Genomic DNA, 70,590 nt, shown 5'->3' on the forward strand with positions numbered 1-70,590 from the left:
TCAATAATGGTGATGTGTTCATAATTTTTTACTATGGAGTCAAAACAGGGCTGCCTATACTTGCAAAATAATTGAAGTATTGCAAAAGAAAATAAAGATTTGCAAAGGAAAATTAAATATTGTAAGAAAAAAGAAGACGTTTTGCAAATAAAAATAAAGAAATGCAAAGGAAAATAAAGTATTGCGAGGAAAAATAAAAGCAAAAAAGAATGACAAAATATAAATGAAACAGAGCAAAAGCAATGATTTTGCAACACATATTTTCCATGGCAGTAACAGATTTTAAACAAACACTCCCTTGACTCCACCCCCATGTCAAAACAATTCCAAAAAGTGAAACTCACAGAAACGTAAAGCATAAAGGGAAAAACTAAAAAGCAAAATAAAAGCAGCATTGCAAATAAATTAGGAGCTATTGCCATGGAAAATATGTGTTGCAAAATCATTGCTTTTGCTCTGTTTCATTTATATTTTGCAATTCTTTATTTTGTTATTTTGGTTTGCAAAACTTTTTTTTTCTCGCAATACTTTTATATTCTTTTGCAAGCATATGCGGCCATGTTTTGACTCCTTAAGGGGTTCGGCCTGTGACACCAAAGTATATTCCACCTTCCCAAAAGCATTACAAAGATCAAAAAAAGCCCATCCACTGTCATTAAATCACTAACAGACTGCAGCAGTTTGAGTTAAAAATCGTGGTTTGTGTTCTACTGAGGAAACAAAGTCACCTACATCTTGGATGCCCTGGGGGCAAGCCAGGGGTTCTCAATTCCAGTCCTCGTGCCCCACCGCTCTGCATATTCTGCATGTCTCTCTTATGCTGAGTTCAGACTGCATGATTTTAGCCCCGATTTTGACTCGCCGACAGGTTTTGAGAAATCGCCGACAAATGCCCGAAATCACAGGCAAACCCGTGCTCGTTCACGTGAGTGACAATCACACAGTGTGAACTATCAAAGACGCGATCTGAGAGAATTGCTGACGTGTCGCCGACACCCGTGAGATATTTGGCATGCTAAATATCTGGACCTATCGGCGATTCAAAATCATGCCGTGTGAAAGATGATCTGACTGAAAATCACATCGGCGATTACCTACAGCCAATGAGACGGCAACATCCAGGCCAGCGGGAAGTTGGGGGAGGAGTTACGAGGTATAGACCACAACATCAACAAGCATAGTTTCGGCTTCTTTTCTTTTCACTGCAAATGAGTGCACATCCAATTTGTATGACAAGCTTCTTGCGGGCTGCCACTTTTTAAATAATAATCCCAGTCTCACGTGAGAACTTCGCTGCAAAAAATGCTTTTCTTACTTAGATTTTTTGTCTTGTTTCCAGACAAAATATCTAAAAATTCTTAAATCAGGAAGGATTTTCTAGACAAGTAAAAATTATTGTCTTGTTTTTAGTAAAAACAAGTCAAAATTAGGTGAGTTTTTGCTTAAAACAAGCAAAATAATCTGCTAATGGGGTAAGAAAAATAATCTAGTTGTCTGCTTGAAATAAGATTTTTTTCTTAGCCCATTGGCAGATTATTTTGCTTGTTTTAAGCAAAAACTCACTTAATTTTGGCTTATTTTTTCTAAAAACAAGACAAGAAAACCCTTCCTGGTTCAAGAATTTGTAGATATTTTGGCTGGAAACAAGACAGAAAATCTAAGAAAGAAAAGCATTTTTTGCAGTGTTGCATGCCTGACCTCGCGTTGTTTCCATGTCACTTCTTGCGTGTGTTTGGTTGTGAGACGTAGTTTGCGGACTGGGACAAAGTTGTCGGCGATTCTTCCTATTGAAAAGTCATGCAGTGTGAAACCCCCTGTCACCGATCCATCGTGCAGTGTGAACACAGCAGTGATGGAATGCTACCCCAGATAGTCATGCAGTGTGAAAACATCTGTGACGCGATTGCTTTGAAAATCGTGCAGTCTGAACTCGGCATTAGTTAACACACCTGATTCAGATAACCAGCTCGTTAGAAGTGAGCTCTGTGCGGGAACTGTGTTCCGATTGACATAGTCCCTGAACAGTGTTCATTGTTCCCTACTCCCTGAGCGGGGAAATCTGTTTACTACACTTCGAAACATTCATTCACATATTTGCGCTACGCCACCGCATGCAGCGTCTTCACACACAGATATAACTTACTAGAAGAGTGTGAAGTGTGACATAAATGCATTTGTAAATAAATAAATTTAAATTCACGTCTCACACGCTTTAATGACCTTCAGATGGATCATATATTCTCGCTTTGAACTAATGAATAAAGGCGGAATGTCCTGTGATGTCCACTTCGAAGTGCAGTAACGTTGGAATAGAACAAACGTCTGAAGCGATAAGTAGGGTTACCACTTTTAATACCCAAAAATAAGGGACGCATTCGGGGGGTGGGGGGTCATCTAAAAAATGCTGCAGTAAAAAGGTTTCATATGAGTTGTGCATATAATATGGGACGTCCGGAATAAGAACTGATCATTGTTTTTTTCTACTTTTTAGAAATGGGGTCTATATACCCCGTTAAGATGTAATAATGTCCCATATCTCGAAAATGCTGCAGTAAAAAGGTTTCATATGAGTTTTGCATATAATATGGGCCGTCCTGAATAAGAACTGATCATTGTTTTGTTTTTTCTACTTATTAGACTCTAAAGTCTAATAATGTCCCATTTCTCAGAAAAGAACCGTCAAGTACAGCAACAAATAAAACGGATATTAAAGCAGAAATGCAAATAAATAAGTAAGTAAAAATTCACGAGCACTTTGTAGTATCTCTCAGTCCTGGGCGTCTAAATGAAAAGCGCTCTGCAAGCGCGTTCTCTCTGTGTTGTTTCTGAAACTACCGTAATCACTGTAATATGCGCGCACACTTAAATCAATCGCGACTTGCTTGACCGTGTTTTTCTGAACCGCGGCTGGCTTTACCATCCATCCATCCATTTTCCTCCGCTTATCCGGAACCGGGTCGCGGGGGCAGCAGTCTAAGCAGAGACACCCAGACTTCCCTCTCCCCAGACACTTCCTCCAGCTCTTCCGGTGGAACGCCGAGGCGTTCCCAGGCCAGCCGAGAGACATAGTCCCTCCAGCGTGTCCTGGGTCTTCCCCGGGGCCTCCTCCCGGTGGGACATGCCCGGAACACCTCCCCAGGGAGGCGTCCAGGAGGCATCCGGAACAGATGCCCGAGCCACCTCAGCTGGCCTCTCTCGATGTGAAGGAGCAGCGGGTCTACTCCGAGCTCCCCCCGAGTGACTGAGCTCCTCACCCTATCTCTAAGGGAGCGCCCAGCCACCCTACGGAGGAAACTCATTTCGACCGCCTGTATCCGGGATCTTATCCTTTCGGTCATGATCCAAAGCTCATGACCATAGGTGAGAGTAGGAACGTAGATCGACCGGTAAATCGAGAGCTTCGCCTTACAGCTCAGCTCTTTCTTCACCACGACAGACCGGTACATCGACCGCATTACTGCAGAAGCTGCACCGATCCGTCTGTCAATCTCCCGCTCCATCCTTCCCTCACTCGTGAACAAGACCCCCAGATACTTAAACTCCTCCACCTGAGGCAGAGACTCCCCACCAACCTGAAGAGGACAAGCCACCCTTTTCCGACTGAGAACCATGGCCTCGGACTTAGAGGTGCTGATTCTCATCCCAGCCGCTTCACACTGGGCTGCAAACCGCCCCAGTGCCTGCTGTAGGTCCTGGCTTGAGGAAGCCAACAGGACAACATCATCCGCAAAAAGCAAAGATGAGATCCTGTGGTCCCCAAACCAGACCCCCTCCAGCCCCTGGCTGCGCCTAGAAATCCTGTCCATAAAAATAATGAACAGGACCGGTGACAAAGGGCAGCCCTGCCGGAGTCCAACACGCACCGGGAACAGGTCCGACTTACTGCCAGCAATACGAACCAAACTCCTGCTCCGGTCATACAGGGACCGGACAGCCCTTAGCAAAGGACCCCGGACCCCATACTCCCAGAGCACCCCCCACAGGACACCGCGAGGGACACGGTCGAATGCCTTCTCCAGATCCACAAAACACATGTGGACTGGTTGAGCAAACTCCCATGAACCCTCCAGCACCCTGAACAGGGTATAGAGCTGGTCCATTGTTCCACGACCAGGACGAAAACCGCATTGTTCCTCTTGGATCCGAGGTTCGACAATCGGACGAATTCTCCTCTCCAGTACCCTGGCGTAGACCTTCCCGGGGAGGCTGAGAAGTGTGATCCCCCTATAGTTGGAACACACTCTCCGGTCCCCCTTCTTAAAAAGAGGGACCACCACCCCGGTCTGCCAGTCCAGAGGCACTGTCCCCAGCCTCCACGCGATGTTGCAAAGGCGTGTCAACCAAGACAGCCCTACAACATCCAGAGACTTTAGGTATTCAGGGCGGATCTCATCCACCCCCGGGGCCTTGCCACCGGGCAGCTTCTCAACTACCTCGGCGACTTCAGCCTGGGAAATGGTCGAGTCCGCCTCTGAACCCCCGGCCTCTGCTTCCTCAATGGAAGACGTGTTGGTGGGATTGAGGAGATCCTCGAAGTATTCCTTCCACCGCCCGACAATATCCCCAGTTGAAGTCAGCAGATTCCCACCCCCACTGTACACAGTGTTGGCAGGGCACTGCTTCCCCCTCCTGAGGCGCCGGATGGTTTGCCAGAATCTCTTCGAGGCCGACCGATAGTCCTTCTCCATGGCCTCACCGAACTCCTCCCAGACCCGAGTTTTTGCCTCCACAACCATCCGGGCTGCCGTCCGCTTGGCCCACCGGTACCCCTCAGCTGCTTCAGGAGTCCCACGAGCCAACCAGGCTCGATAGGACTCCTTCTTCAGCCTGACGGCATCCCTTACTTCCGATGTCCACCACCGGGTTCGGGGGTTGCCACCACGAGAGGCACCAGAGACCCTACGGCCACAGCTCCGAACAGCCGCATTGACAATGGAGGCGGAGAACATAGTCCACTCAGACTCAATGTCTCCAGCCTCCCTCGGAATCTGGTTAAAGCTCTGCCGGAGATGGGAGTTGAAGACCTCTCTGACAGGGGGCTCTGCCAAGCTTTCCCAACAGACCCTCACAGTACGTTTGGGCCTGCCGAGTCTGTCCAGCTTCCTCCCCTGCCAACGGATCCAACTCACCACCAGGTGGTGATCAGTTGACAGCTCCGCCCCTCTCTTCACTCGAGTGTCCAAGACATATGGCCGGAGGTCAGATGAGACAACCACAAAGTCAATCATCGACCTCCGCCCCAGGGTGTCCTGGTACCACGTGTACTGATGGACACCCTTATGCTCAAACATGGTGTTCGTTATGGACAAACTGTGACTAGCACAGAAGTCCAACAACTGAACACCACTCGGGTTCAGGTCAGGGGGACCGTTCCTCCCAATCACGCCCCTCCAGGTATCACTAGAATTGCCCACGTGGGCGTTGAAGTCCCCCAGCAGAACAACGGAGTCCCCGGTCGGAGAGCTTTCCAGCACCCCTCCCAGTGACTCCAGAAAGGCCGGGTACTCTACACTGCCATTCGGCCCATAGGCACAAACGACAGTGAGAGACCTGTGCCCCACCCGAAGGCGCAGGGAAACGACCCTCTCGTCTACTGGGGTAAACTCCAACACCTGGCGGCTAAGCTGGGGGGCTATAAGCAAGCCCACACCAGCCCGCCTCCTCTCACCGCAAGCGACTCCAGAGTAGTGAAGAGTCCATCCCCTTTCGAGGAGTTGGGTTCCAGAGCCTGAGATGTGCGTGGAGGCGAGCCCGACTATCTCTAATCGGTATTTCTCAACCTCCCGCACCAGCTCAGGCTCCTTCCCCCCCAGTGAGGTAACATTCCATGTTCCTATAGCCAGATTCTGCGTCCGAGGATTGGGTCGCCGAGGCCCCCGCCTTCGACTGCCACCCATCCCACAATGCACCGGTCCCCTATGGCCCCTCCCGCAGGTGGTGGGCCCACGGGAGGGTATGTATGGCTGGCTTTACCGCAGTGATTATTTGCATGAGACGCTGCTTAAAAAAAAATTATAAAAAATACGGGACAAAACCCGTCCCGTATTGATTCAAAATGGGACGCGCAATTTCATTCTCAAATACGGGACGATTCCGTATTTTAAGGGACGGGTGGCAACCCTAGCGATAAGTGAAACACACAAAATGTGCAAAGCGGTGGGGCGCGAGGACTGGAATTGAGAACCGCTGGGGTAAAAGCGGATGAACATCAAATTTTCATTTTTGGGTGAATTATCCCTTAAAAGTGTTTTTGAAACAGGACTTTAAAAGAACAGAAGCAAAAATAAGCAGTCACTTTTTAGGACGTGTGTTTTGCTGACTATTTTTCAGAAGAAACCCCTTATCTCAGTCGTTTCCACTTTAAACATGTTCCTCTTTTTAATAAATGTAACAGGGTGTCACCGCTCTATTCCATTCTCTATTTTTATGCCAATATCACAGTCCTGCAGAGCATATCAGCTCAAGAAGACTTAAGATTTGCTAAAGATTTGATAAGTGAATGCTTTAAAGGGGTCGTCGGATGCAAAACTAACTTTTACGTGTTGTTTTAACATTAATGTGTGTTGGCAGTTTGTGTACACAACCACCCTACAATGAGAAAAACTCCACCCAGTGGTATTTTTTTAATCTTTAAAAGTAATATCCAATTTTTAAAATCAGATCATTCTCAGCTTCTTGTCTTTGGGACGAAACACAGTTGATTGACATGAGCGCCTTACCTTAGACCCGCCCTCACTGAGCTGAAACAGTCCCAATACGATCACCATTGTGTGAGTCAGGTACAGAGGAAGACTCTAATAATTGAGCGATTGAGGTGTTCTGTTGTTGGATGTAATAATGAACGTAGCAGTCGTCATTTATTCCCTACATCTGAGCCGCTGAAGACGCAGAGGTTTAATGTACTTTAGTTTTTAAAAGGAAAGCGCCAATCCCGATCTACATATGCAGCTAGATCGTGCGAATTGTTCCTGATGCACCCAGAGCAGAAGTGAGTATAAGGATTTTTTATGCATCTTTGCAAATAGCCTTTCTTAATAATGTGCTTATTGGCAAGTTTTGCCGATAAACGCGTCTAAATGCAGCTAAACGCGTCTAAATGCAGCTAAAGTAAACATTACAGCTCATAATCCGTCAGCAGAGAGGGGCGGGGCAAGCAGAGCTCATTTGCATTTAAAGGGCCCATGTGTAAAATGAGCTGATATTTTGCAGAGCTGATTTTGACAAGGTAAAAGGTTTTTTTTTTTTTTTTACAATACTATTAAGAATTTTTTACCAAAGTATATTAGTAACTTTTCATTAAGACCCTTCATATGAATTTAGAATTACTGTTTTATGGTTATTTACCATTCAAATTGCCTTTTAATTTGGACAAAAACATTATTTTAACTTTAGTTAATGTGTAATGTTGCTGTTTGAGCATAAACAACATCTGCAAAGTTACGACGCTCAAAGTTCAATGCCAAGGGAGATTCTTTCTTTAACAGAATTCGCTTTTTAAGGCCTACAGCAAACGGACTACTGTTGTTTCCGGGTTCAAAACTCAAACCATCTATGCATATATTTTGCATAAGGAATCTAAAATTCCAAATGAAACTTTGGAGATTTAGTAACATGTAAAAACTTAAAATGATGACTGTTATACATACATATTAAGGAATACTATATATGAAATCTCAACTGATTGACCATTTATATCATTACCAAATGTAAACTATCCTTGTCCAGCTCTCTATACTATAAATACATTATCAAAATAAATACATAATTAAATTACATTACAGACTAACAATAATACAGTGCCTTGCGAAATTATTCATACCCCTTCATTTTTTCACATTTTGTTATGTTGCTGCCTTATGTTAAACTACTTTAAATTACTTATTTTTTCCCCCACATCAATCTAGGTTTTTAACATTTGTGCAAATGTATTAAAAATAAAAATCTGAAAAGATCCCGTTGCATAAGTATTCATACCCTTTTCTGGGACACTCGAAATTTAGCTCAGGAGCGTTAATATTGCTTCCAGATGTTACTACACTTCGAGTGAAGTTAAACTGTGGCAAATTAATTTGAATGAGTCTGATTTAGAAAGGCACACACCTCTCAGAAAAGGTCTAACAGCTGAAAATGCATATCAGAGCAAAAACCAAGTCCTGAGGTCAAGATAACTGCCTGTAGAGCTCAGTGACAGACTTGTGATCTAGGGAAGAGTTCAGAAAAAAATCTGCTTCATTGAAGGTTGACAGAAGCATTATCCATAATGGAAGATGATTGGAACAACTAGGACTCTAGAAAATGTCTGCCAGCCCCCATCCAAGCTGACAGAGCTTGAGAGGTGAAAAGGTGAGGCAAAGAATGGCAGATAATTGCCAAATGCAGATGTGCAAAGCTTGTCACATCAGACCCAAAAAGACTTGAGACTGTAAAGGTGCTTCAACTATGTACTGAGTTAAGGGTATGAATACTTATGCGATGTACTTATTGCAGTGTTTTATTTTTAATAAATCTGTAAAATTAACAAATCTGGTTTTTGCTTTGTCATTATTATGGTGTATGGAGTGTAAATTGATGCGGGTATGAATACTTTTGCAGGGCACTGTATATTGTAAATTAACATTATGAATAAACAATTGTATCTAAGTGCAATGTTTATTTACATCTTAATTAGCTATTTTTAGTCTGACATCAGTACTTTTTTTTTCAATTTATGAATTCCCTTGTGCGATGGAAAGTCTTAGCCAGTTATACATAGAGTTGGTTATGATGTTTCACAACTCAACCATGCTTGAAATGTTGGTGATCCTGAGTGATAAAGTTGAAGAAGTAGTATAAAGTCTTGAACATTAGAGAAGAAAACATTTACTGGGATAATTGTGAATTGAAACATCACAACGTGCGTCATGATTGCTTATATAGAGTTATTTACAAGTAATGCTAAGAAATGCTAAAATAGTATTTTAGTTGCATATGTGTAATCATAATAGAAATGCATTGATCATATATTCATGAATTCATGAAGTTTCTTATCTGATACAACACTTAAAATATGCTTTTTAATTTTACACTGACAATATGTGGAATTAGCAGGATAAACCAGGCACTTCAGCACAATCACAGCAATGGAGGATTATTTTGATATTTTGGACTATCCGATGAGAGTGACTTCTCTGGTCTTCTACTACCTGACCTTGATTCTCGGCGTTCCTGGAAATGCATTTGTCATGTATGTTGCTGGATTGAAGATGAAGAGGACTGTTAATACAGTTGGGTTTCTCAATCTAGCGATTGCTGATCTCTTGTGTTGCCTTTCCACTCTTTTCTACGTGAGCGAGGTCATGTTTGATGATCACTGGCCGTATGGATCAATCATGTGCAAGATTCTCCCCTTCATTATGCTCATCACCATGTTTGCCAGTGTTTTCACCTTGAGCTTGATTAGTCTGGATCGCTTTACTCAGGTGATCACACCGGTTTGGGCTCAAAATCATCGCAGTCTGTTAATTGCACGACTGTCCTGTGTTTCGGCCTGGGTTCTGGCTTCAGTTCTTAGTCTGCCTTTCATGATGTTAGGACAGACTTACACAGAAAATAACCAAACATACTGCCTGCATTATCAACCTGATGAAGACGGTTTTAAAATGTATGGAAGGTTAAGCATAATCAGATTTGTGTTTGGCTTTTTGGCTCCTCTCATATGCATCACCACATGCTATGGATTGATCGCACGCAAGTTAGGCAGGAGTCATTTTCACTCTGGACGAGCGTTTCGCATCATGTTGGCTGTAGTCGTGGCCTTTTTTCTGTGCTGGTTGCCGTATCACATAGTGGTATTGATAATAATGTACGGAGAGAAATCAAGTTCATCGGCAGCTTTGGCATTGGATCCGTTGGCCATCTCTTTGGCGTATTTCAACAGCTGTCTGAACCCCATTCTGTATGTTTTCATGGGGCAGGATTTTAAGAGCAATGTTAAATTTTCTCTAAGACGTGTTTTTGAAAGAGTTTTCTCTGAGGAGGGAACACAAATGTCACAAACCACCCAGTCACTGAAAATGCAGTCAGTGTAGTGAAGATATCATCTGAACTATTTATTCTCAAGAGCAAGCAAGTGGTCTTACTGTTATCCATGGGTCTTTTTTAACGTTTTTTTTCTTCCTCTATTTTTATATATTTTCAGTGATTTCAGATGAACTGTTGCAAATGTTTTAGCTTAGAAAAACTTTGTAATATTTCAGTAATAATGGCATGTGTGATATGTTTGGTATGTTTCTATGCTGAAGTCATAAAGTAAAACAAAAATAATAATGTTCATCATTTCAAGGTTGCATTTGAGAATTGACTTATTTATGCATTATTCATATCCATATCCAGTGTTATGGGCGTAGTTTAAGAGCAAAGTGTAATATGTTTAAACAGTGTTTTCCTTTTTAAATGCAAAAATAATAAAAATTTATATATATATAATTGATGTAATGCAGTGTTGGGGAAAGTTACTTTTAAAAGTAATGCATTACAATATTGAGTTACTCAATAAAAGAATTAGTAATTATGTTACTTAGTTGCTTTTTATGGAAACTAATTCTACTTTTTAAATCTGGGCAGGGCTTGCTTGTTTGTTTTTAATATAAAAAGTTCTGTTTTTGGCAAATGTAAAAGCCTTTTTACACCAAAAGCCTCAGGCTTAAAGAAAAGTAAATTCACGTCTGCACAGTAGACCGCAGAAGAAAAATGTCAACTAAAAAGAAAAGGAAAACAAATGTTAGATTATCTTCATCATCTTAATTTTTGAGGAATACAGTATTTGTTTTTTAGTGAGTGAGATTAATTAATGCATGTTCACATTTATTCTACAACTAAAGTAACATCTTACTCACAATTTCTCTCAACATGGGGACAGGAGAGCTTTTAATCAATAAATGGGGGGGAAAAGTAACTGGCATTAGTTATTTGTAAAAGTAACTCCGATATTTTCAAGTAATGCGTTGTTTTACTAGTTACTTGGAAAAAGTAATATTACGTAACTTGCGTTACTTGTAATGCGTTACCCCTAACACTGTAATGTTCATTAAACATTCAATTCACTTAATTTTGAGTAGAGATCGTTCATAATTAGTTTGAATAGTTTTCTCACAGTAGTTTTATTGTGCTAACAGAAGTTTTCTCTAGGACTTATTATTTGAATGCTAAACGTCTTTAAGAACATATACAACTCAAATATAATGCTTTAAAGCAAAACAAAAAGTACAAAAAAAAATATCAGTACATCTTTAGACAGAGACATGTTTGCTGACAGCTACTAAGAAAACTGACCGCTGAAACTTTCTAACAAAACAACTTTATATTTTTTCTCATGGCATACTGTTCTCAAGTGATATACGAAACGAAGCATTACATAAACACAACTCATTTGCAACTGGTTATCTAAACTCCTGCATTTATTTACATATTGAATTGCTATTTCTCTGTTTACATATAAATAAATGTTTTTGCATGTATGTAAATAATGTGGGAGTCGAATCCATGGCTGGGGAATCCATTTTCATTTCAAAGTTAATGGGTGAAAAAATGTCCAAATGTTTTTATTTTACTGTTTACTGCTTTTATAGTTTTGCTATAATAATGTTTTTACTTCACCGTTGTTTCATTTTGTTGTATTTGACACAAGACTTTAAAAGAACAGAAGCAAAAATAAGCAGTCACTGTTTAGGTTGTGTGTTTTGCTGACTATTTTTCAGAAGAAAACCCTTATCTCAGTCATTCCCACTTTAACCATGTTCCTCTTTTTTTATGTAACATTCTCTATTTTTATGCCACAGTCCTGCAAAGTGTGAAGTTATGTTTTAAGTTAGAATTACTGATCATTAAACAGTCAAACTACCTTTTAGTTTGAAATAAAAAACATTATTTAGTAAGACTTTTGGATATTTGGGAATACTTGATTTTGATTGGCCAGTGGTGTCATCAGGTCACATCAACATTTCATGCACTTTCTATTTGTTTCATTTTAAGTTTCATTATATTGCTGCTCTGATTACCCTTTGCAGTTAAAAAATTATAGATTGGTTGTACAATGTCAACTTAACGTTTTGACTCTAATTCAAAAGTTTGACACGTTGCCATAGCAACAGCATTTGATTTATCAGCGATCCCATTACATATTCTCATCGGTCGTGTTTTGACATTATTTTAATGAAGTTTAAAGAAGATCGAGTAAAAATAAGAGGCTGATTTCAAAGCATTTTGAAAATGACACACTTCCTGCTGCCAGTTGGTGGCACTATAACTTTGGCTCATAATAGTCAGGTTTATGTAATCGGCATCATACAATTCCAATAGGGTCCTCACACCCATCGGTGCTCGGGCCCTAATAATAATAAATATAGCTGCAAGCAGCGATGGCGGGCCCTCGCCACAAACACAATCACCATCACCATTTAATTTTCTTCATGTTTGTCAGTTCATTAACCAATGTTATCAAAAGAGACCCTATTTTAAATAGTTACCATGTTTTATGATCTACAACCATTTTTAAATATTATTTTAATGATCTATAAGCATCTGTGAAATAATTATAAACAAATATATTAAAAATAAATACATATTAACTTACTTGATGTATTTGTTTCTCATTCTAATTAAGTGAACTGAGCAGTATAGTGTCATACGCATAAGTCCGCTATCGATTCACAAGCTATGCGCGTTCTCGGGGCTCCGATCCCTATCGTATTTTTTGCGTGAAATTTCAAAACATTTGCAAAACGTTAGTTGTCCAAATTACTGTCCTGTGAGTGTGTTATAATGAATGCTCACCCATAGAAGAGGAGTGAGGCTCAGTGTTTATGAGCATCAGGCGCGCACTGACAGTTTACTGATCCTGTCTTTGTCGAACCTTCACATCGATGTGTTTCAACAGATTTAGAATGTATTTGCTGTAGTTTGAATTCCTAAGTTAATTTATTAATGGATACAAACAGTAGATATTCAGTCAGTCAAGTTCAAATGGATAGGTTTAGTGGTCTTTTGGTATCTCCCTGTCCTGTTTGGTAAGGCAGGATCACTTATTTAAGAAAAAGTACTCTGAACTGAAGTTGTAAAGAATGTCTGAGTAAGGAATTCAGGAGCTTAAAATCTGTATAATTTTAAAAAGTTAGAATTTAGCGGAGGTTTTCTTTAAAGGTTATAAGGTATATTTAAATTTTAATTTAAAGTTAGTTTGAATTGAGTTTTTTTTTTTATAAAATGCAGTAGAAGAATAATAAGGCAAAACAGATGATTTGGTTAATAAAAAAAAGACTTAAAAATAAATAATTTTCTCTTTACCGCGGAAGTAAATAAATAAATAAGATAGTAATAATTAAGAGGACATGTCAGGCATAGGGGGGCCTTGCAAAATTGGAGAAGGAGGGGGGCCCCGCCGGAAAAAAAAGTTGGGAACCCCTGCTCTACTGAATCCACAGTTTATGCAACATTTAGTGGTTGTGATGTTTAAAGTCTTATGGGATTATTTGCACTAAAATTTCCCTAAATTGCACTTTAGTTTGTAAAGTTGTTTCCTCAAATAAAAACAACCAGGTTGAAAATTATATCCCCTTGTCTTTTTTGAATAACACTAGAATCCCCCACCCAGCACTGCTGTTCAAAAAAAATAATTTACTCACTAAATTTTTGTAATAACGTGAGAGAGACAAAGATCTGTTTAAGACGGCATTTACTTCACTGAGGTTGTTTCCAAGCAGTACACTTAATCACCTCACAGGTGGATGCCCCATACACACCCTGTGCGTTCTTCTTTGCTGCTTTTAACACACAACCAAACAGCATTAGCTTGCCCTCTACAGGTCATCACAAATACTACAACTACAACATTCTTTTTCCCCCAAGCTGACATAATAATCACAATGCCATTACTCTGTACAATCCAATAACTACCATAACATCACAGTGAAGTTTTTTTTTCTTTTCTTTTCATTTCAGTTCATAATCTTTCAAATGAGTAGGCAATTTCCTGGTTCTTTGCGACCGTCTCATAATGACAACAGGGCTTGTGGGATTGTTGATTTCTGTGGTTGTCTCAGAATGTTGAGAAGAATCCCCAGACGCTTCAGAGGGATACATTTTACTAGGAATGTCCTCAGTCCCTGGTTCCTCCGTTCCTTTAGCTTCTACCGGTGCTGAATTTCCAGGAATGTCAAAATCAGGGAATTTACAGTCCAGTCCCTCTTCTGAATTGTTCGTGAACAATTTCTGTTGGCCAAGAATTTGATACACATGCCTTCGGACCACTCGGCCATCACCCAGCATTACTTTATAAGAAATGGGTCCAGTCACGATTGCAATCTGCCCCGGAATCCATTTTGGTCCATAAGTAAAGTTCCGAGTAAGGACTGGATCTCCTACACAAAAACTCCGTACCCTAGCCTTTTTGTCATGATAAACTTTTTGCTTTTCTTGTTGTTCCTGAATCTTCCTTGTCAAATCGGGATGTATAAAATCCAAAGAACACCGCATTTTGCGTCAGCTGGAGAGAGTCCTGTGGTGGTCTGCGGAGTGATTCCGTAACTGAATAAAACTCGAGACAGTTTCGTTGCAATTGTTCCATCAGCACTTTTTCTCAGCATTTTTTTTTTATAATTTGGACAGCCTGTTCCACAAAGCCATTACTAGAAGCATGGTAAGGTGCAGAAGTAACATGTCGCACTCCATTTTTTTTCCGGAACTCTTGGAATTCTGCGCTAACGAAGCAAGCACCATTATCTGATACAATCAGTTCAGGTAATCCATGGTTACTAAAGCTATTCCGCAAACATTCAATGGTAGAAGTAGATGTAGCTGAATTCACTGGATACACGTCCATCCATTTTGAATGTGCATCAATCAGGACCAAAAACATCTTCCCCATGAATGGTCCAGCATAATCTACATGCAACTGTTGCCATGGTTTTTCTGGCCAATTCCAAGGATGCAGTGGGGCAACAGCTGGAACATTTCTATGCTCTTGGCACATACGACAGGTTTTAACCAGCCTTTCCACATCCTGATCTAACTTGGGCCACCACACATAGCTTCTGACCAAAGCTTTCATCCTAGAGACTCCTGGGTGGCACTGATGCAATTGTTTTAGAACTCCTGATCTACCCACGCTGGGAATGATTACTCGGGCCCCCCAAAGCACACAACCGTCCTGAACACTTAATTCATCTTTCCTTAATGTAAATGGGTCAAACTCGGTTCCAAGTAATCCATGTAAACATCCATGTTGCACAGTTTCTTTCACCCAAGATAATACTGGATCTTTACTTGTCCACTCTCTCACCTGTTCTGCTGTGATCAAGGTGATATCGGCATTCTCCAGCATAAGAACTCTTTCTTCCTGCTCTATGGAAGACTCCATTGGCAAAGGTAACCGACTTAAAGCATCTGCATTCCCGTGGTCTTTGCCAGCCTTGTAAATGATGTTGTACTCATAGGCTCTTAGGGTCACAGCCCATCGTTGGATTCTAGGAGAGGACATTTGGGGAACAGCCTTTAATTCGTTAAATAAAGACAATAAGGGTTTATGGTCTGTAACGATGGTAAATTTCCGACCATACAAATACTTGTGGAAACGCTGTAGGCCGAACATGATAGCCAACCCTTCTTTGTCCAACTGCGAATAATTCCGCTCAGCTCCATTCAATGTTCTGGACATAAATCCTATGGGTCTTTCACTCCCATCAGTCATAGTGGACCAAAACCTGTACTGAATCGATCATTTTTTTTGGCTGAACAAAAGCAGCCTCTTGTTCCCCGCCCCAGTTCCATTTTGCATCTTTCCGTAACAGCTTGTGCACAGGGGCTAACACAGTAGAAAGGTTGGGCAGGAACTTATTATAGTAATTGAAAAGTCCTAAATAAGCCTTCAATTCTGTCACATTCTTTGGGGAGGGAGCCTTTTGAATAGCAGTCACCTTTTCTGGTGCGGGATGAAGGCCAGTCTCATCCACTTTATGACCCAGGAACATTACCTCTTTTTCCATTAAAGTACATTTACATCGTTTCAACCGTAGTCCTGCTTCCTGCAATCTATCCAGTACTCTATCAAGGGTTTGAAGATGCTCTTCATCATTACGACCAGTAACCAGGATATCATCTAGAAAAACTGCCACATGTGGAAGGCCTTGCAGTATTCCCTCAATGGTCCGTTGAAAGATTGCAGGACTGGAAGAGACTCCAAAAGGTAAAACACGGTAAGTAAACAGCCCTTTATGGGTATTCACTGTCACATATTTCCTGGACTCTGTATCTAATGCAATCTGGTGATAAGCATGGCTCATATCCAAATTTGTAAACTTTTGTCCACCTGACAAAGTTGCAAACAAATCCTCAATCCGAGGAATCGGATACTGTTCCAACTTGGAGACTCTATTCACTGTTAGTTTATAGTCCCCACACAGACGTACGGTATTATCAGATTTAAGTACAGGTACAACAGGGGCAGCCCATTCAGAATGTTTAACCGGGTCTATAATGTGTTCTCTTAATAGACGTTCAATTTCAGCTTCCACCTTTGCTTTCATTGCATAAGGAACCGGTCAGGCTTTGCAAAACCTTGGGACTGCCTCCTTATCCACATAAATCTTTGCTGGTGGACCCTTCAATTCCCCCAACTCCTCCTTAAACAATTCTGCACGTTGAATGAGGACTTCAAGCAAAGTTAATTTGTCCACCCTTTGAATCCTGTGTAGGGCCTCCCATTCCATGCCCAATTCCTTGATCCATCCTCTGCCCAATAAATTGGGTCCCGTTCCAGGTACTACCACAACTGGTAACTCTTTCGCTGTTCCCTTGTACGTGACCTGTACCTGTGCAGAACCCAACACTGTTAGAACTTGGCCTGTATAGGTTTTTAAATTCAAAGAACAGGTCTTTAATTCTGGAATTCGATCTTTGTCCCACAATTTGGAAAAGTTGGACCTGTTCATTACAGTCACACCACAGCCAGTATCTACTTCCAAATGTGCATTTGATTCATTAACAGCCAATGTGATGGTCAGTGGAGCTACTTTTGGAATTTCGGTTTCTTGAAAACTGTACACAGTATAAATACTTTCTTCGTCAAATGCAGATGCATTTTTTTCATCTCTACTCACGTAATGCACTCTCTGTCCTTCTCTTTTATGTCTTCCTCCCCCTTGGAAGTTTGATTCCCCAAGGGATGTTTTTGACCTACATACTTTCATCATATGTCCTTGTTTCCCACATTTATGACATTTCTGAGAAGCAAATCTACATTCATTAGCCAAATGTTGCCAACTTCCGCATCTGTAACATGCTTTACTTTGACCTTCATCTTGCTGTACTGAGGTTTTGTGCACTCACATTGAAAAGGATGTTTCCGGGCGTTGAGCTTGCAAATCTTTTACATCTTTAATGGCTGTTTCCATGGCTTGGGCTATTTTCAATGCCTTCTCAAATGTTAAATCCGTCTCTGCCAATAGTCTACGTTGAATACGGTCATCATTTATGCCACATACTAGTCTATCTCGAAGCATTTCCGTCAGTTATCCATAATTACAATCATGAGCCAATTTCCTCAATACTGCCACATATTCAAGCACCGTTTCCACCTCTTCTCTTGATCTTGAATTGAATTTAAATCGTTGTACAATTTCACTGGGCTTTGGGTTGAAATGCTCTTTAAGTAATTCTACTAATTCCTCAAATGTCTTCGCTCCTGGTTTCACTGGACTTAAAAAATTCCTCAGTAGACTGTATGTTTGACTTCCAACAGAGCTCAACAAAATAGCTTTCTGCTTAGTTGCGTCTATAATCTCATTTGCCTCAAAGAAATGTTGCAAAATTTCACAATATTCTTCCCAAGACTGAGATTGCCTGTCAAATGGTGAGATTGTTCCTACCATATTAGCCATCTTCTTTTCCAAAGTTCCTACTCATAGGGATCCAGTTTCTTGATGTTCAAGATGTTTCTTCAGCCTCCAGAAAACTCCTTCATCCTCCAAGCATTTTTATCCTCGTCGCCAAAAGATGTAATAACGTGAGAGAGACAAAGATCTGTTTAAGATGGCATTTGCTTCACTGAGGTTGTTTCCAAGCATTACACTTAATCACCTCACAGGTGGATGCCCCATACACACCCTTTGCGTTCTTCTTTGCTGCTTTTAACACAAAACCAAACAGCATTAGAGCTTGCCCTCTACAGGTCATCACAAACACTACAACTACAACAATTTTACTCAGCGTAAAATTTTAAATGAGTTACTTTTTACTTTTACTTGAGTAGATTTTTTGACCAGTACTTTTACTTGTACTTAAGTAAAATTTCATTGGAGTAACAGTACTTTTACTTGAGTAGCATATTTTATTACTTTTTTCACCTCTGAACATTGCTAGTTGGATGCGGCGCGCCTCACGCAGGCAGAGCTTGTGCTTCATGAACGGACACCGCGCTAGTGATACAAAACACACAGGTCTGTTAAGTACAATACTTTTAATAAGGTAGCCTAACATGTTTTAACAAACAAATCACTCCCAAATCAGAAATTAGCACAGTAATTGCTGCCACCGTAAAGGGTAGGCTATTTAAATAAAAGAACGAAAAAAATGGCGCGGTGTTTAACCTTAATATATAAATAAATTATTCATATCTAAGTATATATATAACGTTTGTGTATATAAGCCTATATAAAATACATAGCCTATGTGTATTATTTTGAAACCCAAAATAAACGAGGCCCAAACATTATTAACAAACGTGCGTGTTTATTTGAGCACTTCCGTCAGTGAACAAGCAGCCTACAAAACGTTAAAATAAATCAAACAAATAATACATTTAAATATGAATCTAGCCTAAATAAGAATGTTAAATCGGCTTTTAAACAAACATTCGTTGCAAACATTACTAAAACCTCGCCCGGACCTTCTCCGACAGCTCATCAGAATTACTGACCCGAGTCCGACTGGAACCGCTCTGTTTTCTCTTTCTCTTCCCCATTGCACAGCTGCTGTTTTTAATAGCAAAGTGATTACATTTATTTTCGTTTATTTAGGTTATAAAGTTAATTTAGAAATATATTTGGAACACTTTTTATTTGTTAAATTTAAGTTTTTGTTTTTTAAAGTAACGACCAAGTCATCACGATTTCATTAATAATTCAAATCGAAAACAAAACTCTTCCATTAGATATAGGCCTAATGCATATGCATTTAGGTACTACACTGTAAAAAGTGAACAGTTGGATCAACTTAAAAAAATTTACTTCAATTGGTAACACCTAAAAACATTAAGTTGATTGAACTAAGATTATTTAAGTGTGATTGACCACACTTTTTTTAGGTGTTACCAATTGAAGTAATTTTTTTAAGTTGATCCAACTGTTCACTTTTTACAGTGTATTAAAGGCGCGTCCAGTGAGCAAATGGCATCAGGATCGTAAACTTCATCTTTGTGTCAAATACTAGTTTATTAATAAATAATTCAAATATCTCCTTACTTTTTCCCCGACACATTCATGGTAATTATTTTTGCTGGGGCTTTGCGGTCAACTTTAGCCTACTGCGTGCAACGCAGAGGCGCGGTTGTCATAATGACAGTTAAACTTTCTCTAAGACGTGTTTTTGAAAGAGTTTTCTCTGAGGAGGGAACACAAATGTCACAAACCACCCAGTCACGGCAAATGCAGTCAGTGTAGTGAAGATATCAACTCATTTGTTCACAGCTCTCTGATTGATGTATGTTACTGTCCTAAAACTATTCTAAATATTAATTTTCAAAAGTTATTATTCATGAGTCTTTTTTTCTCTTTTCCTCTATTTTTATATATTTTCACTGTTTTTTGATTTAACTGTTTTTTGTGCAAATGTTTCTGCTTAGAAAAAGTTTGTAATATTTCAGTAGTAATGGTAATATGTTTGGTATGTTTCTATGCTTGAGTCATTAAGAAAAAAAAATATGTACATATTTCAAGGTTGCATTTGAGAATTGACTTTTACTTTATGTCCATATCCAGTGTTATGGACGTAACTTAACAGCAAAGTGTATTATGTTTAAACAGTGTTTTCCATATTAAATGCAAAAATAATAAAGTTTGTATCTATAATTTATTTTAATGTACATTAAACATTAAATTTACTTATAATTTGGATTTTTAATTTTGAGTACAGGTTGTTCATAATTAGTTTGAATAGTTTTCTTACAGTAGTTTCATTGTGCTATCAAAAGTTTTCTTTAGGACTTATTAATTTAACGCTTAACATTTAAAAACGTATACAATTTAAATTGAACGCTTTAGAGCAAAACAAAAAGTAAAAAAAAAAATCAGTACATCTTTAGACACAGACACATTTGCTGACAGCTACTGAGAAAACTGACCGCTTAAACTTTCTAACAAAACAACTTTTTTTTTTCTCACGACATACTGTTGATATACAATATATATTGTCACCCAGCTCTAAACTGCTAAATTTTGACCACAAGGTACTATTAAGCTATTATAAAAAATAACATTATATGTTTGTGTAAAACTTCATTGAAAGGAAGTCTTGTGAAAAGCATTATATTCTGCAGCCATGTATACAACTCAGTTGCAACTAAACTCCTTTATTTATTTATGTATTGAATTGCTATTTCTCTAATTTCATATAAATTAATCTATTTACATGTATGCATTTGGCATTGAATTCAAGCTATTGACCCCCCAATTCATGCATTCCCTGGGAATTGAATCCATGGGGAAAAATAGGGGAAAAATGTCCAGTTTTACTGTTTATTGCTTTCATAGTTTGCTGTAATAATGTTTTCACTTCACTGTTGTTTCACGTAATTATATATGTGACACAGGACTTCAAAAGAACAGAAGCAAAAATAAGCAGTGACTGTTTAGGTTGTGTGTTTTGCTGACTATTTTTCAGAAGAAAACCTTTATCTCAGTCAATCCCACTTTAACCATGTTCCTCTTTTTAATACGTGTAACATTTTCTATTTTTATGCCACAGTCCTGCAGAGCATATCTCAAAAGGATATTATTGCTAAAGATTAGTAAAGTTATGTTTAAAGTAAGAAATTACTGTTGTTTTATTATCATTAAACAAACTACCTTTTAATTAAAAATTATATAGTAGACTTTTGGATATTTGGAATTCCAAGTTGGAATACTTGATTTTGATTGGCCAGTGGTGTCATCATTTCATGACATTTCATGCACTTTCTTTTTGTTTCATTTTAAGTTTCTTTATATTGCTGCTCTGATTACCCTTGGTTGTTTAACAGTTAAATTATAGATTGACTGTACAATGTCAACCTTAACATTTTCACTCTGGATGAGCATTTTTCATCATGTTGGCTTTTTTTTCTGGGCTGGCATCTGTATCACATAATGCATTTGATAATAATATATGGAGGGGGATCAATTTTCTTGGTGGCAGTGAATTCATTGGTGTGTTTTGACGGGTTCTCTGAGGAGTTAACACAAATGATATGATCACAACATTTGTCAAAACAAATGCGCACAAGTGTAGTGAAGACAGGAGCTCATTTTGTAATTTTGGTGTGTTTTTTCACTTTAGTGTTACGGAGTTATTGTGTGGTATAAACATTAACGTATAGTTACATTTTATCATTATTGTAATGTAAATAAAAAGCTTCACTTGTAATTTGAAATTTGAAATAAAGATTGTGGCTTGATAAAGAAAAGAAATTGAGTATTGCTGTAACAAAACAAAGTGACCAGTTAAATAAACTGTTTTGGACCGCCGCAGATTTCAGACATGTGGGGGATGGGGGAGTGCATCATCAAAAGTTTTCTCAGATGTAGTTTTGTTTGTGCTACAAGAAAAGAATGACCAGTTCTTTGCACTTCCTTCCATTTCCTCTGATTCATTCTTACAGTAGCAAGCTCTGGTAATTATCGCTAGTAAATATAGAGCAGTTGGTGAGGTGAGTACAAGTTTGTAAGCCATCAATCTGATCTGTAAAACTCAAGTGTGATTCAGACCATGTAGACATATCATCATAGTTGCCTCTGCCAGCTTATTTTACTTATTTGTAAATCGCTTTGGATAAAATAATCTGCTATATGAATGAATAAATCAAGTAAATGTTTAACATGTTATTTTACAGTGCTTTGGACAGCAGCAACTCCAGCAAAATGAACCAGATGTTTCCAGATGATGACTTTCCTGATTTTAATTGGGATTTCTCTGGTGATTTAGAAGATTATCCAGAGAGCTCTGATGATGTACAGCTGAGGAAATCTGTAACGGTAATTTCTCTGGTCTTCTACTACCTGACCTTGATCCTCGGCGTTCCTGGAAATGCATTTGTGTTGTATGTTGCTGGATTGAAGATGCAGAGGACCGTTAATACGGTTGGGTTTCTCAATCTAGCGATTGCCGATCTCTTGTGCTGCCTTTCCACTCTTTACTATGTTGCAGAAAACTCTCTTGAAGAAAACTGGCCATATGGATCTGTCTTTATATGCAAGATTCTCCCCTTCATTATGTTCATCACCATGTTTGCCAGTGTTTTCACCTTGACCTTGATTAGTCTGGATCGCTTTACTCAGGTGATCACACCAGTTTGGGCTCAGAATCATCGCAGTCTGTTAATTGCACGACTGTCCTGTGTAGCGGCCTGGGTTCTGGCTTCAGTTCTTAGTCTGCCTTTCATGATGTTAAGAGAGACTTTAACAGAAAATAACCAAACATACTGCCTGACATTTCACCCTAATGAAGATTGGTTTAAAATGTATGGAAAGTTAAGCATCATCAGATTTGTGTTTGGCTTTTTGGTTCCTCTCATATGCATCATAACATGCTATGGATTTATTGTACGCAAGTTAGGCAGGAGTCATTTTCACTCTGGACGAGCGTTTCGCATCATGTTGGCTGTAATCGTGGCCTTTTTTCTGTGCTGGTTGCCGTATCACATAGTGCACTTCTCAATCATATACGGTGAGATATCAACTGCCTTGACAGCTTTGGCAGTGGATCCATTGGCCATCTCTTTGGCGTATTTCAACAGCTGTCTGAACCCCATTCTGTATGTTTTCATGGGGCAGGATTTTAGAAGCAATGTTAAACTTTCTCTAAGACGTGTTTTTGAAAGAGTTTTCTCTGAGGAGGGAACACAAGCGCCACGATCCACTCAGTCACAACAAATGCACGCAGAGTTGTAAAGATATGATCTGCTTCAGTCTTTTCTGTTTGATTCTTATTATTACTCAAGTAATATTATTGTAATTATTTTGTTTCAAATGTCATCATCTCAGCAAGTCATCTAACACTTGTGTTTTTTTAAATATATAGTTTTATAAATATATTTTCAGTGATGTATGATGAACTGTTGACAAAGTTTAAATTCAGTATAATAGAATACTATGCTTTATCTTTTTTTATCTATATCATCTTAGAAAAAGATTTTAATATTTCACTCATAATAGAAAAATAAAATTAATATGCATAATTTAAAGTGCATTTTACTCTCCCTTATGACAGTAATTTTGAAATGTTGATGTTTTTTCACTGTAGTGTTACGGAGTTATTGTGTGATAACTCAAAAGCAAAGTGCACGATGTATAAACAGAGTTTTACATATAAAATGCAAAAGTTTAATTTTACCATTATTGTAGTATTCAGTAAATTTTTTTTTGTAAATAAAAATTGTGACTAGACAAAACAACTTTAGATACATTTTTAGACGCACACGTTTAAAAGTGAAAAAAAAAGGCAATTAGAGGCAATTACTAAGAAAACTCACTACTGTAACAAAACAATTTCCTCTTTTTCACCATGACAGGGAAGTGACCATGCTACACTGAGAGATTTTATGTTTCTAAATGCTTTGCTGTAAATGAATGTTACAGTCTTATCTTTATACAGACATTTACTAAGAAAACTGACAATTACTAAGAATTTTTGTAAGTTCCTCTTTTGCTTTTTTTTTGGCACAAGACATATGGTTTGCATGCCAAATGCATCATAAATCCAAATATAGAAATAAAATGAATGTGCAAATGTTCTCTTATAACTCTATACTATGAAACACTAAAACACTGCTTGTCTTTTTGAACAAATCATATTTAACTTTTATTAAAAACAAAACTCAATTCTACGCAACCCATTGAGCCTTACATGAAAGACGGACACTGGAAGCAGGATCACATCAAGTTTAATGGAAAGGAAAGGCAAGGCAAGTTTATTTATAAAGCACATTTCATACACAATGGTGACCCTGGACCACAAAACCAGTCATAAGGTTAAATTTTACAAAACTGAGATATATACATCATATGAAAGCTCAATAAATAAGCTTTCTATTGATGTATGGTTTGTTAGGATAGGACAATATTTGGCCGAGATACATCTATTTGAAAATCTGGAATCTAAGGGTGCAAAAAAATCAAAATACTGAGAAAATCACCTTTAAAGTTGTCCAAATTAAGTTCTTAACAATGCATATTACTAATCAAAAATTACATTTTGATAGGTTTACAGTAGGAATTTTACAAAAAATCTTCATGGAACATGATCTTTACTTAATTTCCTAATGATTTTTGACATAAAAGAAAAATCAATAATTTTGACCCATACAATGTATTTTTGGCTATTGCTACAAATATACCCCAGCGACTTAAGACTGGTTTTGTGGTCCAGGGTCACAATGGTGATTCAAAGTGCTGTACATAAGAGGAATTAAAATCATAATATAAAAATCATAATCACAACAATAAAAACAGAAGATTTAAGAGCATTTAAAATGATTTAAAAATTGACTTAAAATTAATTAAAACAGTAGAAATGATTATAGATAAAATAATGTAATCTGTTCGGACGTAGCACAGTGCTCATTCAATAAATGCACAACTAAACATTTAAATGTGGCTAATGTATTTGCACATCTGATCTCCTCTGGAAGCTGATTCCAACTGCGGGCGGCATAATAGCTAAAAGCGGATTCCCCTTGTTTTGTGTGAACCCTTGATATTACTAACTGACTCGATCCTAGTGATCTGAGTTGTCTGTTAGGTTTATATTCAGTGAGCATATCTGCAATGTATGTAGGTCCTAGGCCATTGAGTGCTTTATAAACAAGTAAAAGTACTTTAAAATCTATCCTAAACATAGCTGGAAGCCAGTGTAAGGACCTGAGGACTGGTGTGATATGCTCTGATTTTCTGGTTCTAGTCAGAATCCTGGCAGCAGCGTTCTGTATGAGCTGCAGCTGTCTAATGGTCTTCTTGGGAAGGCCGGTGAGGAGACCACTGCAATAGTCCACCCTGCTGGTGATAAAGGCATGAACAAGTTTCTCCAAGTGTTGACGGGAAACAAAACATCTAATTCTTGCAATGTTTTTGAGATGATAGTTTGCTGATTTAGTTACTGCTTTGACATGGCTACTGAAACTGAGGTCTGACTCCAGAATCACACCCAGATTCTTGACTTGATTTTTTGTTTTTTGACCCCTAGTGTCAAGGTACGCATTTACCTTATGAACATCATCTTTGTTTCCAAATGCAATGACTTCTGTTTTCTCCTTGTTTAACTGAAGAAAGTTTTGGCACATCCAACTGTTAATTTCATCAATGCATTGGCAGAGGGAGTCAATGGGGCTGTAGTCATTTGGCGATAAGGCTAGGTAAATCTGGGTATCATCTGCATAGCTGTGATATGCTATTTGGTTCTTTCTCATTATTTGACTTAGTGGGAGCATATACAGGCTGAACAACAGCGGCGCCAGAATTGAGCCTTGTGGGACTCCGCATGTCATGGACGTCCACTTAGACTTATGTTCTCCTATGGTCACATAATAGCCTCTCCCTTCTAAGTATGACCTGAAACATTTGAGAACCATCCCAGAAAGCCCGACCCAGTTTTCCAGTCTATCTAGAATGTTGTCGACTGTGTCGAACGCAGCACTGAGATCTAGTTGTACCAGCACTGATATTTTGCCAGAATCAGAATTTAGGCGAATATCATTTATTATCTTTATGAGTGCTGTCTCTGTGCTGTGATGTGGTCTGAAACCAGATTGGAAATGGTCCAGGTATCCATTTGAGTTTATGTAGTGGTTCAGCTGATTAAAAACAACCTTTTCAATAAATGAAATGAAAGGAAGATTTGATATTGGTCTATAGTTGCTCAATATGGTGTTATCAAGATTTCTCTTTTTCAGAAGGGGCTTAACAACTGCAGTTTTCAGGGAGTTTGGAAAAGTCCCAGAAAGAAGTGAGGTGTTCACCACTTCTAAGAGATCTGCTTCTAAACGGTTAAGCACACTTTTGAAAAAAGATGGTGTATATCTGCAACAGCATCTTTCTGTCCCAAAGGCTGCATCAAAAAAACTATTTAAGTCATTTGAGTTAAAGAAATCAACTGATGTGTAATGTCAGGCATTCTTAAGAAGTGCATTAGCGAAGTGTGGTTTTCATGCCCACCCAAAATCATTCAAGCCATCTAAACGCTTAAAATCCTTTGAACTCTCTGAGCTCTTCTTATTTGTTCCTCTCTCATGCTCTCGAGCACATGCTGGTTCCGAAATTGAAGCCTCTGGACCCACTCCTCACGTAACCTGAAAGAAAACATTGAGTCTTTCTGATAAACGTGTTTTACTCACATTGCCTTTATTCTAGCACAGGAAATTTCTGTGGCAATGCCAGACTTTTTACACATACAAAATCCTTCTCAAAGTGGCTTTGGAGAGTCTCAGCTTAGCAAATATGTTTAATTTTTATGAACAGTTAAAGATTTGCTGATTAACTTACTAGGGAATAATTAAGACATGTTTAAAGTTTTTTAAAGATGTCTCTTCTGCTCACCAAGGCTTTGTTTATTTGATTAAAAATACAGAAATAGTATGAAATATTATTGCAAATTAAAATGGTTGTTTTCTATGTGAATATATTTTAAAATATAATTGATTCCTGTGATGCAAAGCTGAATTTTTAGTCTGGATCATCATCATCATTACTACAGTCTTCATTGCCACATGATCTTTCAGAAATCATTCTAAAATGCTTCTCATTTATTATAACAATATTATAATTAGTGCACAATTAATAATACACAGTTCTTGCTGTGTTTTGTGGACACTGTAATGCATTTTATCAGGATTATTTGATGAATGTAACATTTAAAATCATGTTTATTTCAAATAGAAATCGTTTGTAAGATTATAAATGTATTTCCTGTAACTTTTAACCCTTGTGCGTTCAAAAAAAAAAGTTACACATAGGTGCAAAATGGACAAAAATGTCAATGTCCAATTTTTTTTTTCCACTTTCACTGATGTAAATTTTTTAACCAGCATCCGTTATATCCATAGATACCAAACATTCATTCATTTTCAGAATTTTAGCCCTTAAAATGCTGGTTTGTTTACATAATGCTTTTTTTATGAAAAAAAAAAAGAAAAATAGTAGTTAATTTTGATATACTAAATGATAAGCAGAATTTTTTTCTTTGCTTATTAGCTTCTTGGGTGTGTCAGTGAAGAATAACATCATTAATTTTGAGGCATTTATATTTTTATGTAGTGTCAGATTTAAAAAAAAAAAAAAAACTAACTAGAGCTAATTTTAGAACTTTTTTTCCACTTTGACTGTTGTTTTTTATCAGCATCTCTTCTATTCATAATTACCAAACATTCATTCATTTTCAGAATTTTAATGCTTTAAAAGCTGGTTTCTTTACATAATGCTGACTCCAGAGCTTCCTCTGCTGAGTAACGTCTCTTCATCTTGCAAGCAATGAAATGACCAAGCCCTCAAGCACCAAATATGTATAGTTTTGGCTCAAACTCAAACTTTGTATAAAATCTACCCGACTACACAATCTGCATTTTATTGTAGTGAAAACAAAAACGATGTGTTTAGGGGCTTCTGAACTTCTGCATCAAATCCAAGCTCACCTTTTATCTCTGTACAAAAACAATAACAAATGAAAAAGTGCAATCAAGGATTACGATGTGTGTTTGGGTGAAAAAGAAAAATCCTCAAAGCTCATTAACCTTCTTTGACCTCATTCCTAGTTTTCACATGGCCCTATGACCCTGCCAATGGTGAGACTCATATACCTGGAGTGGGATTTTTGATTGCCAGTACAATATCATTTCTTTCAAACTAATTACATTAAATTTTCAGTAAACACATGCAAGACGTCCTATCCAACATACCTACACAATTATAGCTGCATTATTTTTCCAATTGACTCTATAATAAACTATAATACGCATGAAAACACAATAAAGTGAGTATTTCTTTTATATGCCAAATTTGAAAAAATGGCACAATCTAGTAAAAAAAAAATAGTAAAAATTTAAAAAGTCTTGCTGATAGAATAAATGCCTATATAGCAAATATTGCATCATTTTATAGTCAAATGGCCCTGGGTTAAAAATAGATAAATAGTAAAATAGATTTTTTTGAATGAAATGAGGGTGAAATATTACAATTTCAGTAAAAATACACACTCGAGCCAAGATTTATGCAGTTGGCATTAACACAGACACACTTGTAACAAAAAAAATAAAAAATAAAAAAAAAACTGAAATGGACAAAAATGTCTATAAGGTCGCACAAGGGTTAAACAATTCAATGCATCCATGCTGAAAAAAAACTAATAATAATAATAAAAAAAAAATCTTATTTACACTATTAAAAATAAAGCTGCTTAACGGTGCTACAGAAGAATCTTTTTTGTTGAAATGGTTCCATAAAGAACTTTAAACATCTGAAGAACCTTTCTGTTTTTTTGTGGTGAAAGAAGGTTCTTCAGATTATAAAAAGGTAAGAAAGAGATGGTTCATTGAAGAACCTTTGACTGAATGGCTCTTTGTGCAAACAAAAATGGTTCGCTTGAAGAACCTTTTAAAGCACCTTATTTTTAAGAGTGTACCCCAAACTCTTGATTTGTAGTAGCACGGTTTCCACAAAAATATGGAGCAGCTTAACTGTTTTCAAAGCTCATGATAAAAATAAATGTTTTTGAGCAGAAAATCAGCATATTAGAAGGATTATGTGACGTGTTTTGTCTTGTTCTGTTCAGTTTTCCTAGTGTTTTTCCCCTGTGTTTATTTGGTTTAGTCCTTGTTTCCCCCCTTTGGTTCATGTTCATTTGGTTCAGTCTTGCCCATATTTCTACTTCCTCTTGTTTTCTTGTTTGTAGCCACTCCCCTGTCTCAGTGTTTAAATTGTCCTCAGTCTCTTACTCCCATTGTCCGGTGATGAAGTCTCTAAGTGTTTGTTTTGCTCCTCAGTTTTGTTTTGTGAAGTTCCTTGTCTGTTTGTTTTCTTACTTTAAAAAAATCTGTGTTTTTTGTTAGCAACCCCGGTTTCCTTGTGCTTTCCCTGGCTCCTCATCTCTGCACATGTAACAAAGTGTGTATTTCAATATTAATATATTGATTTATATTAATATAGACCACAAGTCAAAAGCTTTTGAAGTAAGATTAGTAATGTTTTTAAAGAAGTCTCTGCTCCTCTGCATTTATTTAATCCAAAGTACAGCAAAAACAGTAAAATTCTGAAATGTTTGTACTATTTAAAATGATTGATTTCTGTTTTTAGCATCATTACTCTAGTCACACGATCCTTCAGAAATAATTGTAATTTTTTGATTTGCTTTTTAAAAAAGATGAATATTATGATAATGTTGAAAAGAGCTGAGAAGAAATTTTCAGGTCTCTTTGATGAATAAAACACTTTTTATAATTTTTAATTTTTATAAAATTTTAATTTTTATAAAGTTATAATCTGAAATGGAAATCTTTTGTTACATTATACATGTCTATATCATCACTTTTCAGCATTTAAATAAGATAAAAAATAAAAGTATTAATTTCTCAAATTTCTCAAATTATTAAAAAAAAATATACTGATGCCAAGCAAAAGCTTTTTAAATCACATAAATGCTGATCTTTGGATCTTTCTGGTCATTGAAAAAGCCTGAAAAAGATTTACTCAACTGGTTTAAATATTGATGATAATAATATTTCTTGAACAGCAAATCAGCATATTAGAATGATTTCTGAAGGATCGTGTGACACTGAAGACTGGAGTAATAATGCTGAAAATTCAGCTTTGCATCACAGAAATAAATTACATTTTAAAATGTATTTAAATAGAAAGCAGTTATTTTAAATAGAAAATATTTTACTGCTTTTGCTGTACTTTGAATCTAAATAATGCAGGCTTTAAAAAAAACAATACAGATCTAACTGTTCAAAAACTTTTGACTGGTAGTGTATGTGCATTTAACCCTTGTGCAACCTTATGGACATTTTTGTCCATTTCAGTTTAGTTTTTTGTTATAAGTGCGCCTGTGTAAATGCCAACTGCATACATTTTGGCTCAGGTGTTTATTTTTATTGAAATTTTAATATTTCACCCTCATTTCCTCATTTTACATTCCATACAAAAAATATTCAAAAATGTCCACATTGAAACCAATTAAAAATGCAAATTTTTAACGCAGGGCCATTTGACTATAAACTGATGCAATATTTACAAAAAGGCATTCATTCTATTGACAATTTTACATACCAATTTTTACTAGATTGTGCCATTTTTTCAAATTTGGCATACATTTAAAAAAAATCTAACACTATGTAAAAATATAAATGGCTCAAAATGAATGTTGTTGTTCTTCACTGACACACCCAAGAATCTAATAAGCAAAGAAAAAAATTCTGCTCAGCATTTAGTATATGGAAATTACTACAATTTTTCATTTTTTCATAAAAAAACACACATGGCATTATGCAAACAAACCAGCATTTAAAGGGTTACAGTGCTGAAAATGAATGATTGTTTGGTATGGATAGAACAGATGCTGGTTAAAAAAATCGACATCAGTCAAAGTGGAAAAAAATAATAATAAATCATATTTTTATGACAGTTTTTGTCCATTTTGCACCTATGTGTAACTTTTTTGAATGCTTAAGTGTTAAGGGTATTTTTTTAGCAACTACTATAATAATCAACTTTAACACTACTGTAAATTGTGACTAACATTTAACATGGTTAAAAGTAGCTTCTCCAACTTTGCTCAGATTTGCATCCGAGTATTAATAAACCGTCGGATTTGCTTTGAAGCCTGTTTCAGTTCTTTAGAGTCAACAATGCATTCAGCTGTTTCACACTCGCTTTGATTTGAACAAGGTCCAAAGCCTGGAGATTTGTACCAATGCATGTGCTAATCCACATGACCTTCCTGAAGGAAACTCTAGAGGGCAGCAAAGGCAAGCTATGGAAGCCTGTCTGAATTTATCCATGAACCCTTAGACTCTCAATGGGATGCTTTTCATTTCCAAAAACGAGAAACTGTTTATGGATCCTAAACTAGGTCAGAAAAACAATTAAGAGTTTTTTCTGTTTTCTCCTTTAAGGTCCATTCCAACAAGGTCGTTTATCAAACTTATCTTTTCATTTTGGTTTACTTGACCTAATCTTCTTTGCTATTTCCATTGACAAATGAAAAGAAAAGCTACACATTGGATTATGAGTTATTCTGCAGCAGCAATGATCAAAGAATACACATTTGGATAAAGCGCTGCTCTTCATTCTCGAGTCTTCATTTCCCGTCCTCTCAGCGTGGCTTTCGATCTTCTCTTCCCAAAACTTCTTCACCCCGTATTTATCATGAGTCATCTGAAACAATGAAACCAGAACATCTCAGGGTGATGGATAGCTGTGCATCAGTGCTTCTGGTATTCCTACCTTGATTAAACTCACCTGCCTGTAACTTTCTAGTAATGATGAAGAGCTTGATTAGCTTGTTCAGGTGTGTTTGTTTAGGGTTGGAGCTAAACTCTGCAGGAAAATGGACCTCGAGGGCCAGAGTTGAGAATTCCTGCTCTAAACTATAACCAATCGTCATTTTTCATTGGAGCGTGCAATATCGGTAGATCCTTATTATACATGGACAAACCATTTTTACAGGGAATGATTGTATTCCAAGCAAACTAAGACAAACTGCACTTGACACAATTTGTAATCAAGATCAATGAGAACGTTTCCAAGACACTTTGCATTCAATTTGAGATGTGCGATGCGCAGGCAGCACAATTTAACTTTCGCTTCCTACTTACAAGTTCAGAAACCGTGTGTTTGACTTTTTAACAATAAAATGAAGAGCAAATGATACAATAGTATTTTGTGACGAGCATGATTGCTACTCTTCTTTATCAAAATGCATGCATTGATATTATCCTGTCTACAATCACAATTGCCAGTTAAAACTTCCAGTGTGATTCTTTAATGGTTCAAATCTGTTTTCAAGCTGTATGTTGGTGGTAAAACACCAGTTTTGGCAAGCCTTGTCATAGCTGTATCTGGGGTAGAGGATGCTACCGCAGCAATATGAGATATTCTTGACAGTCTGATGTCTCGAGTGCCTTTGGGTCTCGCTCCCTGTTTGTGCCATCGATTTATGTGTCGATCAGTTTTGGTTTGTTCCTCTACACTTATAAACTGTCGATATTGACTAGATTCACAGGACTCACCGGCTGTATGCTGAGGGGGTCCATGATGATGATCTTCTGTGTGTTCCGCCTGTTTTGACAGTCCAGCAAGTAACTTTGTTTTGAGAACCACAATCCTTTGTAGAAGTCTGTGGCAGTTCATGCAGCAAGTAGATTCCAGAAGAGGCATTTTCTTTCTTGTCTGTTGAAAGTAGGCAGCTGTGTTTTCCCGTCTCCGGAATGTAAGCTGATGGCAGTGGGAGGCAAAGAGTCTCCTTTTTCGTAGTATTATTCCAGTTCCGAAGTTTTTAGTTTTGCATTTGTGTCAAAAATGTGTTGTCTGAGCACTGTGCTGGATCTGCTGAAGTTAAAATCTTCTGTCCGAACAGTAGCAAAGCCGGAAGAAAGACAAATAAATACATTTTCTGTTGATACAAAGCAGGTTCATATACCTGTTTGCGATTGCAGGAGTTTAGTGTCAAATTTTTGTATTGTAAGGCCAATGAAGTGCATTTCGAATCAAAGCCCTTTTTAATTGATAGACAGTAACCTCAGATACCTGTCAGCAATTGCAGGAAGTCTGCTTCAAATAAATTCATGTTATTTTTTTTAATTCTTTAGCCTCAAACACTTGTCGGCCACCCAATACACTTTATGACAAATGTAGGTTATATTCATATACGCAATCTTTATGTCCCTATCAGCAACCGCGGGCAGTTTGTGACAAATAAATACATTTTCTGTTAATATAAAGTAGGTTCAGATACCCATTTCCAATCGCAGGGGTTAGGTGTCAAATAAATACATTTTGTAGTGGTTTTGCATCCGACGACCCCTTTAAAGTTCACTTACAGCATTGGCAAATCAACTGAATGTAATTGTTTTTTATGTATTAATTTAATGTATACATTTATTTTCAGCCTGACTGTCTACAAAGTGCTCCCACTAAAGTCAACCCATAAACCAGGTCAGGACAATTTCCATTATGTAATACTAAAAGCAAACTATTTTATTTGATAAAATTATTATTTATTTGTTTTATTCTATAATTTATATTTGGCAGATGATTTTATCATAAGGGACCTACAGTACACTTATTTCATTAACACAATAGCTGGGTTTGATATATGTACATAAAATCATATAGAGGTTTTTTGACTGATTATGCATAACACGAAAGACAATAACACAATGATATTGAGAGCTTTTATTAGAAAACACATGTGCACATTATAATATTCGTGTACTGTGCACAAGCATGTAATTTGAGGACAGCTTAGAAACAGCACATTTTTTGCCATCATTTAATAGTAATACCTCATTCTCCTGACTATTCACATAAGACCCCCTGAATTAAATAAGAATGATATTTCTGTCTTTCATACTCTGTTCCACAGAGAGCGTGATCTGTAATGTAAGAGCCTGAATGCTTGAAAAGCTTAAAGAGGGCAATATTCCACACATTTTCATTCAATCCTTCTCTAATCTTCGCCTATGCTGTACTCCAAGTTATAATCCTCAGTGGTTGCACTGTCCATATCAAACCACGACTCAAACCAGGGGTCTGTAGTTGACGTTGGTGCTGTGGTTGGTGGAAGTGTGGTCGTCGTAGTTGTTGTCGTTGTGGTCGCCTCTGTGGTTGTGCTGCTTTTCATCCTCTCAATTCGCAGCTTCCGCAAGCGCATCAGTCGCAGACGCCGCAGACGTTCGCTCTGGGGGCCCGTGGCGACCCCTGTGCTCTCCACGTTGACACGGTTGCTGGTGTTTACAGGGGTGTTGGTAACCAGTCTTGGCCTTTTTCTGCTCTGGGACATGATTTGCTGAATACGAGCCCAGTTGGATTTGGTCAGAGTGAAGCTGCAGGGTGTCGCATTGGCATCATATCCCACAATGCAAAGACGAGTCTGAGAAGAATAACCATCGGCTCTTGCTGTAACGCGATACTCGCCCGGGTTGAGGAGACGCCAGTAATCACCAGTGGCAGCTAGAAAAAAAAAAGAACTTGCAATTTAAAGACATAAAGTCTGAATTTTGAGTTGTGAGGTATAAATTTGAAATTGCAAGAAAAAACAAGCTTCAATAAAAATAATTCCGCTAAGACCTAATAAAACGACAGAATGTCTGTTACCTGTTTTGACGTCATGTTTGATTCCCTCCACTGACACCGTGGCATTTGCAAGAAGGTTCCCATCAACGTCTCTCACAATTCCTTTAATTCCTCGATGCACCTGTGGGTCACATGATCAGTGTTTTTGTGGCTTTGTCACTGTTTTACAATGTGGGGCATTCTGTGTCAACTCAAATTTTTTGATTTTGCTAATATTTTTTCTGAAGAAAGATAAACATGTACACAGTGATGAAAACCACAATTTAAAATTTCATAGATGAATATTTACTGAGTAATGCACTATTTTGTAGAGGGGGTCAAAATGGCAACTTTCACCTGAGATTTAGAGCCAAATTACAAGGGTTTAAAATGACTTCAGAAAATGGCAGCATCAAAATGTTACTTTTATACAGAGATTGGCAATTCTTTTAGTAAAATCTGTTGACTTTAGCAGTCTTTGTTGCATTATGTACAAATGGTGACCATTCAAAAATGGGGAAATGGCACTTTTTACGTTTTTACTCCAAAGTTTGCATGTCTGTAACTTAAGAAGTATTAAAGATATGTCAGTGCACTTTTGGACATTGGGTCTTAACAAACTTTGCTTTTGGCATCTTAATTTTTAAGGCCCTACATGGTTCGGTTCCAGAGATATTGGATTTTTAATATGGCTCCAGGGGGGTTAAATTGTACACATTTTCAAAACCAAATGTGACCCTGGACCACAAAACCAGTCATAAGGTTAAATTTTTCAAAACTGAGCTCATCTATTGAATAAATATTGTTAGAAAATAAGCTTTCTATTGATATATGGTTTGTTAGGATAGGACAATATTTGATAGATACATCTATTTGAAAATCTGGAATCTAAGGGTGCAAAAAAATCAAAATACTGAGAAAATCACCTTTAAAGTTGTCCAAATTAAGTTCTTAACAATGCATATTACTAATCAAAAATTACATTTTGATAGGTTTACAGTAGGAATTTTACAAAAAATCTTAATGTAACATGATCTTTACTTAGTTTCCTAATGATTTTTGGCATAAAAGAAAAATCAATAATTTTGACCCATACAATGTATTTTTGGCTATTGCTACAAATATACCCCAGCGACTTAAGACTGGTTTTGTGGTCCAGGGTCACAAATGTGGGTCAATTTGTTAAAATATGAGATTAAAACTAGAGATGTATCTCGTTTCTTCTGTCGACAACTGCATGGTTATAAAAATATGCTTATTCCAAAGTTTGCATGCCTATAACTCAAGAAGTATCAAAGATATTGCAATATGATTTTAGATTCTAGTTCTTAATTAACTTTTCTTTTGGAATCTCAACATTTCAAGGTCTTCATCATTCTGTCCCAGCTTTATGGGGATCTCAATGAGGCTCTATGTCCAGATTGTTGGTTTTACCCATCTCTGGTGGTTGAAAACCAAATTCTATATTTAAGTCAGTTTCAGGTGTATTTGGAAGAAGGAATTTTGTTCATTTTAACAGCTTCTGAGCTACCAAGAGTTTAAGCATGCAGTACTGAAACATGTTTAAAACAAATCCCACGCCAAGTGTGGTTGGAAGTGATGACAAGATAAACAAAACTACATTTGGTTTTTGACAATTGAAAATGGGTAGGATACAGTGCTTTAATAAATAAAGATGCCAAAAGAAAAGTTTTAGGTACCAAAATCTAAAATCGTATTAAGATAACTTTATTAATTCTTGGGTTAAAGACATCCAAACTTTGGAGTAAAAACTTTAGTGTTGCTTCCCAATTTTTGAATGGTCACCATTGGCACATAATGTAACAAAGATTGCTAAAGTCAACAGATTTTACTAAAAGAACTAACAATATCTATGTAAAAATAACATTTGTGACCCTGGACCACAAAATCAGTCTTAAGTCGCTGGAATATATTTGTAGCAATAGCCAAAAATACATTGTATGGGTCAAAATTATTGATTTTTCTTTTATGCCAAAAATCATCAGGATATTAAGTAAAGATCATGTTCCATGAAGATTTTTTGTAAAATTCCTACTATAAATATATCTAAATGTAATTTTTGATTAGTAATATGCATTGTTAAGAACTTAATTTGGACAACTTTAAAGGTGATTTTCTCAGTATTTAGATTTTTTTGCATCCTCAGATTCCAGATATTCAAACAGATGTATCTCGGCCAAATATTGTCCTATCCTAACAAACTATACATCAATAGAAAGCTTATTTATTGAGCTTTCATGTGATGTATACATCCCAGTTTTGTAAAATTTAACCTTATGACTGGTTTTGTGGTCCAGGGTCACATTTATGATGCTTCTTTCTGAAGTCATTTTTACCCCGCTGTAATTTGGCTCTGAATCTCAGGTGAAAATTGCCATTTTGACTCACTCAACAAAATAGTGGATTACTCAGTAAATCTTTATCCATGACATTTAATATTTTGGCTTTCATCACTATACATGTCTATCTTTCTTCAGAAAAAAAATAAATAAATGAAAAATTTGAGCTGGGGACCTTTGGTTGAGTTGACACGGACTGACCCATGTGCATTTTATCTGGAAATAGAAATACGCTTTGAATTTCAGCCACTATGTCACACTAAGATCTGATTTGTATGTGTTTATAACCTGCTCAATGAAAGCCAGCAGAGACTCTCGGTTGTTTTCCCACTCCGACGCCAGTTCGCTCTCATGCGGAAACTTATCGCACCCAAGAAAGATGGAAATCTCAAAGCAGTTGGTGTGCAGGTAGCTGAAGTCATTCATGCCTAAAGCAACATAGACAAGTGAAATTGTGAAAGCTGAGAGAAAATGTGCAGTAAAACTGTTTCCATTACAAACAAGTGTGTTAATAATTAAGAAAAAGAAATATAAAAAGAAAATGGTAAGACATTCAATATGGACGGAACACTTCCTTGTTTTAGACAAGCCAGCTCAGTCAATTCTGTACTGTGCCGTATAGGAGTGTACTTTACTTGTTCTCTCTACATAATCCATTCACAATCGAAGAAAAGTTTTGTTTGTCTAAAAGGACCAAACTTTCATATATATATCGTTTCAAGAATGACATTAAATGATGCATTAAATGATTCAGACTAAATTCAGAGCAACAAAACTACAGCAGTAACAAGTTTGTGTTGGTTAAATATTGGCTATTTAATTAAGCTTTTACAGATCTAGTTATTAAATAAAATAAAATATTTCAGATTCATATTGAGTGCATTATTTAATTCTTATACCAATAATATTTAACTCATTTAATTTGTAGTGAACTATATATAAGTATTTAAATAATTCACCCTTATAGGCTGTTTGTGTCTGAGCTTATTTATTTATTTTAATGACTTTCTGCACTTGCTATACAATATACTTCAGTGCGTAAAAGTATTACAATTTATTATACTAGTAATTTTATAATAAATCGAAAAGCAAGACTTCTTGAATAAACTAGGGAGTTGGAATGGCAGCTGCAGCCAATGATTGATCCTCTGCTGCCATCTTCTGGTTATATAAGTAATTTCATTTCATTTTCATAGTAAAAAGACGTTGTTTTCTATGAAAATACTTTTTTTCCCATGTAGTCTTTATTAATGAAAAGTAAATCTTTGAAGTGAGTTTTATTGCACAGCTGTAAAAGGCTTTAAAATATTACAAGTTTTAAAAATGTGTTCATGACTATGAAGGCAAGTTATTGATGATCAAAAATATGATTAAAGGTTGTATCAGCGATTTCAAGCCTGAAACATAAAGTGTCACTTTCAGCTGACCTTCACGATCCGCTCGCTGCCTGCCGCATAAATTGTCTGTAAAAAAAACGCGTCTCTGTGGTCAGCCTTGTTTTTTTTGGCATATCTCGGACCCTAGGCTGACCACAGAGACGCGCTTTTTTACAGACAATTTATGGGGCAGGCAGCGAGCGGATTGTGAAGAAAGGTTAGCTGAAAGTGACACTTTATGTTTCAGGCTTGAAATCGCTGATACAACCTTTAAGATGTCCTTTAAGAGAAGCATCGCTAGTTAGCTAACGTTAGCTTAAACATGTCTTGATAGTGTTTCGCTGTCAGCATTTAAATGTTCAACTATGCAGGTACTCTCCTGGAATTACCAGGCTCGGCATTTAAATGATATGTTTTTAAATAATATGAAACTATCATTATTTACGATGTTGCAATTATTATTTTTCTCAGTTTCTGATAAGAACGAGGCAGTAGAGGAGTCTCAAGAGTGTCCACCTAATATATAGCACATATAAAATGAGCTTCATTATGCATAAGTTCTGAAGAACGCTCAGTGTGTATGGTCAATTTGCAATATCAAGCAGCAAAACAAGCTTTTTTGTACAGCTAAAAATAGCTGGATGTGGATGAGACCTGAAGCCAAGCCCACTCCAGATTTACTTTGGGTTTCATATTTCATGTTAGCTAAGTAAATGGTTAATTCTGGTTTTACCTTTACTTTAAACAAAAACTAGACTGTCAAAGTTTTAAACATCACATACTGCCCACAACCGGCTTCCAGCTGGCCCGGTTGACGATGCCCTGGCCGCCCGTGACGTCATCGGTGTGACAGGAACCGCGGTGGTTTTCCGTCATGGTGAGGTGACTGTGCGCGTATGTCATGGCGAGCCAGCGGAAGAGGTTTTCGTCTGCCGTTTCGCGGAGAGCGCCCTCGTTTTGGCGTTGAATTCTGGCCCAGGTTTCTTCATTCATGTGCTGGTACTCTTGTGCCGGTTGACCTCCCCTGGCGTCCGCACCCGTGGCCCGCGGTGGCCGCTGCATGTCGAAGGGGTACGTGACGATCTTCTCTCCGCCCTGGAGATTAGCGCCCAAAACAAACGGCGTCCTCTCCATCCAACTGATGATTGCTTTAGTTTCAACGGCGACCTAGAGTGCAGATTTGTTAAGTAAATAAACTCTGACAGTCAAAAGTGATGACAATATGCCGTGTTTACAAGTACTGATTTCCGGTGTGTGAACGCAAGGTTTCTCTGAGAATCAGTGTTGTTTTTGACAACCATCTTAGATTTAGTCTTAGTCTTAGTCTTTTGGACTAAAATGCTTATTAGTTTTAGTCAAATTTTTGTCACTTCTATATGTGATAGTTTTAGTCCAATTTTAGTCGACGAAAAGTCAAAAAGGTTTTAGTCTAGTTTTAGTCGGCGAAAAGTCAAAAAGGTTTTAGTCTAGTTTTAGTCAAAAAAGGGGAAAAAGTAGTCTTTTAACAAATTAATGTAGGTCAGTAATTATTTTGCTGTTGGGTAGTGTCACTTGTAAATTCTGAAAATAGCAGATCTATAGTTCAACACAATGTGAGCTTCCGGATCGACTATTTTCACCAATAATTACAATAATGAAGGAATGTTTTAAAACATAAAAGACAAACAAGGATGGAATGCTAAAACGGCTTGCCATACAATAATGGCAAAGAGTATTTAATGCTAAAACGGCTTGCCATACTAGTATGACAAAGAGTATTTAATGCTAAAACGGCTTACCATACTAGTATGACAAAGAGTATTTAATGCTAAAACGGCTTGCCATACTAGTATGGCAAAGAGTATTTAATGCTAAAACGGCTTGCCATACTAGTATGGCAGAGTATTTAATGCTAAAACGGCTTGCCATAGAGGCAGATACGTTTTAGGTTTTGATTGGCATGCACAATAAGCAGAAATGTCATGCATTTTAAACGTCTGACGGACCACCCACTAACATTTTCGTCTATTCTCGTCTCGTCAACGAAAACTCACACACGTCTCGTCATGTTTTAGTCATCAACGAGCCATTTTTATCTCGTTATCGTCATGAAAAAAAGTGTCGTCAACGAAATGATTTCGTCATCGTCATCGTTGACGAAAACAACACTGCTGAGAATACAATAGTTTTATGAGAAAACAAACGTTTTGGAGGAGAAAGCTGATGTTTTATGAGTGAATGCAAAGTTTTTGTGAGAAACCAATAGATTTGCTAGAGAAATGTTTTTGAGTTTTGTTTTTGAGTTTTGAGTTCTGTCGAAACGCAACACTTTTACGAGAGAAGGCAAATGTTTTGGGGGCAAGTGAAGATGTTTTGCGAGCCAGTGTTGTTTTCGTCAACGACGAATGACGATGACAAAATCATTTCGTTGACGCCACTTTTTTTTCATGACGATAACGAGACGATGACGAGATAAAAATGGCTCGTTGATGACTAAAACTTATAAGTGACACTACCCAACAGCAAAATACTTACTGACCTACATTAATTTGTTAAAAGACTACTTTTCCCCCTTTTTTGACTAAAACTAGACTAAAACTGTAACGTATCTGGTCTTCCCTGTCATCATGAACTCTTGCATCACACCTCATGGACTACAATCCCCATAAGCCACTGCACCAATCACTGCACACATCTGTTCCTCATTTCCCTCTGAACTGATTGCTGCATACACCTGTTTATCATTTACCCACATGTATTTAAGCCACTCTCACACACAGCCACCTTGCGAAGTCTAATTGTTCCTATGGTCATTATTCTAAGCGTGTTTCTCTGGATTGGATTGCCTGTGTATGACTCTGGACTGTGTACCCCGTTATTGATTCCTGCTGCCTGCCATTTGCGACCACTGCTTGATTATTGAACTGTTTCCCGGATTACCTACGTTGTTCCTGTTTCCTGTCGTTTACTCCTGCTTGTTGACTATTCTAATAAAGCCTTGCAAATGGATCCGCACGTCTCTGACTCCTCCTTGTGACAGAAGACTTCGCCACAACCCGGATCCAGCGGCTTTATTTCACCACCAGCAGTTCACCATGAACCCAGCCACTCAAATCATGCGTCTCCGTCAGGGTGAGCGTCCCATAGAGGACTACATCATAGACTTTATTGAACTAACTAATCAGACTTCAATGAGCAGTCTATGCCTGATGATATTTTTTCATGGAGGCCTTTCTGAGCCACTCCACTCTTTAATGCCACTTCATGAACCCGATTGGACTTTGGGACATTATATAGACATTGCACTGCGATTGAGTGGCTCTCCCTTTACTGTGGATGTTTTAAAAGAGCCACAGCACAAGATGTCTGCCAGCCCCGAGCCTCAGCACAAGAAGTCTACCACGCCAGAGCCTGCTACAAAAAGGGCCTATCCTAGGTTAATTTCTAGCGTGGAGGACCCACCGCTGCTGTCGGCTCGAGCAGCTGGTCTCCCAACCAGCCCTCCAGTGACTGCGCCGCCAGAGCGCCCTCCAGTGACTGCGCCGCCAGAGCGCCCTCCAGTGACCGCTCGCTCAGAGCCTGCTCTTCCAGAGTCTCCGCTGGAGACGCCCAGCCCTCCTGAATCTCCGCTGGGGTCGTCCAGTTCTTCAGAGCTCGCTCCTCAAGAGCGTCGTCCAGAGCCCGCTACTCAAGAGCGTCGTCCAGAGCCCGCTCCTCAAGACAGTCTTCCAGAGACTCCGCTGGTTCAGCCCTGCCTTACAGACACTCCGCTGGTTCAGCCCTGCCTTCCAGAGACTCCGCTGGTTCCGCCCAGCCTTCCAGACACTCCGCTGGTTCAGCCCTGCTTTCCAGAGGCTCCGCTGGTTCCGCCCAGCCTTCCAGAGACTCCGCTGGTTCAGCCCTGCCTTCCAGAGACTCCGCTGGTTCCGCCCAGTCTTCCAGAGACTCCGCTGGTTCCGCCCAGCCTTCCAGAGACTCCGCTGATTCAGCCCAGCCTTCCAGACACTCCGCTGGTTCCGCCCAGCCTTCCAGACACTCCGCTGATTCAGCCCTGCCTTCCAGAGACTCCGCTGGTTCCGCCCAGCCTACCAGAGTCTCCGCTGGTTCCGCCCAGCCTTCCAGACACTCCGCTGATTCAGCCCTGCCTTCCAGAGACCCCGCTGGTTCCGCCCAGCCTTCCAGAGACTCCGCTGGTTCCGCCCAGTCTCCCAGACAATCCGCTGGTTCAGCCCTGCCTTCCAGAGCCTCCGCTGGTTCAGCCCAGCCTTCCAGAGCCTCCGCTGGTTCCGCCCAGCCTTTCAGAGACTCCGCTGGTTACATCCAGTCGTCCTGAGATTCCTGTCTGCCCGGTTCTGGTCACGGAGCTCAAGCATGGACTGTTCCCACCCACCCTCCCTGCTGCTCCAGTCCTGCCACCTCTGTCTCCTGACAGTCCCTCTACTCACCCCCATCCCACCTTCGTGGCAGAGGACTTGCCGTGGGACTGCCAGTCGCCATCGGTGTCCAGACTGAAGGACCCCTCACCATCACCTCCAGTCTCAGAGTCCTGGACTCCACCTCGGTCCTCCGACCCTGCGGCTCCACCCTGGCTCTGTGCTCCCTCGTTGTCGGCCGTCGGCCCAACAGCTCCTCCGGGCTCCATCGTCTCTCCGGCTCCGCCCCGGTCAGTCGTCACCCCACCTTCGCCTCTGGACTCTACTCCTCCGGCTGCGCCTCGTCACTCCGTCCTGCCGGCTCTGTGGACCTCCTCCCTCCCGTGGGCACAGCCTCGATCCTCTGTCACTCCGGCTCCGCTGCGTACCTCCGGACCTCCATCTCCGCCGGGGTCGCCAGAGCCTTGGGTTCCGCCTTGGCCCTCCGGATCCTCTGTGTCGCCCAGGACCATCGACTCTCCGGTTCCGCCTCGGGCTCCACCGGCTCCACCTCCGTCGGTCGGCCCCATGCAGGAGCCAACCCTTCCTCCTCCATGGCTTCTCCCTCCGTCGGCTCCGCCTCATTTCGTGGTTCCAGTACCACTACATGGACCTGGCCCTCCATCCCTCCCCCTGTTCCGCCTCCGCTCCACCACCCTCAAGGTTGTATAGGTGGTTAGAGCGTCTGGAAGCCGCTCCTTGTGGAGGGGCTATGTAACGTATCTGGTCTTCCCTGTCATCATGAACTCTTGCATCACACCTCATGGACTACAATCCCCATAAGCCACTGCACCAATCACTGCACACATCTGTTCCTCATTTCCCTCTGAACTGATTGCTGCATACACCTGTTTATCATTTACCCACATGTATTTAAGCCACTCTCACACACAGCCACCTTGCGAAGTCTAATTGTTCCCATGGTCATTATTCTAAGCGTGTTTCTCTGGATTGGATTGCCTGTGTATGACTCTGGACTGTGTACCCCGTTATTGATTCCTGCTGCCTGCCATTTGCGACCACTGCTTGATTATTGAACTGTTTCCCGGATTACCTACGTTGTTCCTGTTTCCTGTCGTTTACTCCTGCTTGTTGACTATTCTAATAAAGCCTTGCAAATGGATCCGCACGTCTCTGACTCCTCCTTGTGACAAAAACCTTTTTGACTTTTCATTGACTAAAACTAGACTAAAACCTTTTTGACTTTTCATTGACTAAAACTAGACTAAAACCTTTTTGACTTTTCATTGACTAAAACTAGACTAAAACCTTTTTGACTTTTCGTCGACTAAAATTGGACTAAAACTATCACATATAGAAGTGACTAAAATTTGACTAAAACTAATAAGCATTTTAGTCCAAAAGACTAAGACTAAGACTAAATCTAAGATGGTTGTCAAAAACAACACTGTTGCGAGCGAACGCAAATTTTTTGGAGTAACGCAATACTTTTATGAGAGAATGCAACATTTTTTCATTGGACCATAATACTTCTACAAGTCAACGCAAAAGCATTAAAAAATTTTTTTGTCCCAATCTCATATTTGCCTTCTCTCAAAAAACAATTGCGTTCATTCTCAAAACATTTGCTTTTACCTCCAATGATTTCCGGTCAGTATTACTTTTCGTTATGAATCTTGACTGTACTTGGCTGTGTATTTAGTTGCAAAAATCAGTATTTAGTTTTAGTTTCTATTTGTCTTACACCATTGGAAAAGAATTGTTCTTGTTTTTAAGCATAAACATCACACTTAAATGTAAATGCATCTTGTTGTAAGTATGTTTAGATATATTAAATGTTTAGATATTGTGACATGGTGATGAAAAATATGAGATTGGGACAAAAAACTTTTTTCATGCTGTTGCGTTGACTTGTAGAAGTATTATGGTCCCCTGAAAAATGTTGCATTCTCTCATAAAAGTATTGCGTTACTCCAAAAAATTTGCGTTCGCTCGCAAAACACTTGCCTCCAAAACATTTGCCTTCTCTCGTAAAAGCATTGCGTTTCGACAGAAAACTGCAAAAACACAAACCTTGCGCTCACTCGCAAAACTCCAAAACATTTGCATTCTCTAGCAAATTTATTGGTTTCTCACAAAAACTTTGCATTCACTCATAAAACATCAGCTTTCTCCTCCAAAACATTTGTTTTCTCATAAAACTATTGTATTGTCAGAGAAACCTTGCATTCACATACAAATCTGCTTCTGCCTCCGAAACATTTGCATTCTCTCGCTAGACCATTGCATTTCCAGAGAAACCTTGCATTAGTTTGCAAAACATTTGTCATTGCCCTCAAAACATTTTTGTCTCTCACAAAACTTTGCATTCTGCGCTGCAACAGAAACTTTACATTCACTCACAAAACCTCTGCTTTTGTCTCCAAAACATTTATGTCCTCCTCATGCAACACTATCGTGTTCACCGAAAACTTTGCGTTCACTTACAAAACTACTGCATTTGCCTCCAAAACATATGCATTCTCTGACAACTTTGTTCACTCACAAAACCTCTGCTTTCACCTGCATAACATTTGCGTTCTCTTGTAAAACATCTTCATTTGCCTCCAAAACATTCGCATCTCTCACAAAACTATTGCTTTCTTAGAGAAATCTTGCAATCTTGCATCTCGCAAAACATCTTCTATTGCCTCCAAAATATTTGTGTTCTCTCACAAAACTATTGCGTTCATCATAAAACTTTGCATTCGCTCGCAAAACATCTGCTTTCACCTCCAAAATATTTGTGTTCTCTCGCAAAACTAATATTCCCAGAAAAACCTTGAATTTGCCTCTGCTTTTGCCTAGAAAACATTTCCGTTCTCTCAAAAAATACTGCATACCCACAAACTTTGCGTTCGCTCACAAAACATCTCTTACCTCCAAAACATTTGTTTTCTCACAAAACTATTGCATTCCCCTGAAAACTGTATTCCCTCGCAAGATATCTTAATTTGCCTCCAAAACATTTGCGCTCTCTCACAAAACTTGCTTTTACCCAAAAACTTGGCGTCAACTTACAAAATATCTGCTTTTGCCTTCAAAAAAATTGTTCTGTCACAAAACTATTGCGTTCCCACAGAAACTTTGCGTTCGCTCGCAAGACATCTGCTTTAACCTCCAAAATTTTTGTGTTCTCTCGCGAAACTAATATTCCCAGAGAAACCTTGAATTTGGAGGCAAAAACATCTGCTCCAAAACATTCGAGTTCTCTCAATACACTGTCCAAGTCTCAGAGAAACCTTGCATTCATTTGCAAAACATCTGCATTCACCTCCAAAATATTTGCCTTCTGTCAAAAAACAATTGCGTTCACCCGAAAACTTTGCGTTCATTCTCAAAACATTTGCATTTACCTCCAATTACTTGCGTTCTCTCGCAAAACTAATATTCCTAGAGAAACCTTGAATTTGCTCGCAAAGCATATGCTTTCCCCTAGAAAACATTTGCGTTCTCTCGAAAAAAACTATTGCATACCCACAGAAACTTTGCGTTTGCTCACAAAACATCTTTTGCCTCCAAAACATTTGAGTTCTCTCGCAACACTATCACAGTCTCAGAGAAACCTTTCATTTATTCGCAAAACATCGGCTTTCACCTCCAAAATATTTGCGCTCTCTCACAAAAACTTGCTTTTACCCAAAAACTTAGCTCAACTCACAAAATATCTGATTTTGTCTTCAAAACATTTGTTCTGTCACAAAACTATTGCATTCCCACAGAAACTTTGCGTTCGCTTGCAAAACACTTGCTTTCACCTCCGAAATATTTGCGTTCTCTAGAAAAACTAATTGAAAAAAACCTTGAATTTGCTCGCAAAGCATCTGCTTTTGACTCCAAAACATTTGAGTCCTCTCAAAACACTATCCAAGTCTCAGAGAAACCTTGCATTCATTTGCAAAATTTGCATTCACCTCCAAACTATTTGCATTCTCTCAAAAACTAATATTCCTAGAGAAACCTTGAATTTGCTCGCAAAGCACATGCTTTTCCCTAGAAAACATTTGCGTTCTCTCAAAAAACTATTGCATACCCACAGAAACTTTGCGTTTTCTCACAAAACATATTTTGCCTCCAATTCATTTGAGTTCTCTCCCAACACTATCACAGTCTCAGAGAAACCTTCCATTCATTCGCAAAACATCTGCTTTCATCTCCAAAATATTTGCGCTCTCTCAATTTAGCATCAACTCACAAAATTTCTGATTTTGCCTTCAAAAAATTTGTTCTGTCACAAAACTATTGCATTCCTACAGAAACTTTGCGTTCGCTTGCAAAACACTTGCTTTCACCTCCAAAATATTTGAGTTCTCTAGCAAAACTAATTGAAAAAAAAACTTGAATTTGCTCGCAAAGCATCTGCTTTTGACTCCAAAACATTTGAGTTCTCTCAAAACACTATCCAAGTCTCAGAGAAACCTTGCATTCATTTGCAAAATCTGCATTCACCTCCAAACTATTTGCGTTCTCTCAAAAACTAATATTCATAGAGAAACCTTGAATTTGCTCACAAAACATCTTTTGCCTCCAATACATTTGAGTTCTCTCCCAACACTATCACAGTCTCAGAGAAACCTTGCATTCATTCACAAAACATCTGCCTTCAAAACATTTTCCTCTCAAAACGTTTGTATTCCTTTTAGAAACTTTGCATTCGATTGGCTGAAAAAGCAATAAAAATAAAGTTTTCCATCCACCTCATTTTAATTACTTCCATCACAAAAGTTTTGTGAGCCAACGCAAAGTATCTCAAGGGAAGGCAATACCTTTGCGAGAGAACGCAGAAGCATTAAAATTTAATTTTTCCTCCCATCTTATTATTACTTTTTTTCACCATCACCATGTTCCTTTAGTGCCTCCGTAAAACATTTTACTCACAGAGCCATTGAGAAAATTCTCAGGTATGGGAATGTGGTGATTGGGAACGACCCGTGGCACCCATCCTCTGTCCTCCGCACCCCACAGAATACTGTTCAGGTCTGGGAAGTTCTGGAAAATGTCGTATCCCTCCTCTGTCCAGTGGCCCAAAGCCCAGTTCCCCATCTCAGAGCCCTAGACAAACAAGCATCCACCCAAATAAGCGATGACTCACATGATAAACAGAAACGGTGTGGTTGGAGAACAGGCAATGTTTGTTTGAAAAGTGTGTCGCACCATCTCATAGGCCAGCTCATAGGCATCAGGGTTAAGCGAGGGCACTAGATGAATGCGTATGCCCTCCACAAGGCGGCGCACTCGTGGATTGTCGTCATTGTATTCCTTACACAGGAACTGCATCAAGAGCAGCAAAAGTTCCCTCCCCAGCACTTCATTCCCATGAAGCCCTGCTGTGTAACGGAATTCCGGCTCACCTTTAAAAGAAAAAAAAGAGAATTATTTCATTTAAAAGTTTAAAATTAAAGCATTTTTGCCTCTATTCTAACCTCTTTTAAATGGTATCTACTTAAATTTCTTTAAAAAAGCAGTTTTTGGTTTGGTTAAATCCTCTTGAAAACTACCTGACTCATGTTCTCCAGGGTTATCTGAGATCTCCATGGCGTACATCTTCAACCCTTGAGAGCTTTTTCCGATGTTGTATATTCTGGTGATGTTGGGACATTCTTCGTTGATCACCTTCATCATCTGTTTATACACATATGCATAAAAACTCTTACAGGACAGCAGCTCTTCAACAAGACTTAAGAGTTCAAACTTCACGCTGGATGTGTTTTGACTTGCTGTTGAACCTCAGTGTTGACCCCAGTGACCCTGGGAATACCTGTGTGGCTGTAAACGCCTCACCTGTCTCATTTCTTTGTAGTTGTGATGCCTGTAATCAAGATCGTCTGTCGGCGGAACATCGTTCTCAGTTGGATAATTAGCTGGGAGGAGAGAATCATTGGAGTTGTTAGACTTGTCTGACAAATATGTGATAATAAAAAAAAAAGAGAGACATATTTAAAAAATATGTAGACCCATAAGAAAAATGCATTCACTGGTATGTCTTAATCATAATATTAAAATGTCGAAATTATGAAAGAAAACACAAAAATGTCAGAATTTTGAAATAAAATGTCAAAATGATAAAGTCCAAATCATGACATCATGAGTATAATTTTTTTCTGATCGTTTTGACTGTCATGATTTTAAATGTTGTCAATTTCGACTCTGTCTCATGACGTATTATTCATAATAAAAAATGTTGGCTTAGTATGTAATTTTAAATGATCTCAGAATTATGACTTACTGCGTCATCTCATATGACATACTTAGCCACAATTATGAGATAAAGTGTCATAATGTAGATTTTTATTTAACACGATTACGAATTTTGACATTTTATCTCATAATTTTAGTGTCATAATTTGGGCTTTTTGTAATCAATACTAATTAATACTTTTTAATTTGTGACTTTTTATCTGATAATTATGATTTTCTATGTAATTTCAATTCATCTCATAATTTTGACTTTGTATGTCATTTAAATTTGCTAATAATTATGACTTGATATGTCACAATTTAGACTTTAATCATAATTATTTAATTATTACTTTAACTCATGCCATTTTATCTAATTGTAATTGAGTATGTAATTTCAATTTATCTCATAGTTTTGACTTTTTATCGATTATGATTTTGTATGTCATTTACATTTGCTCAGAATTATCACTTGATATGTCACAATTTAGACTTTAATCATAATTATTACTTTAACTCATGCCATTTTATCTAATTATGATTTAGTATGTAATTTCAATTTATCTCATAATGACTTTTTATCTCATAATTACAACATAGTATGTAATTTCAATTCATCTTATAATTTTTACTTTTCTCATAATTATGATGTAGTGTGTCATTTTAATTTATCTCATAATTTTGACTTTTTATCTCATAATTATGATTTAGTATGTAATTTAAGTTTATCTCTGAATTATCACTTGGAATGTAAATTTAAACTTTTTATTATAATTATTACTTTAACTTTTTATCAAATTATGATTTAGTATGTTATTTCAATTTCACAAAATTTTGACTTTTTATCTCATAATTACAACATAGTATGTAATGTCAATTTATCTCATAATTTTGACTTTTTATCTCATTATAATTTAGTATGTCATTGCAATTTATCTCATATATAATCATTCAATCATTCATCATTCATCATCATTTATAATTATGATTTAATATGTCATTTAAATTGATCTTATAATTTAGACTTTTTATCTCATAATTTAGACTTTTCATCATAATTATTACTTTAACGGATGCCATTTTATCTCATAATTATGACCTAATATGTTATTTCAATGTATCTTATCATTTTGGCTTATCTCATAACTATGATTTAGTATGTAATTTTGATTTATCTCGTAATTTTGACTTTTTATCTCATAATTACAACTTAGTATGTGATTTCAATTTATCTCTTAATTTTGACTTTTTGTCTCACAATTATGATTTAAAGTGTCATTTCATTTTACCTCATAATTTTTTACTTTTTTATCTCATAATTATGATTTGGTATGTCATTTCAATTTATCTCATAATTTTGACTTTTTATCTCATGATTTGGTATGTTGTTTTAATTTATCTCATAATTTCTTACTTTTTATCTTATAATTACGATTTAGTATGTCATTTAAATTTATCTAATAATTTTGACTTTTTATCTCACAATTTAGACTTTATCATAATTATTACTTTAACGCATGAAATTTTAACTCATTTTGATTTAGTATGTTCTATTAATTTTGACTTTTTATCTCATAATTATGATTTAATGTCATTTAAATGTATCTCAGAATTATGACTTGTATGTCATTTCAGTTCATCTCATAATTATGACTTTTGTCTCTGAATTGACATTTTATCAGAATTTATCTCATAATTTTGACTTTTTATCTCATAATGATGATTTTAGTATGTCATTTAAATTTATCTCAGAATTGACTTGGTATGTCATAATTTAGATTTAGATTCATATTTATTACTTTAACTCATGCAATTTTATCTAATTATGATTTAGTATGTTATTTCAATTTCTCAAAATTTTGACTTTTTAATCTCATAATTATAATTTAGTATCTTATTTGAATTTCTCAAAATTTTGACTTTTTATCTCATAATTACAACTTAGTATGTCATTTCAATGCAACTCTTAATTTTGACTTTAATCATAATTATGATTTTGTGTCATTTCAATTTATCTCATAATTTTGACTTTTTATCTCATAATTATGACTTTTGTCTCAGAATTGACATTTTATCACAGAATTATGACTTAGTATGTCATAATTTAGATTCATATTTATTACTTTAACTCATGCCATGTTATCTAATTATGATTTAGTAAGTTATTTCAATTTCTCAAAATTTTGACTTTTTATCTCATAATTATGATTTAGTATGTTATTTCAATTTCTCAAAATTTTGACTTTTTATCTCATAATTACAACTTAGTATGTCATTCAATGCATCTCTTAATTTTGACTTAACTCATAATTATGATTTTGTGTCATTTCAATTTATCTCATAATTTTGACTTTTTATCTCATAATTATGACTTTTGTCTCAGAATTGACATTTTATCTCAGAATTATGACTTAGTATGTCATAATTTAGATTCATATTTATTACTTTAACTCATGCCATGTTATCTAATTATGATTTAGTAAGTTATTTCAATTTCTCAAAATTTTGACTTTTTATCTCATAATTATGATTTAGTATGTTATTTCAATTTCTCAAAATTTTGACTTTTTATCTCATAATTACAACTTAGTATGTCATTCAATGCATCTCTTAATTTTGACTTAACTCATAATTATGATTTTGTGTCATTTCAATTTATCTCATAATTTTGACTTTTTATCTCATAATTATGACTTTTGTCTCAGAATTGACATTTTATCACAGAATTATGACTTAGTATGTCATAATTTAGATTCATATTTATTACTTTAACTCATGCCATTTTATCTAATTATGATTTAGTATGTTATTTCAATTTCTCAAAATTTTGACTTTTTATCTCATAATTATGATTTAGTATGTTACTTTAATTTCTCAAAATTTTGACTTTTTATCCCATAATTACAACTTAGTATGTCATTTCAATGCATCTCTTAATTTTGACTTAACTCATAATTATGATTTTGTGTCATTTCAATTTATCTCATAATTTTGACTTTTTATCTCATAATTATGACTTTTGTCTCAGAATTGACATTTTATCTCAGAATTATGACTTAGTATGTCATAATTTAGACCTTTTATCTCGTGCTTCTGACTTTTTATCTCATAATTAGCATATAAATGTATTTTATAGAATTACATCAAAACTAATGAGTAATCTATCAGACTCAGGTGAGAGCTGCAATGCTTACTGGGTAACGGGCAGCCAAGCACCTCCACCCTCATACACAGACTGCCGTTCCAGCTCTGCGGGAGGATACGGATGTATCGCGCCACCACCGGATACGAGAACTCTGTCATTACTGGAGTGTCTTTATCCACATTCCCATAAAAGAGCTGCAGGATAAAGAAACAACAGGATTGAGGTATTAAAACTTGAGTATAATATAGTTTTATGCTGTTTTAACGTAAAGTACATGTGAACTGACCCACTCGGCGTAACCATCATCAAGCACCGTCCAATCACGGCTGTCATTACTGAAGGCCACGAAATACGACGACACAAAATCATCACTAGAAGAGAGAATGAATTGCTAGTTTAGGAGTCTCCTTGACTTTTTTGTGATCAGAAAGAGTCCAAATGTTTTGGTCCATGTCTTACTTTGTATCCGAGTTTCTGCCCTGCGTGATGACGCCTGTGAACTCCACCTCTCGATGGGCGTTCACCTGAAACCAGTGCTCCTTTTCTTCCGTATCAGCACACCACGCACCGCCATAAACGTCGTCCTCATCGGCTGAACTCTGTTTTAGTTTTTATTTATGTATTTATTGTGGAATATCTGTATTTATGAAACTGTAATGTGGTTTGATTGTGCATGTACCTGCATGTTCAGACGTCCTCTCAAAGCCGAATATCCATGATGAGACATAGAAGACGCCAGTATCTGATCGTCCTCCACTCGATGAGACTCGAGGCCAAGAGGAGGACACTCTGAAAGACAGGAAACACTGTATCATTCTTTTTTAAAGCCTCTTAAACCCTGTGATAAGAGCACTGACAGCTTTCTCTGAGCGGCTGTATTTTAAACACTGACCGTCTTTCTTTTTTTTTTCTTTTTTTTTTTTTTTACAGAGGAAAACCATTTGCGCTTAACAAAGGCTGAATCTGGAGCCAACAGGAGTTCTGGCCAGTCTGCGTCCAAAAGGCCGAACTCCAGCTGGAAACCAAAACCACTGTGGGGGAAGAACATGTCAGCTTTGACATTTACTGCCTTCAGCTTAGAGTTTCTTCCCTCAACTCACAGAATACCAATTCAGCGCTCACTTCTATAAGAGGACGTGTGTTTCTGCTCTGATTATAATGCAATTTGTGGCTGTTTTCCAGAAATACTCACTCTTTGGCTCGCCACGAGGAACCGTCTGCTTTCTCTTCTCCTCTTCCTCCTCCTCCCACATCTTCCGTAGTTTTTCCGCTGTGTAAGGGAATGGAGAGACTGAGACTTAGTCTTAGAAATAGTTGAAACAGGTCATTTTTTGTTTTCTTTAGCCTTGTTTCATAATAAATCTACTCAATAAATGCCAGCACAACTCTAAATGTACTAAAAAAATTGTCACAGTAAATCTTTCACAAAAATACAAATAGAAATGCTTTCTAATTAATAAATCAAAAGGCATTTTTCATTACATCTCATTTACACCAGACCACCCAAACGCTGGCCAGAATACAGCATGCATGCTATAAAAGCACATTCTTTTTCGTTTTATGTTGATTCACACACCCTTCTCCTCTTTGGCCTTTCTTGCTTTTTCCAGCTCTTCCTCCAGCTTCTTTGCCGCCACTGAATTTTCAGAGAGAGCAAATTAGGATAAAATATACCAAATATTTAAAACATTATGACAGATTTGAGCCGATTTAATATAAAAGATTGAAATGACACAAACGTACAGTCAGAATAATCATATTCCTCATACCAAGGGGCGACTGTTCGAGGAGTGGTAGTGGTTTCCTCTAGAGGAGAAAAAAATTTATTAATTTGACAAATGTGAGTAAAACATGGTATTTATTTGCATTGCATGTCCTGCTCATGCTGTTTTTGCATTCTCAAGTTAGTGCATAAACATAATTGCATCTAAAATCAGCGTTTTATCTTCTCTGTTTATGTGTCTGTTTTTTCCCCAGACTTTTCCGCTGTAAATTGGCCCTTGATTACCTGGGATTGGTAAGTATATACTTGGGTCATCAGTGCTGGCTGGTTTCTTTTCTTTTTTAGGGATGAGGTCAGGCTCTGGAACTTCATCTGCCAGGTGATAAATGTTTATTAGTAGTAGTAATTTAAGAATCTCATTATAGATACAACTATTTGAAATTCTGGAATCTGAGGGTGAAGAAAATCCCTTTTAAAGTTGTCTAAATGAAGTTTTTAGCCATGCATATTACTAATCAAAAATTAAGTTTTGATATATTTACGATAGGAAATTTACAAAACATCTTCATGGAACATGATCTTAAATATCCTAATGATTTTTGGCGTGAAAGAAAAATCGATCATTTTGACCCATAATGTATTTTTGGCTATTGCTACAAATATACCCTTGCTGTTTAATAATCTAAAGAACATTTTTCCACATCTAGACCTTATGTAGCTCCGTCCCTTTTCACCGCTGTGGATGTTGTCTTCTGTTTTACGTAATTTTGAAGGTAAGGTCGTACGAATTTATGAATGAACCACTTGTTCTAGTCTACTAATATTGTTTATGACATCCACTTTAAAAGTTACAATACACTCGATAACTTTCGTTAAATCTAAAATAAGTAAATCTGTACATTAAAAGTTATGCTATTAAAAAAAATACAGCAGAATCGGAAGTTCAACGACAAAAAGATGGCTTTTTTCACCCTTACCAAAAAGAAGTATACTTCAACTTTATTTTATTAAGTATACTTAAGTAAAGTTCAAGTATATTTTTAAGTATACTTTATGTAGTAAGTATACAAATATCAGTGTACTAATAGTATACTTTTAAGTGTACTATTTCAATACTGTTTGGGACTAAATTGGCCCACTTTCTATAAGTATTAAAGTAGTACACTTTGAGTACACAACTAGTTTACATCTATGTTTTCAGTTTGTAGTGCAAGTATACTAAAACTGAACTTACAGGTATACTGATAGATTATTAATTAAATACTTTTTTATGCATTTTTAGTACACTTTGAAGTATAATTTCAGTAAACTACTAGTTTAGTAGTTTTATACTGTAAGTATACTCATTAGTTTTCTTTAAGTGAACTTTACATCATACTTTAAGTTTACTACTATGTCCCTATTATTAATACTAGGTATTAATTTGTATATATTTTGATATATGAATATCTGAACATACAAAACGAACAGGGTATCTGCTTGTAAACAAAAACATTTTCTAGCTTCATGCATTCTTTTTTTCTTTTATAAACACTTGAATGTGGCTAAGTTTCATAAATAATAATAATAATAATAATAAAAACATTTTGAACAAAAAGCTAAAAAACGACTATTCATGATAATCAAAATGTAGATGGAGTTGATCAACACCCCAAAGCTTGACAGCCATTATTACCTCCTCATAGGTCGACATTTTATTCCTAATGTTACACAGTTTTACATATCTATGGTTTTGATGTTGTTTTATGTCTGACAATTGTGTTAATTACATGTAGAAGCATCTGTTGTTTCAGTTTCTTCTTCACTTGTGTTTTGAAAGTTCTGTACAATGAAAACAGATTCTCAGAGCACAAGTATAGCTCAAATATATTTAGACTTTTTCTAAGCGTAGATCAAGTATACTTAAATGTAATTTTAAGCATATTTCTGATAAGTATATAAAGCACATTTCTGAAAAGTACATAAAAAGTAGACTGAAAGTATACTTTTCTATTTTATAGTTTAAAGAAAGTATACTAATAGCAGACTTGAATAAACTTCTTTTTTGCAAGGGCATAAGGTCTACAAGGAACCTTTTCTCCATTGGAAAAGTTTCCTGGATATTAAGATGCCAAAAAAATACTTTTTAAGAGTGTAATGCTGCTTCAAACGTACATCGGGCGTCCCAGTAATCCGGTTCGTGCTCTTTGACTGAAGGTGGCGTAATGGTGTTTTTCTTGCTGTTGACGTCTACTATAAGGTAAAAAGAGAGAGATAACCAAAGAGAAAGATTGTGAATACCAGTGTACTGATGAGAAAACAGCAGCTAAAAGGCTGGAATACGATATTTGTATAGGTTTTTGCCCCTACGCTTGTTTGCAGACTGATTTTTAAGATTCAGATGATATACTTCTATCCACTTGGAGAAGATAAAATGCGTTTCATATTTTGAGGTGATGTTACACCACATATTTAGCAACGAGTTGTGATGTTTTTGCGTGAGTTTGCTGCGTTCGGAACAATTTGAAAGTGTGTAATTTTAGTGTGTCATGTCAAGTGTATGACTAATGTTTTAAAACTGCTTTAAAAGTTGTGTAATGTATTCCAACCTTAATGTGCTCTGTACACACAACCCAATGCTGCTAATTCAGTTTATATCTAACCTAATTGATGCCATATGAAATTAAAGGTGAAGTGTGTCATTTCCGCACCACAATAATGCTAAAGTTTAGTTTTTTTCTCCGTGCTCAAGTTATTCTGGTCTCAGTTCCCTTCTTCAATGCGAGCATGTGGGATTTTTTTTGGTAGTGTTTACACTCCTCAGGAAGTCAGTTAACCAGTGACTTATAATTAGGCCCACTCACAATCAGTGTTTGCAAAAAGCTTTAAAGATTTCAAGATCTGATTGTAAGTGTGTTATGTTGTACTGTATTTGTTGTCATACCGTGATCTGGGCCAATGGGTTTCTCAATTTCCGTTTCCTTTGGTTCTGTTGGAAATACTAAGCACAGAAGCTGTATTTAAAGACTACATTTGCTTTAAAATAACAATGTGTTGAAGATTGTATAAACATACATGTGTCCCATCCCAGCTCCAGCAGCAGTTTCTCCTCCTCTTCCTCCATGGTTGACTTTCTGGTTGGTTTACTTGTTTTAGTCGTTGGTGTTGTGGTGGGCTTTAGTGCTTTCGGCTTTTTGGTGGGTTTTGGAGGCTTTGGTTTCTTGGTGGGCTTCGGGGGCTTGGGTTTCTTTGTTGGTTTTGGGGGTTTGGGTTTTTTGGTGGGCTTTGGTTTCTTGGCTTTGGCTTCCTTCTCAGCTGCCTTCTTTGCCTTGGCTAGACAATAAATGAGAGATAATAACCACTGTCATGCAAGGGTTTTAAAATTACACAAATGTGTTTTTCTATGCTCACAGAAAACCATCCAAAAATTATGAAAGAACGTCAACATTGAACTAATGAGTTACGGCAGCAGATGAAAGCTCTAAGGGAAACTCCAGCAATGTTTCCACTATATTTGTCTTTATTACTACATGCTTTTCCATAAAAAGGTAAATGTTGCTCATATCTTTCTCCTAAAGATCCATGGGATCTAAGTAAACAAATACAACTGAGATATAAAAAGTCGAATTTGTGCAAATAAATCACTGCTTAAAGTGTATGAATTACTACAAGAGCTTATGTTAAAAGTCTTATCATCAACATAGAGTTACCAAAGAAATCTCTTTAATGTATCTCTAATAGTGTTTCCTTTAGACAGCAATGAGATTAAATTAAAATATAGCTGCAAGCAGCAGTTAAGGGGCCAAGCACTAGGCAAGCAAGGCAGCAAGTATCTGAGCAACTGAAGCAATGAGCATTTAAAGCCATTTTAAGATGATTTTAGTCAAACTAGGTGAAACATAATAAAAACAACCACTGGTAATTTGATTTAATGGGTTATCACTTTTGACCAATAGGTGGTGCTGTTATCAAATCGATATGGTGTGTTTAGTCTGAGGTGACAATGACTCACAAAGTTTGGTGTCAATGTGTCAAAGCTTTGCAGAGATAAAGCCTCAGTCGTTTGGGACATTGGCTTAAATTTGTTGCGTTGCCATACAAAAACGGTTTTGTCTATCAACACAAAATCCATAACTTTGTGTCAGCACAGTCTGAAGATGATCTGACTCGATTTATGTGAAAATCGGATGAACAGTCTAGGAGGAGTTTGAAAAAATTATCAAAATGGAAAAAAAAGGAAGTTTGGCTGACTAAGGCAAAACTGGTATCTATGTTCTCAGCATTACCCAAGGAATATTGTGAGAGTATAATTACAACAGACTAATGTAGTTCCAAATGTAGTTTTGGAAATTTCATTATTAATTAATATATATATTAAAGCTTTGCAGAGATATAGCCTCAGTTTGGCATCATTCCAGCAAATTTGTAGATGCGTTAAACAATAACTGTTTCGTATATCGACACAAAACTTTTTGCCAGCATGGTCTAAAGATGATCTTAGTCAAAACTGGTGGAAATTTGACCAACAGTCTAGGAGGAGTTCGAAAAAGTAGTTTTTTTTTACGTAAATCAAAATGACGGACAGGAAGTTCGGCTGACTAAGTTCTCGGCATGACCAAAAGTATATATTGAGATCAGTCTCATTACAAAATGGTAATACATTCAAAAGTTATTAGCATTTTTGCTAATTTATTTATAACTTTTGACCACAAGGTGATGATGCCCCGAGTTTCATAACGATACGGCAATGCATTCATAAAATATAGCATTTTATGATAAAGTTCAAAATGGCAAAACCCCAAATGGTTGATATGGGAAAATTGGGTATGTTACAACTCCAAACGTTAAGAGACCAGTTTTGTGATTTTTGTTTAGAAATTTAGAAGTTATTAGCAAAAATCGCCAATTTTCATATCTCCTGACCACTAGGTGGCACTACTCCAAAACTGTGCAGGTAACCTCAAGTCTTGGTTGTTATAACACACACCAAGTTTGGTGTCAATACGCCAAACGGTTGCGGAGATATGGCCTCACATCCATTTTTGCGGGCTCTTCATAGAATTTGTTCACGCATTTTTCGTGAACGATTTGACTAATCAACTTGAATTCCATAACCTTTTGCCAGCATGATCTAAAGATGATCTGAACCCATTTTGGTGAAAATCAGACAAACCGTCTGGGACGAGTTTGAAAAAGTAGTTTTTTCGAACTATTAAAAATAGCGAAAAAACTAAACCTTACGACTTTTGGTGTTCTTTCATCTTGGCATGAGCCAAGGATTTAGAGGAAATCTAAGGAATTTTCCTTCTTGATCTTACAGTTCAAAAGTTATTAGCATAAACATGAGTGAAACTTTGGACAAATGGTGGCGCTAGAGAGTTTGAGTTAGTTGAGACTCAAAACTTGCTATGGTTAATGTTAAGATTGTCCTCTATTTGTGTACCAAATTTCATAACTTTCCAGCAAGCGGTTCTATGGGCTGCCATAGACTGGCCTCTAATAAATACTGCAAATTGAGACTTTTCTGCTTTTTCAGAGAAAAAGTTCTAGTAATCTCACATGTGCCAATGTTTCAAATAAGTCTGCGATTAAAAGTGAAGGATCTCAAACATTTCTCATCAGATATTTTGAGCTGATCCACATTCATTTTACAGCTTTATACTCTAACTATATGACAACCATTGAAGTATTTGGCTCAGAAATTTTGGGAAAAACATCTAAGCCAAAGTTGATACTTCAATACAAGATGATTAAGCTCTTCTGAGCTACAAAAGAGCAATAAAATCTCCCTCAGGATGCTGTGTAACTTCCTTCTGTTGATTATTTTCAGGCAACGCAACTGAAAGAGAGCTGTCACACACACATCCGTCTCAAACAGATCAGATATAAGTGTTTCAATTCAAACCAAATGTCGTCTCTGTCTTTCTTCCTGTCTGTGTTTCCCAAACCTCAGAGGACTCTGATGTGAGCAAAATGTAAAAGAAGAGAGAAGCCCGTGGAAGGTTTGTTTTCATATTCAAGACCCATAATGTTTTCAAAGACCATCTGTGATTCTCATTCAACCTTTTCCTAGTCCACAACTGTAATTTCATTCCCACATGCCTCCTTCATCCCATTTTTTCCAGATGAAAGACAAAAAGTAGAAGAAGAAGAAGAAAAAAACGCTTCAGAAACTGTGTCAGTGGAGTGGCCAGTCATGGTTTCACTAAAAATGTTGCATAACAACCTCAAAGGAGCCAGTAAAGCTTTTGGTTAAGCCAGATATCTGTCATTATGACAAAGCACAGCTCTCTCTTACATGAAACTGGGCTGCAACTACCAAAAACCTTATTACATAAAGTCTAAACGTCTTATACAAATGTTTACTAAACATTGAGTACTTTATAAAGCAGCTTACCAGCTAATAGCTCCTCAGGTGTCTTTTTACCCTTCGGTTTTTCTTTTTCAGCCACCTCTTCTGCTGCAGGCTCTTCCATCTGAGTGTCTTCTGAAAGTCCATCCTGTAGATCTTCTCTTTTTGATTTAATCTCGCTGTTTTGCCGTATTTGGACGCTCCTGGTTTTCTGGTTGGACTTGGCAGCGTTAACCAACTCTTCATTGATAACAAATGTCAAAATCCAGCACAGGACAAATAAGGTTGCACACAGAGGAACCCTCGGTGCATGCATGGTCTTCTGAGATCTTCCACACCAATACTAAAGTTTAGAGATGGTGCCTTTTCCAACTGGCAATTGGAAATGCAAAAACTGGTCAGCTGGGCTGTGAAACTAGTTCATCCAAATGTTTGGAGATGGAATCATTGAGGCTGGTGTGGAAGTCAGATGTAACGGGAATTGTGGCTGTTTTTCCCTCTTCAAGTGGAATGAAATTCCGCTGACATCCCCCTCTGAGTGAGTGAGGAGGAGGAGGAGGACAAACCCACAGAAAAAAAGAGGAGGAGACTGAGAGAGAGTGTGTGTAGAGAGAGAACCGTAAGTATGCTTTTAGTCGTTCCAATAATGTTTAGGCTGGCCACGGCTGAGTTTTTTTTTCATCAGAAGCGCCCTGAAAGATTGTGAAATAATATTACAATTTGAAGTAGATGTTTTCTGTGTGCATATATTTTGAGATGTAATTTTTTCAGTGATTAAAGCTGAATTTTTAGCATTGTTTCTAATTATTATCAATGTTGAAAACAGTTGTGGTGCTTTATATTCAGTGTTGGGGAAAGTTACTTTTAAAAGAGTTACTCCCTAAAAAAGTAACTAATTACATTACTTGGTTACTTTTTATGGAAAGTAATGCGTTATGTTACTTTTGGCAAATGTAAAAGCCTTTTTACACCAAAAGCCTCAGGCTTAGAGAAAAGTAAATTCACGTCTGTACAGTAGACCGCAGAAGAAAAAATGTCAACTTTCTGCAATAAAAAAAGGAAAACAAATGTTAGATTATCTTGAGTAATTTTTGCTTATTAGTACATGAATTGGTTCATCAAAGGTCAGCAGCAAAGACAGTGGTTAATAAAATGGGATAAAGGATATTTGTATTATTTAACATGTTATAATGTCAGGATTTAGTCTTGTTTAGTCTTGTTCACTGTTTTTCCTAGTGTTTCCCCCCCCATGTTTCCTATTCCAATGGTTTAGTCCTTGTCTCCCCCTTCTGGTTTTGTCTATTTTGGTTTAGTCTTGCCCATATTTGTATTTCCCCCTCATTATCTTGTTATCTGGTTTGTAACCAGGCCCTGTTTGCTGTGTATAAAAGTCTGTGTCTGCTCACTCCCCTTTGTCCATCGATGAAGTTACTTTGTGTTTCATGTCAGCTCCTGGATTTGTTTTTTGGTTTTTTTTTTCGAATAAAGTGCTTTTGTTTATACCTCCGTTTACCGTCTTCTCCCTGGATCTCCGCCACATCACCACCTGCACACGTTTGTGACAGTTAACAGGTTCAAGTTGAATTTCACTTTATTCATTTTGAGGTATCTGTTGCTGTATCTGTTTTTTAGTGAGTGAGATGAATTATTGCATGTTCACATTTATTATAGAGCTAAAGTAGCATATTACTCACAATTTCTCTCAACATGGGAACAGGCGAAAAAAATTAACTGGCATTACCTATTTGAAAAAGTAACTCAGATATTTTCTTGTCAATTAAAAAGTGATGCGTTACTTTACTAGTTACTTGGAAAAAGTAATATTATTACATAACTTGCGTTACTAGTAATGTGTTACCCCCAACGCTGTTCATATTTTTGTGGAAACAGTGATGCAGTTTATTTTTTTATGATTCTTTGATCAACAAAAATATCAAAAGAACAGCATTTATTTGGAAAAGAAATCTTTTACAACATTATAAATGTGTTTACTGTCACTTTTGATCAATTTAACACATTCTTGCTGCGAAGAAAGACTGATTTCATTCAGAATTTTTGAAAGTCATTCAGATTTTTGACCTCGAAATTTTAATATTTTATAAATTGTAATACCTTTTTTTTTTCAATCATTACAGTAATGAAATGAGAGATTTTTGAACAGGTGCAAAAGTTCAAAAAGTTCCAAAGAACAGATTTTATTTGAAATAGGAATCTGTTTTAACAATATAAATGTCTTTATGGTCACATTTGATCAATTTAATGCATCCTTGATGAATAAAAGTATTCATTTCTTTAAAACTGCTGATCCCAATCTTTTATCTTTTATAACTAAACTAAAGAATAAATCAAGAGAACTGACATTGTTGGAAAAACTCTACACCTGTTGGTAATATTTTTAATATATTTAATGCATCATTGCTAAATAAAAGTATAATTTAATTTTCTTTTCAGTTGAGGTCAAAAGTTTACATACACCTTGCAGAATCTGCAAAATGTGAATTATTTGACAAAAATAAGAGGGATTATACCAAATGCATGTTGTTTTTTATTTAGTACTGACGTAAATTAAGATTTTTCACATTAAAGATGTTTCCATATAGTCCACAAGAGAAAATAATAGTTGAATTTATAAAAATGGCCCTGTTCAAAAGTTTAAATACACTTGATTATTAATACTGTGTTTTTTGGTTAATGATAGTTGTTCATGAGTCCCTTGTTTGTCCTGAGCAGTTAAACTGCCTGCTGTTCTTCAGAAAAATCCTTCAGGTCCCACAAATTCTTTGGTGTATTTAAACCCTTTTCAACAATGACTGTATGAACTGACTCTAAAATCCATCAAAGTTCATACTTGAATTTTATTCAGCAAGACTCTTAATGTTTTCACTGAGTAATGAGACACTGGTGGACTAAAGCCATTCAGTACTGAGTCCAACCATATGAGGCCTGAAATGTTTTTGAAGAGAGTCTTATTTGCAGAAAAAGCACAGATCTGGCCTGGTTTTGGAAAAGCACACATTATCAGTTGTTCTATCCTCATATTTCTTCTTTTAATCCTTAGTGGCTGTCAAGCATGTTTGCCTTGTAGAGCTAATATATTTTTTATTGAAACCAACACATTTATGACCCCATTCCTGCTTGGACTTGCAAGAAGAATGTGAAAAATATATACGGTTCTCTCAAAACCATGAAAAGCAGCTATTTATTGATGTGCCAGTGGACATCTGCCGTTAATCCAATCCATGTGCAGAATCACTGACAGATGTTTTTTTCAGTTTGACTCATTTGGAGTCATTTCAAACATTTGCTCATGTTCATCATCTTCTTCCATCATGAGCCAGGAGACTGTAGCCGTGAGTCACTTTTGCTCTTATCATTTCATTTCCTGTCTGTCGCCTCTGTCTGCCCTCCATCTGAAAATCAATCCGCTGCTGGTTTTAATTCACTCATTTGTGACTTTCTGCTTCCATCACACTGTTCGCATGTGGAATTTAACTTATTTCAGAAAGCCTGACCCTAAAATATCAACGTCAACATTGAATTATGCTTCAGCTGGTCAGTGGAAATAACCCAATTAAGCCTGTTTCATAAGCATTTTTTTTTTATTTAAAAAAAAAAAGTATATACACTGCCAGTCAAAAGTTTTTGAACCTTAAGATTTTTAATGTTTTTATTTTAAGAAACCTCTTCTGCTCACCAAGCTTGTGTTTTATTGATCCTATTATTTAAATATAAATTAAAACGTAATTTATTCCTGTGATCAAAGCTGAATTTTCAGCATCATTACTCCAGTCTTCAGTGTCACATAATCCTTCAGAAATCATTCTAATATGCTGATTTGCTGTTCAAGAAACATTTAGTGTTATTATGATTTTTTTAAAATTTTTCAGGTTTCTTTGATGAATAGAAAGTTCAGACGAACTAGTTTAAATTTTCACTTTTGATCAATTTAGCGCATCCTTGCTGGAAAAGAAAAATTAATTTCATAAAAAAAAAAAACATATTAGCATCAATTTTCAATGATAATGTATATATATATAATTATAAATTTTTATTTAACATTTTATTCATTTTAATATTTGTTTCCATCTGTTTTTGTTTTATGTAAAAGATGTAAAAAAAACAAATCTTAACAACCCTTAAAATAGGTAATTACAAAACTTTGTAGAAACAGTGATGCATTATTTTTGTGTGTCACAATTTTTGAACAAGAAGTAAAAAAAACTGCATTTATTTGAAATAGAATTTTTCTGTAACATTATAAATGTTCAATTTAAAGCATCCTTGCTAAATAAAAGTATTAATTTCTACCATTTCTTTTACAAAAGCTTTTTATTTCACATAAATGCTCATCTTTTGATTTTTCTATTCATTAAAGAATCCTGAAAAAAAAATTCAACTGTTTTAAATATTTATAATAATAATAATAATAACGATAATGATAATAGTAATGTTTCTTGAACGGCAAATCAGCATATTAGAATGATTTCTGAGGGATCATGTGACACTGAAGTAATGATGCCAAAAAATCAGCTTTGAAATCCAGGAATAAATTATATTATAAAAATATATTCAAATAGAAAGCAGTTATTTTAAATAGTAAAAATATTTCACATTTTTACTGTTTTTGCAGTACTTTGGATCAAATAAATGCAGGCTTGGTGAGCAGAAGAGACTTTTTTAAAAACATTAAAAATCTTACTGTTCAAACACTTTTGACTGGTATAGATTTACAAATAAATGACATTACAAATAGATTTAGAGGTTTATTTACCTCTGAAATGGCAAAATAAGATGGAAGCAGTCAAAAGTGCAAAAATATAAGCTTTATTGTGTCTCTACACTTAAAATGTGGTATAAAATACAATTGTTAAAGACATTATAAATATTAGGACCAAAAAAATATGACATTATTATAAAACAAGTTAAATATTACATTAAATACATTGCTGGCGTCCATTCATTCCTAAAAATAAACTTTCTTCAATAGAAACTCTTCAAGAACTTCTTCAAATCAAGCATTCTTATTTCTTCAGGTCAGTCTATTGCTTTCTGTTTTCTAAATCCCAAAAGAACAGACAATACAAAGTTCAAAATGGTTCACAATTCTGTAAAAGTAGATCAGAACATCATGAGGGTGTGGTGATGGTAAGGTGTGTTCAGGTAGGCTGTTTGTTGTGGGTAATAATGCACAGGATCGGCGTAATGTCCAGGCAGCGGATACGCGAACGAGTTTTGGGTGAACGCCGGATTTGCGCAGTGGTTCTGCTCCTCTTCTCCATGACCTTCTTGTTCCTTCTTCCATTTGGTGCGTCGGTTCTGAAACCAGATCTTGACCTGTGTCTCGGACAGATGGAGGGCTGTGGCGATGCAGTGGCGCTCAAACACTGACAGATAGTGGCTGTTCTGGAAGCTTCGCTCCAGGATGCGCAACTGATCCAGTGTGAACGCGGTACGGATGCGCTTCGCTTTCCCTTTCGTGCCTGAATCGGCAGGGTCTTGAGATGAAGTTGTCCTGGCATTGTCTTGATTTGCAAGTTTACCTAAAATGTAAGAAGAAAAGATGTGAATAATTTAATCCAAACTGTAACCTATTGTTGCGACAGAAATTGCTAGTTTCTGAACAAAACAAAGTATTTGTGATCTACACTACCAGTCAAAAGTTTTTGAACAGTAAGATTTTTAATGTTTTTTTTTTTAAAGTGTCTTCTGCTCACCAAGCCTGCATTTATTTGATTCAAAGTACAGCTAAAAATTTAAAAATATTTTACTTTTTAAAATAACTGCTTTCTATTTGAATATTTTTTTACTGTAATTTATTCCTGTAATTTTAAAGCAGAATTTTTTGCATCGTTACTCCAGTCTCCAGTGTCACATGATCCTTCAGAAAACATTCTAATAGTTTGATTTGCTGCTCAAAAAAACATTTATTATTAAGTTGAAACCAGCCGAATAGAAATAGAAAGTTCAGAAGAACAGCATTTATCTGAAATAAAAAATCTTTTGTAACATAAATGTCTTTATCATCACTTTAAATCATCAATTTAAAGCATTCTTGCAATAAAAGTTTGTTTCTATCATTTCTTTCCCCCCAAAAAATTATACTGACTCCAAGCTTTTGTATCGCATAGTGCATAATATTACAAAAGCTTTTCATTTCAGATAAACGCTGATCTTTGGATCTTTTTAATAATCCTGAATAACGTACTTGACTGTTTTAAATATTTATATTAATTGGCTTAATAATGTTTTTTTTTCTTAACCAGCATATCAGCATATTAGAATGATTTCTGAAGGATCATGTGACACTGACGACTGAAGTAACGATGCTGAAAATGTAGTTTTGATCACAGAAATAAAATAGATTTTTAAATATATTCAAATAGAAAGCAGTTGTTTTAAAATATTGCTATTTTTTTTTTTTGATCTTTGGATCAAAGAAATGCAGGCTTGGTGAGTGCAAAAGACTTAATAAACATTAAAAATCTTACTGTAGACTAGCAGTGTATGTAAATTCGTTATAAGAAGCTAAATAAGTGTGTTTTCAACTGTTCGATCCATAGATTCTAAAAATGCATTGTTTATTTACCGCATTCTGACTTATAATGGAGCTTTTTTTTTTGGTCTTTAAAAACAAGGTTTAAATGTTTTTATAGTAGGCGTATACATTTTGTTTTGTTTTGTTTTGATTTGATTTTCCTTCTGTTATGATCGATATCAAAAAAGGCAAAACAGAACAGTAAAATTTTGAAATATTTTTACTATTTAAAATGACTGCTTTTTATGTGAATATATTTTAAAATGTAATTTATTCCTGTGATTTCAAAGCTGATTTTTTTTGGCATCATTACTTCAGTCACATGATCCTTCAGAAATCATTCTGATCACCTGTAGTATTTTTCATTAGCAAATTACCAAATTGATATTTTGGTGCTTTATGAATAGAATTTTAAACAAAACAATTTGTGATCTACACTACCAGTCAAAAGATGTTTAATGTTAATCTTTTCTGCTCACCAAGCCTGCATTTATTTGATCCAAAGTACAGTAAAAACAGTAAAATTTTGAAATATTTTTACTATTTAAAATAACTGCTTTCTATGTGAATATATTTTAAAATGTAATTTATTCCTGTGATTTCAAAGCTGATTTTTGGCATCATTACTCCAGTCTTCAGTGTCACATGATCCTTCAGAAATCATTCTGATTTGCTGCTCGAAAAGCATTTATTATTATTATTATTATATTGAAAACTGGAGTATAATTTTTTTCAGGTTTCAGAAGAACAGCATTTATCTAAAATAGAAATATTTTGTGACATAAATGTTTTTATCATCGCTTTTATCATATTTTCCGTTATGATCGATCTCTAAAAGAGGCGCGAAAACGCGGGACGAGTGATCAGACCGCGCCCTCTTCTGTACAATCACCTGTAGTATTTTTCATTAGCAAATTAGCAAATTTATATTTTGCTATTTTGTGAATATAATTTTTAAAAACGTACTTATTTTCTCCCTTAATAGAGTAGGTGAATGGCTGAGACTCACTTGAAATTTCCCGCGTCGTGATGTCTCTCAACGTCTCCTGATGCTTCCCGTTGAACTTTGAGGGATCCAATATGTCTGCGATGGAAAAGGAGGTTTTTGCCTGCACTGGTGAGTTGCCAGTTTCTTCGTGCATCCTGATAGTTTTAAGAGCAGTAAGTAACTCTGAGTCCTGTGATATCTGACTGTCTCCATCAGCTCAGAGCTTATATACACCTCAGACAGACGCGTGTAAAATTAACATGTTAAAGGATCTCAGTGAGTTTAAACCAAGCCCTCGAACTCCTCCTTTACGCGCGTTAACATCTGAATGTGTCTCAGTGGGTGACACGCTTCCTTTGCCATTTATTGCCCTGCATCTGGTTAAAATGTGCCCTTTGCTGAAGAGCCTTGTAGTTTTTTTGTATCGGAGCTTGTCGTTATTTGCAATTGTGTGATTTTATGGTGGTCGAGCGCGTGAGAAGCGTTTGTGATGCTAATTAATCGACTAAAGTCTTCCTGAAAAAAAGTACTGAGCTCTTTCGAATAGCCTGTTAAAGTTACTGTTGTGGAATAGCGTGTAAAAGAATGTCAAAAAAATGAATAAATCCCTTAAAATTTATTAAAAAAAACTTTAGAAATGCTTTATATATAGGAAAATTATTTTTTTAATCATTTTGTGTATAATTATGTCTATTTGTTTAAATTGACGATTTAAAAAATATATAAAAATTTTAAATAAAATATATTTAAATATATATTATATATATGAATACTTTCTAAAACACTTCAGAAATGCTTTATATATAGGAAAATAATATTGTATCATTTTGTGTATATTTATGTCTATTTGTTTTAATTGACATTTTTTTTTTTTTCATTTTTCATTTAAAAAAGATTTTAAATAATTATTTTTTAAATAATAAATTATATTTAAATATATATTAAATATAAATTAATAATTTCTAAAACACTTTAGAAATGCTTTATATATAGGAAAATAATATTGTATCATTTTGTGTAGAATTATGTCTATTTTGTAATTGACGATTTTTCATTTTTCACTTAAAAATATTTTAAATAATTACATTTTTCAAATATATTTAAATATATATAAAATATATATTTATAATTTATAAAACACTTTAGAAATGCTTTATATATAGGGGGAAAATGTAATCATTTTGTGTAGAATTATGTCTATTTGTTTTAATTAATAAAATTTTTAAAATAAATTATATATGTTTAATATATATTTATAATTTATAAAAAACTTTATAAATACATTTTGTGTATAATTATGTCTATTTGTTTTAATTGACTTTTTTCATTTTTCACTTCAAAAATATTTTAAATAAAATTTTTAAAATAAATTATAAATATATATTTATAATTTATAAAACACTTTAGAAATGCTTTTATACGTATGAAAATTATTTTTTAATAATTTTGTGTAAAGTTATATGTATTTGTTTTTAATTTAGATTTTTTTCATTTAAAAAAGCATTTTAAATAATTTTATTTTTAAAATAATAAAATGTATATTACATATATATTTATAATTTACAAAACACTTTAGGAACGCTTTATATGTATAGGAAAATAATATTTTATCATTTTGTGTATAATTATGTCTATTTTGTAATTGACAATTTAAATTTTTTCACTTAAAAAAGATTTTAAACAATTTTATTTTTAAAATAATAAAATATATTAAATATATATTTATAATTTACAAAACACTTTAGAAATGCTTTATATATATATATATATATATATATAGTGTATTGTGTATAATTATGTCTATTTGTTTTAATTGACATAATATTTGTATCATTTAAAAAACACTTGTGCTTTACACAATGCTTTACACTGTATCTTTTTAGGTTTTTCAGTCATTTTTTGTGTTTGTCATGTGTATTTGCTGGAATTGAAATATAATATTTTAGAATTTAATAAAATAAATAGATTTTTAAAATAATAAACAATCAAAAGACTCTTATTTTTTTTCTTTATTTTTGAATTTAGCTGCTCTGTACAAAAACATACAATACAAAATGCATTTTCTCATTTAAAAACACTTCAGCAATGCTTTACACTTTATATAAAGTTTATGTGTGTTTGTTTTAGCTGCCATATTTACTCTTACGCATGCAAATAAGAAAGTTTATGGAGGCAGTGTAATAATGAAGCAGAAAGTGTGCTGGTCTGCAGCGGGATGAGCGTGTGCTCAGTAGGAGCCTCCAGACAAAGGCATTATGATGCTGTAAATAATGGCTGAAGGCTCCAGAGGTGGCCCTCGACGGCAGCTGCCAGCCGCCAGCACCAACTATACTGCTGGTATTCACAGCTCGAGGCTTCGCCGGCCCACCGGGACAATTAGCAGATGTCACCCGTGTCTGTGACCCTGCCTGACCTGCGTCTTTGTCCCGGCGGTGAGGATGAGGAGGAGTATCAGCGAGGGGCCTTCAGCTCAATCACACAGCAGAAGATCTCCAGCTCTGCTGCTAACAACACATTAACCTTATTAACCTGCGCTGCTTCTTTATTACACTCTTTTGAAGCTGAACTCATATCAATTATTGACGCATGGGTCACCAAAGTGGATCTTAATAGGCCTATTATTTAAAAAAAGACTCAAAATGATCACAACATGGTCGTATATGTGGCTTTCAACCTGTTGATTCCCACATCATGATTTTGGATTTTGTTTCATTGGATATATTGATTTGTTGTTGAATGAAAAGCTAATCAACTAATTAATCATAATTTTATATCATTCATTTAAAAAAAAACATTTTTGTAAATAAACAAATTAAATAAACATAACAATTAACCTGTTCTAAGGATTTTAGTTAAAAGAATATATATATATATATATATATATATATATATATATATATATATATATATATATATATATATATATATATATATATTCTTTTAATGTGTGTGTGTGTGTGTGTGTGTGTGTATGTATGTATTTGTCATTTATTTAAAAAGAAGAGGTGAATACATTTTTGTAAATA

The 70,590-nt window shown here is 36.3% G+C and overlaps 4 protein-coding genes across 5 annotated transcripts; 2 read left to right on the forward strand and 2 right to left on the reverse strand.

Moving 5' to 3' along the window:
- Positions 1–9,119: 9,119 nt before the first annotated feature.
- On the forward strand, positions 9,120–10,067 carry LOC141299836 (C3a anaphylatoxin chemotactic receptor-like). Its single transcript, XM_073830207.1, has one exon. The coding sequence runs from the start codon at positions 9,120–9,122 to the stop codon at positions 10,065–10,067; it is 948 nt and encodes a 315-aa protein (XP_073686308.1).
- Positions 10,068–22,100: 12,033 nt separating this feature from the next.
- LOC141299837 (C3a anaphylatoxin chemotactic receptor-like) lies at positions 22,101–23,171 on the forward strand. Its single transcript, XM_073830208.1, has one exon. It carries the CDS (start codon positions 22,101–22,103, stop codon positions 23,169–23,171), a length of 1,071 nt encoding a protein of 356 aa, XP_073686309.1.
- Positions 23,172–33,644: 10,473 nt separating this feature from the next.
- Positions 33,645–60,564, reverse strand: aebp1a (AE binding protein 1a). Of its 2 annotated transcripts, none has more exons than XM_073829170.1 (20): positions 60,087–60,564; positions 56,765–57,022; positions 56,634–56,690; positions 55,865–55,939; positions 53,996–54,082; positions 53,731–53,793; positions 53,564–53,623; positions 53,180–53,257; positions 52,667–52,776; positions 52,447–52,586; positions 52,274–52,358; positions 52,037–52,181; positions 48,447–48,526; positions 48,164–48,287; positions 47,820–48,016; positions 47,544–47,717; positions 39,057–39,441; positions 37,187–37,326; positions 34,581–34,680; positions 33,645–34,436 (listed from the first exon to the last, which is right to left on the reverse strand). In XM_073829170.1, the coding sequence occupies exons 1-20, from the start codon at positions 60,355–60,357 to the stop codon at positions 33,934–33,936; spliced, it is 3,132 nt and encodes a 1,043-aa protein (XP_073685271.1). In that variant the 5' UTR covers positions 60,358–60,564; the 3' UTR covers positions 33,645–33,933. The 2 variants fall into 2 exon arrangements, with proteins under 2 accessions (XP_073685271.1, XP_073685270.1); XM_073829169.1 differs by having other exon boundaries at positions 55,865–55,942.
- Positions 60,565–65,046: 4,482 nt separating this feature from the next.
- pnx (posterior neuron-specific homeobox) lies at positions 65,047–67,718 on the reverse strand. Its single transcript, XM_073829097.1, has 2 exons — positions 67,586–67,718; positions 65,047–65,563 (listed from the first exon to the last, which is right to left on the reverse strand). Exons 1-2 carry the CDS (start codon positions 67,716–67,718, stop codon positions 65,160–65,162), a joined length of 537 nt encoding a protein of 178 aa, XP_073685198.1. The 3' UTR covers positions 65,047–65,159.
- Positions 67,719–70,590: the final 2,872 nt, after the last annotated feature.

This window comes from Garra rufa, chromosome 23, assembly GCF_049309525.1.
Source record: "Garra rufa chromosome 23, GarRuf1.0, whole genome shotgun sequence".
NCBI lineage: Eukaryota > Metazoa > Chordata > Actinopteri > Cypriniformes > Cyprinidae > Garra > Garra rufa.

Bases quoted from the DNA above. Each gene is read 5' to 3' on its own strand.
- LOC141299837 (XM_073830208.1), top strand. From the start codon at position 22,101: ATGTTATTTTACAGTGCTTTGGACAGCAGCAACTCCAGCAAAATGAAC.
- LOC141299836 (XM_073830207.1), top strand. From the start codon at position 9,120: ATGGAGGATTATTTTGATATTTTGGACTATCCGATGAGAGTGACTTCT.
- pnx (XM_073829097.1), bottom strand. From the start codon at position 67,718: ATGCACGAAGAAACTGGCAACTCACCAGTGCAGGCAAAAACCTCCTTT. The intron at 65,564-67,585 runs GTGAGTCTCAGC...TTGCAAATCAAG, and splicing joins CACGACGCGGGAAATTTCAA to ACAATGCCAGGACAACTTCA.
- aebp1a (XM_073829169.1), bottom strand. From the start codon at position 60,357: ATGCATGCACCGAGGGTTCCTCTGTGTGCAACCTTATTTGTCCTGTGC. The intron at 53,624-53,730 runs GTACGTTTGTGT...CTGAAAATTCAG, and splicing joins GGAATATGATTATTCTGACT to TGGCGGCAAAGAAGCTGGAG. The intron at 34,437-34,580 runs GTAACAGACATT...TTTTTTTTCTAG, and splicing joins CAAACATGACGTCAAAACAG to CTGCCACTGGTGATTACTGG.